Genomic DNA, 60,948 nt, shown 5'->3' with positions numbered 1-60,948 from the left:
CGCGCGTCTCTGAGCTTCATGGTTTTGTTCACTTGTTTCACGGTCTGACACCTGACTCTGTGGAAAGCTACACTGCTAAAGACGAGCTTTAGCTGGTATATATGTTAGAACTGAGCGACTTTATCAGCAGAATTAAGAACAAGGAAGTGAAGACTTTAACCACTTCTGATTGGTCTGACTGATGACGTGATTAAGCCTTCAAGAATGATTGGCGGAGACAGTTAAAGGGGCGGGACTTTTCCGCAAACTGCTATAGCTGCAGGTAAATCGCGGTACCGTCATAATTATCAAAATTTCTTTAATCGAATCAAATAAACAGAAAGAAAAAGTAATTTTAAGATCTTTCATATTCCTAACTACTCAGTGTTTTATCAGGGCCTGTTTGGATGAACAAAGAGCTGATCTCCTGGAGATGGAAAATGTTTTTAGATCAGTTAATGAGGGCAATTTCCCACGGCACACTTGACCATCTCCCACGGCACACTAGTGTGCCGCGGCACACTGGTTGAAAAACACTGCTCTAGAGTGTCTTCAGTCTCAGCAACACCTTTCTTTTTTACAGACATATTTTCATTGACATGTATTGTTAAGTGATATATATATGAAAAAAAAACATTTCACTGTTTTTTTTTACAAATATTTTACATATGGACATACATTTATGACCAGAAATGTAAATATATTGCGTATAGATTAGGGTTGGAACGATTAATTCATGAAGCGATTTATATTCCTGTGATCAATCCATATCGTTTCTTAATACTTTTGTTATCAGAAATTTGAATAGTACACAGAATATTTGAAAAACGTACCTGACATATTCCGACGTAGACGCTTCTGAGTCGTTACCAGGTGGTCAGGTAGCTATTTAATACTATTGACACCATGAAAATTATCACATTGATCAAACCAGGTCCATCTGTCTAAGGCGGAATCAAATCAAATTGACCTATACCATTATAAAATCATTTCATAATAAGATAAATTCATAATTGATTTGGAAATTACCATTTGAATTGAGGCACAGTAGGTTTATTTTGCTGTCATGTAAAAATGACCAAAAACATCACAGCAACACACATGTGATGTCAGCAAACACGGATCAGTCAATCATTCCAGTCCAATGTGTGGAAAGACTTGAGTTAGCAAAGACATGTGACCATCCAGTGTCTAGAATGTTCTAAGAATGTTCCCTTTGGATTCTTTGGATGTGGAAAAACAACAGTGGTGAACTTTAGGAAACTAACATGTGAATGGATTTGACATTCATTCTAGTTTACCTGTTTGTTTGGACACATTCACACTTGATTATTAAAAAAAAAAAAAAAAAAAAAAAATCAAAGAATCTGGAAAACGTCTCCTGCACTGTTCAGTAGCAGGTATTTCTCTCTACAACACACTGGTTAAATATTTAGATAAAGATGTCCCGGATCCATCTTAGCTCAGTGGACTGAATCCGATTGGATCATTCAATATGAACCAATATTGAAAGTGGCAACAACCAATATTGAATCGATAAAACTAACTGTTACAGCCCTTTTTTATTATAAAATGAAGCGAGGTGCTGTAGCAGAGCAGTTTTAACAGACCTGAAATACTGCAAACTTGTTTATTTTTTTTAACAATGGCTGATGTTGGTTTAAAGTTTGTCCATAATGTTTTCAATGCCTTACTCTGACCTATTTTTACATTTCTTGGGATTTTTATTAAGTATTTAAAGGCTACCAAGCCTCAGCTTACCTAACAGCTCCTCAGACATGTCTGTATAACACGATACCTGCAGGACAAAATCATCAATCTATCTACTTATTTGCTGAGTTTGCAGCTCCTACGGGTTATCAAAGCAACAATACTGCAACTAATGAGCCACAAGGACGAAGCAAACATCCATTTACCAACACTAATCCTCGCTGCTCCTTTGTGTTCTAAGTCAAAAGATGAACACGTCAATAATTGAACAGAGCCATAGGAGGCGGCTTTCTGGCCTGGGCGGAAGAAAAAGAGCAGAGACACTCCTGAGATGAGTCATCCACATCAAAACTCTGTGAGGAGACATCATTACACCACCATACTCCCTGCCTCCACCTTGTTGCGTTCCGTCAATATCACGGTACACATCTACTCAGATAGCGTCACTGGCAGAAATGTCAGGGAGCTCGGTCGCATACATTCCACGTCTGATGGCTGTGAATTAATTTGGTATTGATGGAAAAAGCAGCCTTGACTGCAGACAGTTCTTGGCACAAAGGACAGGACGACTGGCTTATGGACAACACTGACATTGCTGCATTTTTAACAGATCAATTTTAAATTCTTGACTGTTCATGCATTGTAAAAATTGGAAGTTCCTGATTTGGTCTTGTTGTCCCATACATCATCATAAGACGTCTAGTCTTACCTGGCAAAGCATGACCCAGAGGATGATTGGGAGCAAACTCTTCTGAATTATACAGACTTGATTAATCAAAATCGTTTTAACAAGGGAACATGTTGTGACGTCATCTGTCTTCCTGCTGTGTGGTTGCAAAAGGTAGCTTTTAAGATGGCCAGGAGAAGCTGGTGTGCAGCCCTCCCCAGCATGGATCACAAATAAGGAACAGCAATCAATTCCTTTCCCAGTGTCAGAGAGTCAGACTGAGGTTCAAAGCTTTGGAACATCAGGGGTGGTGGAGGATCAGCTGTGACCTAGGCAACAGGATGGGCGTTAAGACATTTGCAGTGTCTGTCTGTTCCAGGAAGGCTGTTGATTGAGATGCAGGTTGCAGGTTAAACCAGTGTTTTTCAACCAGTGTGCCGTGGGAAATGACCCATTAGCTGATCTAACAACATTTACCATCTCCATGATATCAGCTCTGTGTTCATCCAAACAGGCCCTTGTTCTGATTCTGCTCATAAAGTCTCTCAGTTCTAACAAAAATACCAGCTAAAGCTCGTCTTTAGCGGTGTAGCTTTCCACAGAATCCGGTGTCAGACCGTGGAACAAGTGAACAAAACCATGAAGCTCAGAGACGCTAGTCTGTCTGACATCACTACATCTCCCATGATGTATTGGGTTAAAGTGGCAGCGTCTCGGCACACAATGACTCGTCCTTGTTAAACATCTTGAAACCACAACAAACACACAAACAGTTTTTAAATCTTCTAACTTAACTTTAGAAAAAGCAGCTGCAACTTCCAGCTTTTTCTGCCACAATTATCAGAGTGATGTGACCAGTCTTAATCCAACAGAGAATCTATAGAGAGTTGAAAGTCTGTGTTGGCCAGCACCAGACCCCAAAATATTACAGCTCTTGAGAAGATCTGTATGAAGGAATGGACCAAACTGGAGAAGAACCGGGGAAACCTTTGACCTTTGTTACTGACAACCAGGGTTACATTACAAAGTATTGCGTTGAACTTTAACTTTATCTATATAAAGACACCTGTCCACAACCTCAAACAGTCCCACTCCAAACTCCACTATGGTCAAGACCAAAGATCTGTCTAAGGACACCAGAAACCAAATTATTGACCTGCAGCAGGATGGAAGACTGAATCTGCAACAGGAAAGCAGGCAATCAACTGTGGGAGCAATTATTAGGAAATGGAAGACGTTCAAGACCACTGAGAATCTCCCTCCATCTGAGGCTCCCCCCAAGATCTCACCCTGTGGGGTCAAAATGATCACAAGAACAAACATCCCAGAACCCCACGGGGGTCCTAGTGAATGACCTGCAGAGAGCTGGGACCAAAGTGACAAAAGTACCATCAGTAACACACGACCTCCTTCCATTAGTTAAGGGCATTAGAGATGAAACATGGCTGGGTCTTTCAGCAGGACAACGATCCCAAACACACTGCCTGGGTACTGAAGGAGTGGCTTCGTAAGAAGAGAACTTGCACAGATGGTGGCTGACTAAATACTTTTTTTCCCCAACTATAAATTCTTAAAAAAAAAAAAAAAAAAAAAAATCAGACAACAGGATTTCCTGGAGTTTTTTTACATTTCGTTTCTCACAGTGTTTCTATGTTGGACATTACAGACCAAAGTCAGCGTTTTAAGTGGGACGACCTGCAGAATCAGTGGCTACTACATACTTATTTGTCCCATATATATAAATAGGCGCTGAATTAACAAAAGTTCAGACGGTTTTCACTTTTATTTTTTTCTCAACATGTGGACTGGCTTTTTCAAACTAAAAGCTGCTCCCTGTAGATTTACTGGAAAATATAAGATTTATAAGATACAATTTAATATACATATTTCACTGGAAAATATGAGCCTTATGAGGCTTTTAAGATGAATAAATGCTGAAGTGACGCACAGAAGCATTTTTCAAAGAAGAAATTAAAAAATAAGAAGCTGCATTAAAACTCAAATGAGGCCCCAGTTTTTCCCCAAGGATTAAGATCTTAAAAAGCTGATAATCAATTGAACATCAGTAATTCATGAGAATGATCACATACTTGTTTAGAGTAAATAAAACCATACAAGTTTCCTCAAAAGAGCATTTTATTAACAAAGAGTGCATAAAAATGTTTACAATGCAAGACTGGACTTTTTCCGATTACATCAAATGCTCAGGCACAAAATTACATACAAAAAACTGGGATTCAACTTTTAAAGTTGACAGAAACCTGAGATGTTGTAATGTGATGGTGTGCAGAATGTTTCACAACCACAGTATGTATGTAAATACACAGTATGAACATTTAACACAAAGGTTGACTCTTTTGCATGTTTGAGAGTTGGGAAAATGTTTATGTTCTGATCAAGTGTCCATGCATCAGCAATGACATGAAACATGAGTGTATTCTAAAGCCCCTGAGGACCTTACTGCAAAACAGCTTTTAATGTCAGTGGAATGTCCTGGTCAAGAAAAGATGAAGGAATTTAGAGCAGAGATGTGTCTCCTTCCTATCCCCATTAAACTGGATTCTCTAGACGTCTGTTTTCAGGCTGTGTGTAAACCCAAACAGGCTTTCATTTCACATGCTGAGAGTGGGGGGGGATCACAGCCATTTCTATGGGGGAGCATCTTCTCCATGTATGGCTTTATACTTGGCCATCTCCTCTGGAAACACTTTACTGAGCTCAGAGATTAAAAGGCTCTTGAATTTCTATAGTTGGAGAAAAACAGAATTTGCAGTCAGCCGTAGTGAATGAAATTAGAAATCTGGTTGTGTGTGTGTGTGTCTGTCTCACCATCATGGTGTCTATCTTCCCTTTGACCTGCTCGTTCCTGGCCAGCGCTCTCTCCAGACACTCTTTGGTGTACAGCTGAGGGTTCCTGCCTTGATCAATGTAACTGGAAAAACAAAGTGGGCACCGCAAAGGGTGTGACTGCGCATGCCGTTTGTGGACGTTCACCTCGCCGTTGAAGAACTTGGAAAATGTACAATGTTAATATATGCAGTGCTTTCTGGGATAGCTTATGCTTTGATTTCAAATCGGAACAAGGTACAGTGGACTTGACCAACATTTGAGAGCCAATGGCAGCTTTCTCATGACTTTGGATCAAATTCCCAGCTTTGTGAAAGGTACAAGATCAATAAGGTCCCCAAAACCAGCCCTAAACATTGAGGAAACTTGATGTAAAGCACTGCATGTGTCAAAGCAGACCCGAATCCCACACGTCTCATTGTGACGAACAATACTAATGAGCGTGGTAAGAGCGGTCACAGGTTCAAGTCCTCATCCAGTCATAAACTCCACTCGGCAGACGTAAAGCAGGTAATAACATTAAATGACGAAAATAATAATAATTGCTAAATCGCTTGTTCTGTGACAAATTGATGGTGTTTAGAGGACAGATATGGAAGATGTGGTATCAAAAAAGACAAAAAATCCTTCATATTTTACCTGCCATTACAAAGTTTTCCCTTTGTTTTCTATCTACACAACTAAGGCGATCAGCAAAATAGTAAAAACTTGCTTAATTTGAGCTATTTTATTTACTTTTGTGTTCAGAATTAGAAGCTCTATTTTTGTGGTCACCAACTTTTGTCTTTGGACCTTAAAAAATTGTGACTTGTGGTTTCTACGCAAAGATGGTCTGTCAGCTCATCATCTTCATCTTCATTCCAGAGTTCTGTCATCATTTTCATCCTCTGGAACGAAGATGATGAGTCATCCTGCAGCAAAAGCTTCCATTTCTTTATTCTATTTTTAAAGTGTGTTCAAAGACGGAGAAACGTCTCCAACAATAACACTCACTCAAAGACCTCCAGAGGAACGTTGATTTCATGGAGCTGCTGGCGGCACTTCTCGATGTCCTGGAGGCCAGAAATCATGAAGTTTCTGCGGGTTTGGGGTGGGGTGACATTCGTTTAGTGGAGCATTCAGCAGGAAGCGCAGGTCTCAATAAACAAACTCACAGTTTTTGGTTGAGAACAGCCTGACTGCTCGGCTGAAAGTCACTGACGATGATTCCCAGCTGTCGAATATTCTCAACAAATTTTTCTAGATGTTCCTCCAGGTTATCGAACTTCTCCGCCATTTTGACCAAAGCAGCATGAAAAATAAAAACAACAACACAAAGAACCAGATTTAGACGGACTTTCAGATAGAATTGACCACCGGAACAGCTGGCGGCTAACACTGCGACAGTTGGAGCACCGCGTCACTTTACGGCTACACGGTTGCTGGGCAACGTTGTGATACCGAGACAAGTGTCGTACTGCGACAGGAAGTGTCGTGCTCAGATGCTGAGTTTCTCTAAAGAGATTAGGGGAGGAGACATAACCCAAATAATCTCTGAAACGCAGTCCGGTTTTATTAAAGGTCGCTCAATTCATAATAACTTACGCCTTGTTCTGGATATCATTGACTATGACCATCTCATAGATACAGACGGTTTTATTCTATTTTTAGATTTTTACAAGGCCTTTGATGTGATTGAGCATAATTTCATGTTTCAAACTCTGCAATTATTTGGTTTTGGTAACAAATTTATTAATACAGTTAAAACTTTTTATTATGAAACCAGTAGTTCTGTTTGTTTACCTCAGGGGACGTCTCACAGATTTAACATTAGCAAAGGTATAAAACAAGGTTGTCCCATTTCACCCCTTCTTTTTATTGCAGCAGCAGAAATGCTGTCTTTGCTCATTAAACACACTGACTTTGGTAAACTGTCAGTTGCAAATGCTGAATTTTCAATAAGCCAACCAGCCGACGACACAAAAATTTTCCTGAATAATCTTCATGACATCCCAAGATTCCTAAAACTATTGACATCTTTTCAAAAGCTTCAGGCCTCAAATTGAACCTAAACAAATGTGAGATCTTACCCATTAAACCATGTACATTATTGAATGCTTATAATATTCCCATTAAATCCACAGTTAAATACCTCGGAATGCATATAACTAAAAACAAAACAGACTTGGAAAAACTGAATGTTTGGGACAAACTAGAGAAATGTTCGACTCTGCTAAATAACTGGGCACAGAGAGATCTTTCTATTTTTGGTAGAATTCTCCTCACCAAAATTGAAAGCATATCAAGTTTCATATATCCCACCTATTCTATAGGTGTCCCTAAACAAGCCATCAAATCTATTAATCAAGTCAATTTTAACTTCATATGGAAAAGGAAAACACACTATGTTAAACAAGGTCTTCTTTCTCTTTCGGCTTTTCCCATCAGGGGTCGCCACAGCGAATCATCCTTTTCCACCTCACTCTATCATGAACATCTTCTACCCTAACGTTAGCCAACTTCATGTCCTCTGTTAAGACATCCATATATCTCCTCTTTGGCCGTCCTCTTGCCCTCCGGCCAGGCAGCTCCATCTCCAACATCCTTCTACCAATATATCCACTATCCCTCCTCTGAACATGTCCAAACCATCTCAGTCTGGCTTCTCTGACTTTGTCGCTAACACAGGCAACATGAGCCGTCCCTCTGATGTACTCGTTCCTTATCCTGTCTAACCTGGTCACTCCTAAGGAGAACCTCAACATCTTCATCTCCGCTACCTCCATCTCAGCCTCTTGTCTCTGTCTCACTGCTACCGTCTCTAACCCATAGAGCAGAGCTGGTCTCACCACTGTCTTGTACACCTTTCCTTTGAGTCTTGCTGGCACTCTTCTGTCACACAACACTCCTGACACTTTCCTCCAACCGCTCCAACCTGCCTGCACTCGCCTCTTCACCTCTTTTCCACAATCCCCATCACACTGAACTGTTGACCCCAAGTACTTAAACTCCTGCACCTTCTTCACCTCAGTCCCCTGTAACCTAACGCTTCTACCTTGATCCCTGTCGTTCAGACACATGTATTCTGTCTTACTACGACTGACCTTCATACCTCTTCTTTCCAGAGCAAACCTCCACCTCTCTAGCTGTTCCTCCACCTGCTCTCTACTCTCACTGCAAATTACAATGTCATCCGCAAACATCATTGTCCAGGGAGATTCCTGTCTTACCTCGTCTGTCAGCCTGTCCATCAGCATAGCAAACAAAAAAGGACTCAAAGCTGATCCTTGGTGTAGTCCCACCTCCACCTTGAACTCCTCTGTCTGACCTACAGCACATCTCACCACCGTCATACTTCTCTCATACATGTCCTGAACTACTCTGACATACTTCTCTGCCACTCCAGACGACCTCATACAGTACCACAGCTCCTCCCTCGGCACCCTGTCATACGCCTTCTCTAAATCTACGAACACACAATGCAGCTCCTTCTGACCATCTCTGTACTTTTCCATCAACATTCTCAAAGCAAAAATGGCATCAGTGGTGCTCTTACGGGGCATGAAACCATACTGCTGCTCACAAATCTCCACCTTCTTCCTAAGCCTGGCTTCCACTACTCTTTCCCACAGCTTCATTGTGTGGCTCATCAACTTTATTCCTCTATAGTTGCTGCAGTTCTGCATGTCACCCTTGTTCTTAAAGATCGGGACCAGAACGCTTCTCCTCCATTCCTCAGGCATCTTCTCACTCTCTAAAATCCTATTGAACAACCTTGTTAGAAATTCCACTGCTGTCTCTCCTAAGCACTTCCATACCTCCACAGGTACGTCATCAGGACCAACGGCCTTTCCGCTCTTCATCCTTTTCAGAGCCTTCCTAACCTCATCCTTTCCAATCTCTGCTACTTCCTGCTCCACAACAACCACATCTTCCTCCCTTCTTTCCCTGTCATTTTCCTCGTTCATCAGCTCCTCAAAATACTCCTTCCATCTTTTCTGTACACTCTCTTGGGTTGTTAGCACCTTTCCATCTCTGTCCTTAATCGCCCTTATCTGTTGCACGTCCTTCCCATCTCTGTCTCTCTGTCTGGCTAGCCTGTACAAGTCCTTCTCTCCTTCCTTTGTGTCTAACCTGTCATAAAGCTCATCGTAAGCTTTCTGTTTGGCCTTTGCCACCTCTCTCTTCACTCTACGCTGCGCTTCCTTGTACTCCTGTCTACCTTCCTCAGTCCTTTCTACATCCCACTTCCTTTTAGCCAACCTCTTCCTCTGGACGCATTCCTGTACTTCCTCATTCCACCACCAAGTCTCTTTACCGTCTTTCCTCTTTCCAGATGACACACCTAGCACCTTCCTACCTGTTTCCCTGATAATCTCTGCTGTAGTTTCCCAGTCATCTGGAAGTTCATCCTGACCACCCAGGACCTGCCTCAACTTCTGCCTAAATTCCTCACAAGTTTCTTCATTCTGTAGCTTCCACCACTTGGTCTTCTTTTCTGTTTTCCCTATCTTCTTCTTCCTGACCTCCAGAGTCATCTTACACACCACCATGCGGTGCTGTCTGGCAACACTCTCTCTTACCACCACTTTGCAGTCATTAACCTCTCTCAAATGACCTCGTCTACATAGGATGTAGTCCACCTGAGTACTCCTACCTCCACTTCTGTATGTCACTCTATGTTCCTCTCTCTTCTGGAAGTAAGTGTTGACTACAGCCATTTCCATCCTCTTCGCAAAGTCCACCACCATCTGTCCCTCCAGATTCCTTTCCTTCACACCAAACCTGCCCATCACCTCCTCATCACCTCTGTTGCCCTCACCAACATGCCCATTAAAGTCTGCTCCAATAACAACTCTCTCTCCTCTGGGAAAACTCTCTATGATCTCATCCAACTCACTCCAGAATCTCTCCTTCACTTCTAACTCACAGCCAACCTGTGGCGCATACCCACTGACTACATTCACCATCACCCCTTCAATTTCTAACTTTAGGCTCATCATCCTGTCTGAGACTCTTTTCACCTCTAGAACACTGTTTACAAACTCCCCCTTCAGAATCACTCCTACCCCGTTTCTCTTCCTATCAACACCATGATAGAACAGTTTGTATCCTCCTCCAATACTACGTGCCTTGCTGCCCTTCCACCTTGTCTCCTGCACACACAGTACATCTACCTTCCTTCTCTCCATCATGTCTGCCAGCTCTCTGCCTTTCCCTGTCATTGTGCCAACGTTAAGAGTCCCTATTCTCAAACCTATGTTCCTGCCTTTTCCCTTCTCTCTCTGGCAACGGACCCTTCTGCCTCCCCTCTTTCTTCGACCAACAGTAGTCAAATTTCCACCGACACCCTGTAGGTTAACAGCATCGGTGGCGGTCGTTGTTAACCCGGGCCTCGACCGATCCGGTATGTCTAAACTATTGTGGATGATTCCCATGGTTATTTGGCAATTTTTACGCCGGATGCCCTTCCTGACGCAACCCTCTCTATTTATCCGGGCTTGGGACCGGCACAGAAGTTACTGGCTTGCAACCCCTGTGGCTAGATTATGTTAAACAAGGTACGCTGACTAAAAAAAATACGAAGATGGAGGCCTACAAGCCATAGACTTTAACAGCCTTAATGGCACCTTAAAAATAAACTGGTTAAACTAATTTATTAAAAATCAAAATAGTATTTGGTTCATTGTTCCTAATAAAATATTTTCCAGCCTAGGAGGGATCCAATTTTTACTCAGTTGTGATTTTGACATTAAGAAACTCTCATCTTTTCATCAGCAAGTTCTCATGTATTGGAAACTATTTTCTAAACACAATTACAGTCTACACAACACTCCTCTGTGGAACTGCAGATACATCACTATCAGAAACAAATCCATCTTTGTTCCAACATGGTTTGAAAATGGAATTTGGTCATTAATGCATCTTCTTAATGACGATGCCACTCTCATGTCTTTTGACGATTTCACAGCTAAATATGGTTCACTAACGAATAGAAAAGAATTTGAAAAAATTATTGAGGCCATTAATCAAAATGTTGTGAGCTCAGTTTCTGATCTCTTTCATAATGACATTTACAGACATCCTACTATCCCCAAGCTTCTGATTAATGGACTCAATATAGCAACTGCCAAACTCCCAAACCATGAAATCAGAGAATATTTGAATGAAACGTCCTTTCCCTACATCTCAAATCCAAATTATATAACCCAATATTTTAATATTTCAGAAAAGAAACAAATACGAACTAAATATTTTAAACTCCCCATTCCTCCTAAAGCCAAGGAAGTCCACTTTAAAACCTTTTCAGGTATTTACCCTTCCAAGGAATTATTAAGAAAACGGTTTGGAATTCCTGAAAATTGTTGTTCTTTTTGTCATGTGGAGATTGAAACAACTGTGCATCTTTTCTTTGAATGTTTTTATTCTGATTTCTTTTGGAATAGTTTACATTATTGGCTTTTCCCCAAGATTCCACTTTTAGCAGAATTTTCTATTAAGGACATCATTTTTGGGTTTATTTTAGAAAACAGAAACACAGAACTTATTCTGAATGTTGTAATTATTTTGGGTAAATTCTATATACATAAATGTCGTTTCCTTAAAATCAAACCATATTTTTCTACGTTTCACAGAGAACTCTGCTCTTTTTTTTCCATCTGTAAACTTCATGGAAAACAAACTTGCTATGGAACTTCAAAGTATCATATGTAAATTGCAGCTTTTTGATAGCCCCCTAAGCTAAGAATCATTGAAATGTCTATGTAAACCCCCTTTTTTATTTTTTTTTTATTTTTATTTTTTTTTATTTTTTTATTTTTATTTTAATGTCTTGTATTTAATTTTCTTTCTGTATTATTGATTAAAATTGTACTTTATTTTATCTTGCATTTGTTGTTTGTACATGTCCAGTACTTTTTTTTTTTCCATGTTTCAATACTTTGCATAATTGTATACAATTGTCTCAAACTGTTCACCTCAATTGTCTTTTTCAATAATAATAAAAAAAAAAAAAAAAAATAAAAAAATAAATATAAAAGATTAGGGGAGGAAATTGAGCGACAAGATGATTAAATTACAAATTTAACAAATTTAATTTTAATTTTTTTATTTTTATTTTAATGTCTTGTATTTAATTTTCTTTCTGTATTATTGATTAAAATTGTACTTTATTTTATCTTGCATTTGTTGTTTGTACATGTCCAGTACTTTTTTCCATGTTTCAATACTTTGCATAATTGTATACAATTGTCTCAAACTGTTCACCTCAATTGTCTTTTTCAATAATAATAAAAAATAAATAAAAATAAATATAAAAGATTAGGGGAGGAAATTGAGCGACAAGATGATTAAATTACAAATTTAACAAGACAGACAGACAAAACGTTTTTGGAAGAAAAAAAAAAACTTTAAAAAATCAGGTTGACTGTCCTTTTTTGGTTACTCGGATCTCTCATTGACACATCTGATTTCTGTGATTCAAACACTTTATGTGTTTCATTACTTTGTTTTGGTGTTTGTTTTTCGGTATTTGGGAAAATTCTACTGAAAATCTGCTCAGACGTGAAAGCAGGTGACCATGTGATCCCTTGAACTGGATCCTTCTAGCACCGTTTGAAAGGTGAGCCACCCGGGAGTGGTTCCTAAATCAAGCGGACTTCTGCTTCCAGCATTCCGCCTCTTTGCTTTGCGTTAACGGGTCCTGTGTGGGTACCACAGGTCTTTTTTTTTTTAAACTTTATTGAAGATGTACATGATACAAAATCAAGTCAGTTTTTAAGTACACAGATAAAAAAAAGAGTGGCAAAATGTGCCAGGGGAACATAAAGAATAAAGGAGAAAAAAAGATTATAACAAGAGCAGTCAAAGCAGTAAGTTGCTATTCTGTACATTTAAAAAATTCCAGGGTGTTAAAGGTTCTTATAGCTTTGGGGTTGGAAGAATATTTTATTGTTCTGATATATTGGCTTAACTCAATCATAAAAAGTTTGAATAAGGCTTTTTTTTCTTCAGAAAATTTGCATTTATGAATAAGGAATTTGGCTAGTATTAATAAAAGGTTAATTAAATAGTATTCCCTTATTAGTGAATTATTAACTTTATAAAAACCAAATAATATATCATTGTATACCAAATCAATTTTTTAAAAATTTTATAAATTTTACATCAAACAAAAGAGGTAAAGTCTTTCCAAAAAGTTGCTGTTTGGGGGCATTTCCAGAATAGATGTATAATTGTTTCAGTGTCTAATTTACAGAAGGAGCAGTTTTTATCAATGACTATGTGGAGTGAGGATTTGGCTGCAGCATCTGTGAAGAAGTTTAAAGCAAACATCCCAGGGTTTATTTGAAATAAAATATTTGGAGGATAAAGTCCAAACTTTCTTCCATTTAATATCTGGGACAAATTTTCTCCAATAGTGGGTCACGTAGGGAACAACTGCAATATCTTTCTGAAACAGTGATCTTATTTTTTTATTTCTTGTAGACGTTCTCGTAGTAAAGCAGGTCTCGCCAATATCGGTTTCAAATAAAGAGACTGAACGTGAGGGTAAAGTACGGTGGCCCAGAAGGGTCACAACACAACACATTAACTTAACACACAACACATTAACTTTACACACAACACATTAACTTTACACACAACACATTAACTTAACACACAACACATTAACTCACAACACATTAACTCACAACACATTAACTCACAACACAACACATTAACTCACAACACAACACAATAACTCACAACACAACACAATAACTCACAACACAATAACTCACAACACAACACATTAACTCATGGCCCAGAAGGGTCACAACACAACACATTAACTTATCTCACAACACTTTAACTCACAACGGAAGTAAATCAGCAATGGAAGTGCTTTTATTCTGAAATTTCCACTAACAGAAAGTAACGTTACAGTGAGCTGTGGAAGGAGCATGTTTTTTCTACAAGAGAAGCTAGCAGCAGTGTTGCCAGATTCGGCGGTTTTGGTTCTAAATTTGCGGGTAAAAATGGCTTTGGCCGGTTTTGCATAATTTGGGCGATTTTAGGGTCAGTTCGGCCGGTTCTTTCCCTCATGAATATATAATAGCGGACTTCGTTAGACCGTGTGGCTGTTGAACTTCTATGTACTGAAGCTCAGTGAACGCACCAGGCAGAGACGCTTAACGGGCTCTGTCATCTAACCTGTTGTTGGGGGGATGCAACGCCCCGCCTCTCAGAAATTGTGTTCTTTAAAGCCTGACACTGCGGCTGCGTGTAGGAGGAGATACCAGCTAAAGTTATGGTCTGATCGCTACATGGATCGGTGTCTGTGTTTATCAATCCTTTTATTATTAGGCTGAACTATCTTTTATTTTGAAAAATCATTGGATCGGGTGCTAAATCAGTCCAGTAGGGGGAAAACTCAATGAAAGCTGTGTATTCTTCTTTCTCCTGATTTAATAAAAGGAGGACAGTATTGAATATTTCTTCAGCGGACCGGCCTTCTTTCATTCATTTTCTTAACCCGCTCCATCCCCGCTATATGCGGCTCTTTCTTCCGTGTGCTAGGCCGGAGCGCGCCGACTATCGTGTTAACCTATGATGACCGTATTTTGCGCTCTCTGTGTAGGATACACTGGAGGAGCGGGGGGAAACAACTCTCAGCTGCAGAGGATGTGAACAGGTAGAGAGGAAAAGCAGGTAGAGAGGCGGGGGAGGGGCTTTGGCTTCAAACTGTCAGAGAGATGGAAACACGGGCGACAGATTGAAACGCAGCTTTCACTGCAGGAGTTGAAGCAGAGACTTTCTCTGGGATGATCTTATGATCTCAAACATGGAAACATAGACTGAAAAAAATATAACAGTGGTTTAAATTAAAAAAATTGAAGTAATCTGTCACACCTAATATATTTGCATTGTATCAATGTAAATGAATAATTTAGCCTAACCTATTTTTTTTTATTTCGGTTAAACTGATTCTGTGAGGTGAAGAAAAGCATTTATTTTTAATTTCTCTAAATCAAAATAAATAAGTTCTGTTTTTTACTCAATGGAAATGTTCTACTTTATCTAACCTGAAAAATACGACTTGATTTAATCCATTTTTAATCTTTGAGCAATTTACTTTTTAAAGTTGTCTCAGATAAAAATGTCAGGTTCACAATCTAATTAACTGAATTAAGCTTTAGAATTATATATTGATGTACACAGACTCAGAACACATTTCTTCATGTAAACAATATTTATTGTTCCATGAACATATCCACATCCAAATTTACAAACATGACATCTTTAAGATGTATAAACATCAAAACTGTTTCCCAATACCAATACACTTAAGTGAGGGAAAAAAACATTAATTGACACTAACTTAAAGCTGGCTGTTCAGTCTGAAAACTTTTGGCGACACTTTTTCCCACCAAGCTCAATGAGGACTTTTTGAATGACTTCAAGAGTGTACTGCAGATTTTTGGGAAATTTTAGGTTGAGTGAGTATGTCAGTTCCAAGAACATGAGAAAGGCGGTTGAAATATAGGGCACTTCATTCAGAACCTGTTTTCCATCCATCACTATCTTGATGTCTGTTGGTGGACAGAGAAGATCCTCTCTCACAGTGAAAAAGATCGCCATGGTTTCAATCTGCGGAGCATCACTGTCCAGACCGTTCTGCAGACATAAAAAAAATTAACATATGACAACTGGCGCGTTGCTCTAAAAGGTATAACTTTGTTTTAGTTAAATAAATAAGCCTCAATGTGTATGCTCACTTTGCTTTATCAATGTTTCGGGATTAGATACATATGCCTGTGACCCCATAACATATTTTTGACTGTTAACGTTAAGCAAAAGTTGTATTCAAAGCAAAGAAAATTTAAAACAGAAATGTCAAATGCAAACTAAATGTTGTATTCATTTTTTTTGGCAAAGTTGTGCACAAAGTCTTAGTATTTGTGCACAACTTTATCTTTATGAATATGTTTCTTGTTGGCAGTGATCTTAACCCATACAGTGCCATGTTCCATTTCCTACATCATAAAAGAGTGTCATAGTTGAGAGGTGGATAACCTTACCTGGTGTTCTTTAATGAGGTGCTCAAAAGATTCACCCTAGTAGATCAGAGATTTTAGGATGGCTTCTCCTCTGATGGTAATGTCAACAATCTGAAAAGAAAGCTTGTCATTAGTTAAAAGTTCACTTAACCACACAACTACCGTAAATTCCGGACTACAAAGCGCACCCGATTACAAGCCGCACCCACCCATTTTCACGTGTTTAATTAGTTTTATACATACACAAGCCGCGTCAGAGTACAAGCCGCGCATGTGTTAGGCGATATTGTCATCCTGACAGATCACGGCCAGCATCCCAGAGTGAGTGTAGTTCATTAGCACATTGTGGGTGGTGCCAGCTTTGCCTCTGGGTCACGTATTTGAGTGTATCGACATCTGTCAAACAGCATGCACCTCTATTCTGTTCACAAGTTCCTCAGTTATGGTGTTTTTATTTCATTTTTTTTAACTTATTGACAATCTAGGTATCATACATAAAATTACAAACAGTAACCATATAATCAACATTACATCCCTCAGTTATGATGAGAAAATTTACATCCGCGATTCTACATTTCCCATGAGTCTTAGGGGCTAAAGGCGGGGCCAATGCCCGGCTCGCCATTCTGTTGTACGTGTTTAAGAATGAGCAAGTATCAGCAGTGCATGGAGGGGTGAACGGGTACAGCTCTCCTTCCGCTTGTGTCGCGGCAGCGTTATGGGAGTAACAGGGCTGGTTAAAAAACACACCGGTAAAATACAGCAGCGGCGACTGAAAAGCGCGCGCCTCAGCGTGATACGCGCGCCTCAGTGCGGCGCGTGCGTTAGAATTCAGAAGCCTCTGCGCTCCGCTCCCGCCCCGCGCGCTCCTTGTCTCCCCTTCCTATCTACTCCGACACCTCTGGCCAGGGCAGCTTCAAGGAGGAGCACTTCGTCCCCGTTGCGCCGGTGGATGGAGCAAATCGTTTCTGTGCAAAGCAATCGGACTTAATACTGTACGTTTAGTGTATGAGGGGCGGATGCGTTGTTACGTGTGGGAGCCTTCAGACTGCCATCGGCCCCGCAGCTCAATCAGCAGGAGAAGCTGTCTCCAGCTCACACGGAGGCTGTGAGTTTTTCAAAGCAAAATTCCGCTTTTACGGTTTCCTTAGAAACCGTAAATGGAGTGTAAATTCACTCCATGCGCTGTTCTCTCCGTCACGCAGCAAACCGGCTTTTCCAAACCCGTTGGTGACGGTGGACTTTTTTACGCTGCTTTTAACGATTGCTTTTAACTTGAAAGCTTCATCATATTGTAGCGGCGATCTGGTGCACGTTGGGTCTAATGGCACCAAAGGATTCTGGGATGCGGCCGGGCATGCGTGTTTCATTTTGTTGAACCATGACTGAAGTGTCTAAGACCTGAAGTCAAGTCCATGCTGTTTGGCCGCTTAGAGGTGTGTTGAATATAAATGCCTTGTGCTTGGTGTTAGATAAAGAATTCAAACTATTCACTGAGTTCGAAAGTACGTACATGGCGGCCGCTAATTAAATCCATAAATTAGCCGCGTCACTGAATAAGCCGCAGGGCTGTAAGCGCAGGAAAAAAGTAGCGGCTTGTAGTCCGGAAATTACGGTACTCTATGGACCACTCATGTCATACAGACCCTTCATCCAGAACTTCTAAGATGTTGGTGGTCTGCTCTTTCACACGCCCTCCATTGCTCCTGATGACCTCTAGAAGTTTGGTGGAGTGTTTGTCCAACAGTGCAAAAAACTTTGCCTCCAAAGTAATTGTTGTAACTCTCAAGAAGTCTGCATTTATCTGAAAATGAAATCAGAGAACATGGATGATGATGGTCCAGTTTGTAATGTTTTAGGAGTTCAGATCGTCTTGAATAAGTATGGGAACAGTCTTTACATTTCCACGTCGATGAGTAACTGCGGAAAACAAACAGGTGTTTAGGGTGTAGGGAGAGCAATGTTATGATTGGGCCTTCATCACAATTGCATAGGTTGTACAAAAAAAAAAAAACTTACCAAAAGTTAGTCAAAGGCTTCCAGACAGGATGCAGAGCAGAAACCGAAGAGTGTCTTTATGAAAAAATAAATAAAAATAGTCATTACAGATGATTACAGACAGTGAAAATCTCAATGATCATACACGATAATGACAGCCACACAGCTTGGAGTCATTCTCTCTAATTATTTTTATTTTTTGAATGTTGACAACAGGGAAAAACTGGGAAGTGTCACAGGCTCCTGCAGCCGCTTTTGACATTAAAAATGTGTCTGTGTTGAGTGTTAAGGATCATGCTGCCGTATCCCATAAACTCTTTTTTTTGTTGAATCATTATAAAAAATTTAATAGGTTTATTATTATTAACCTCCGACGACATACTCTGTCAAGTGACGTAATATTCACGCATGCGTGAACGGTCGGTTCGGGGAGAGCAGTTGTCCCTGTTAAATTCAATAAAATATCCGGTGTAACATAACGTAACACGGCGCATAGGTGTTTTCCTGTAGTAAATAACATTCGACAGCAAATACACCACAAACAGCGTTTGATAGCAGTGTTGCATCGATTTGTACTCCCTATTAAAGTAAATTCACCAGTCGCAAAAAATATACGGCATGAGAGCCTCACTGTTAGTGCTAAATGTTAGCTTAACTGCACTAGCTTAACTGCACAGCAGCTAAAGTTGAATTTGCAGCAGAAAGTGTAAAAGCTTAAAATTCTTGGGGAAAACTCAAACCAATGCAAGCTTCGAAAACTGCCGACTGTATTTAAATTAGTGCTTTTGTCTTATTAGAGGTAAGAACTTACCTTTAAGCTGCTGCTGTCGGTCTCCGGGCGGCGGTTAGTTCCTCTTTTCCAAACAAACTTACTGCTGCTGGGGGTAGTGGACCGACTAACGTCGTCTGAAAATTGTGTCCAGGCAGTGAAGGAAATCCTCGTTTAAATGTACAAGGAGAAAACGACTGAACTAATTAATATACAATGATTTTTGTTGATGTTGTTTTTCCTTACTTGTCGAGTTGTCGCTCTGAGAAGCAGTTCAGATTATGGCAGAAATACGGCCCGCCAAATTTGCATTTCATTTAGTGCGCATGCGCACATCAAACTCAACCTAATAATTGTGCTTTCACAAAACGAATAAATTTTACTTTGGTACCCTGTTATCATTCATATTAAAGTAAAGTAAAAAAAAACAAAGACACATTGCATAACTTGTAAAAATTGAGTTCAAGAGAGTAAATTAAAATTTTTATATTAATGCAATGAGTAGAAACGCATCAAACTGATGACAGCAATGGTTTACTTTTTTCAGTATGATTACCAAGTAGAACTCTCCAAAATACTAAACCCCATCTCTCCACATTCTTGGTGTCTAGTGTTGCGGAGTGGGTGTGTGTGTGTGTGTGTGTGTGTGTTGGGGACCGCACGCGCCTGTGTGAGAGGAGGGAGCGGAAGAAAGGAGAGTAGAGGAGCGCGTGTGCAGGACAGAGAGGGGTGTGACAGCGGAGGGAGAAGTGTGCGTTCATATTGTGTGTGTTTAGAGGAAGGAGAAACTTAATAAAGAGAAAGTTTCTGGCAACACTGCTGCTAGCTTCTCCTTTAGAAAAATCATGCTCCCTCCACAGCTCACTGTGACGTTACTTTCTGTTAGGTAGTTAGCCGCTCAAATTTCAGAATAAAAGCACTTCCATTGCTGCTTTACTTCCGTTGTGAGTTAAAGTGTTGTGAGATAAGTTAATGTGTTGTGTTGTGACCCTTCTGGGCCATGAGTTAATGTGTTGTGTTGTGAGTTAATGTGTTGTGAGTTATTGTGTTATGTTGTGAGTTAATGTGTTCTGTTGTGAGTTAATGTGTTGTGCGTTAAGTTAATGTGTTGTGTGTTAAGTTAATGTGTTGTGTGTAAAGTTAATGTGTTGTGTGTAGAGTTAATGTGTTGTGTTGTGACCCTTTTGGGCCACTGTAGTAAAGGGTGTACAAGACCTTTAAATAACATTATAATACCTTCAGGAATATCATCCATGACTATTGCTAATTCTTTGGGGGTAACTGGAATATTATAAGTGGTTAAAAAATGATTGTATGACATTAAACACCCTCCTGAGTTAAATAGTTGATTTACATAGAGTATATGATTTTGAAACCAGTAGGGGAAGAATAAAGATTTATTTTTGTATACAATATAAGGGTTATTCCAGATATGAAATTTGTGAGGAGAAAATGAATGTTTATAGATTTGGGACCAGGACAAAAGCATTTGTTTGTGAAAATTTGCTAATTTAATGGGCAACTTTTATAATAATAATAATAATAATAATGGATTGGATTTATCTGCGCTTTTCAAGACACCCAAAGCGCTTACATTGTGTCCATTATTCATTCACTCCTCATTCATACTTGGTGATGGTAAGCTACGGTTGTAGCCACAGCTGCCCTGGGGCAGACTGAAAGAGGCGTGGCTGCCATTTCGCGCCTACGGCCCCTCTGACCATCACCGGGATCATTCATACACATTCACACACCAGTGGAGCCACACTGGAGGCAAGGAGGGTGAAGTGTCTTGCCCAAGGACACAACGACATTTTGGCTGGTGGGAGCGGGGATCGAACCGCCAACCCTTCGATCATTGGACGACCCGCTCAACCACCTGAGCCACTGTCGCCTTTTGAATGTTATAGTTAGATTGGAGAAGAAAAGGGAGTCTACCGAGTTTAAAAAATAAATAGTTTTGAATAAAATTCCATAAGGAATCTGGGTTGCTAAGAAATTTCTTTGTCCAATTGATCCTAAAGGTGTAATTTGAGGTGGTGAAATCTAAGACATTAAGACCTCCTGAGTCTATTGTGTTCAAAAGCACTTTATCTTTAATTTAGTGAGTTTTATTTTTCCAAATAAATTTGTAGAGCATTTTATCAACAATGTCAACACATGTGGATGTGTTGACATTGAGAGCAAGTGCTGGATATGTCAATCTGGAGATTCCTTCAGGTTTGGACAGTAAAGTTCTTCCTCTTAAAGTGATGTCCCTCTGAAGCCAGCGGTTAAATCTCTTTTTGGTCTTGATGATGGGATTAAATTTAAATTGCATCTATCCTCTGTGTTGTTAGAAATCCTAATTCCAAGATTTGTGATTTTACAGGTATACCATGTAAAACTGAGTGAGCGCATTCTGAAATAGGTAAAAGTTCACATTTATTTATATTAAGTCTAAGGCCAGAGGCTTCCAAAAATTTTTGAATAAGGTTGATTACAATGGGAATCTGATCTGAAATTTTTAGGAAAAGAGTGGTATCGTCAGCAACTTGACTTATAAGAATTTGTTTATCAGCGACTGATATGCCGTTTATGTTATTTTCCTGGATGAAAGCTGCAAGCAGTTCTGCTGCTAGCAGGAATAAATAAGGGCTCACTGGACAGCCTTGGCGTACCCCCCTACCCACCTGAAATCTTGGAGACGTACCATATTTAAGTTTTATTGTACTGTTAGAATTATTGTAGAGAGTTTTAATAGCTTTTATAAAAAATGGCCCAAACCCACATTTTTCCAAAGATCGATAAATGAATTCATATTCTAAGCAATAAAGGCTTTATAAAAGTCCAAAAAAAGAATAAAAGTATTCTCATTTATAATTTCGGAATAATCTAACAAATCCATAACTAATCTGATGTTATTAGTAATGTGCCTATTAGACATGAATCCTGATTGGGATTCCTCTATAATAGATGTAAAGGTTTGTTTAATTCGTTTGGCTAAAATCAAAGCTAATATTTCAAAGACTTTGTTAAGTAACAAGATAGGTCTCCAGTTATCAATTTGAAGTTTATTCTTTTTTTCCACAACTTTTTATTTAAAGAATTAGTCATGACAACACAGCAACTTCAATAATACCAGTTACATTTTCCTTATAAAAAGACAAAAAGCAAAAAGGAAATAAAATAATTAAAAACTAAACTGTATTGTTTGACATTTCACTTAAAACAAGTATCTGCACTCAAACAAATAATAATAATAATTACATAAAACAAAACTTAACAATGAACATTGCTTCTCTTACATGATACCATCACAGCTCTCCTTATCAAAAGTCTTTAAGCTGAGGTTGCAAAATTCCGTGCAGTTGAGAAAAAAAATCTGTTGAATCATCTGTTAGGTCTAATTTTTGAATATGATTAATAAAGGGTCCCCAAATTTCCTCAAATAGATGTTGTTTGCTTTTATGGATATACATTATTCTTTCCAAAGGAAGGCAATACAACATTTGTTTTAGCCACTGATTTATGCTAGGTCTGCTCATGTTTTTCCAAGCCTGTGCAATACACCTTTTAGCCGTTAAGAAACTGATATCAATAAATGTACTCTCTGTATTACTAAAATTATGTTTCACTGGATATAAAGTCAAAAGAAATAGGGTAGGGCTCAATGTAAGTTGTTTAGAGATTATTTTTTCTATTGCAGTTTTAACTTCTTCCAAAAAGATTTGTATTTGGTGACATTCCCACATGCAATGCTTCAATGTGCCTTTAAATCCACATTTTGCACAAACATCTGGTATGTTCTTATTATATTCATTTAGTTGCACTGGTGTCGTATATAAACGCATTAACCATTTAAATTGCAGTATTCTCAGTCGACTGTTAATAGACATAGGAGGAATCTTACAACATGCCCTTGTCCAATCATTTTCATTAATATTGAGTGATAAGTCATCGTTCCATGATTTTAATTTAGCATTTGAATTCTATGATGTATTAGATTTCAATAAGTTGTAGAGGTCCGAAATTATGCCTTTTCTTAATTTGTTTTTTATCATCTGGGTTTCCAGCTGTGAAAGAGGAATTTTGTTAAGACTCTTTTGGTTTGCATTCACAAAGCTTCTTAACTGAAGATATTTAAAGTAGTGTTTTTTATCCAGGTCGTACATAGATTTTAGCTCCTCAAAGGACATAAAGGTATCGGACTGTGAGGGGTACAAATCTCTAATTGTTCTAAGTCCTTTGGATGCCCACGTTTTAAACGTTGTGTCCATTCTTCCTGGTAAAAAAAACTGGTTACCCCAGATTGGGCTAAATTTTGATAAAGAATTTACTTCTTTTAAATAATTTTTGACCTCATACCAGACCTTTATCATGTTTCAAGAAAGGATTTTTGATTTGTCTGTGTAACTTTCTTATTTTATCAGAGTATAAGAATGACGGTAAAGGTATTTTTAAATTGTGGGATTCCATTTCTACCCAATGTGGATTATTCTCATTAGAGAAGTAAAACATAATGGAGCGCAGATGTGTAGCCCAGAAGTAATGCTTAAAATTAGGGCATTTTAGCCCCCCTCCATCAAATGGTAAGTATAGTAAAGTAAGTCGGAGTTTAGGTTTTCTGTTGTTCCATATAAAGGCTACTGTGATTTTCTTTAACCAAGCAAATAATTCTAGAGGGGGTGCCAGAGGGATATTTTGGAACAAGTATAGCAGTTTTGGCAATACGTTCATTTTTAGGATATTTATTCTTCCCATTATAGTTATGGGCAGCTTCATCCATCTGTCTATTGAATCTTTGATTTTTTCTTTTAAGTAATCATAGTTACGTTGGACAACTTGATCCAGCTTTGGTACAATTACCACTCCTAAGTATTCAAAATGTTCAACTACTTTAAAGTGAGATGTTTTGGAAGTGGGGTTTTGCCTTTCCATAGAATTTAACATTAAAATTGAGGATTTTGCATTATTCACTTTATATCCTGAAATACTTCCAAATATTTGAATCACTTCCAGCACTGCTGGGATTGATGTAGTAAGGTTACTTAAATATAAAATGACATCGTCTGCAAACAAAGACATTTTGTGTTCAGTGGGTCCTATTGTGATTCCAGTTATCTGTGTATGTGCACGAATCGCTGCTGCAAATGGTTCTATTGCTAAAGTAAAAAGCAAAGGAGAGAGAGGACATCCTTGACGACATCCTCTCTTAATTTTAATTGGCTTAGAGAAATTTCTATTTGTTAAAACTTCCGCTGTCGGGTCTTTATACAAAATCTTGATCCATTTTATAAAGTTGGATCTTCTTCCACTTTCGGCTTCTCCCATCAGGGGTCGCCACAGCGAACAAGTCACATGGTAAATTTGGCAATGTTTTACGCTGGATGCCCTTCCTGACGCAACCTTCTCTAACCGGGCTTGGAACCGGCGGAGGTGGAGAAGGGAACAGGGAGCAGCCTGGAGTCGAACCCGGGTTTCACGGACGGAAGGCGCCGCAAACCAGCACGAGCTAAACTGGCTCCACGAGCTAAACTGGCTCATTTTATAAAGTTGGATCCGCATCCAAATCTTTTCAAGTTACTGAAAAGATAGGGCCACTCAACCCTATCGAATGCTTTTTCTGCATTTATGACAGGAGAGCAGTGTCTCTGTTTTCTTTCTTATGATGAATGATATTTAAAACTCTTCTCACATTATGAGATCCTAGACTTCCAGCAACAAAGCCATTCTGATCTCTATTTATTATATGTGGCAGAACATTTTGAAGCCGCTTTGCTAACAATTTGCAAATAATTTTAAAATCAGAATTCAGTAAACTAATAGGCCTCATATTCTCGCATTTGTTATGTGGTTTACCTGGTTTTGGAAGTAATGTGATTAGGGCTTGATTCATGGAGAGTGGAAGACATTCTTTTTCAAATGCTTCAGTAAACATTTCCAGTAGGGGTGTTAGCAATTTATCCTTAAATGTTTTATATATTTCAATCAGAATACCATCTGGACCTGGACTTTTTCCTGATGTCATATTTTCAATAGTTTGTGCGACTTCTATTTTATTAAACTTTAACTTTAAATTGATCTTATTCTCATTTGAGATAACTGGAATATTCAGCCTATTTAGGAAACTATTAATGTCAGTAGGATTACAGTTCCCTTGAGCGTCATAAAGTTTCTGGTAATACTCTCTAAAGGCGTCGTTGATATCTTTTGGATTGACTAAGTTTTGTTCATTTTTTGTGATACATGTGATAGAGGTTTTAGTTTCCAGTTGTTTTATTTGCCATGCCAATAATTTTCCAGCCTTGTCACCTTGTTCATAAAATGTTTGTTTTAACCTTAAAAGGCTTGATGCAGCCCTGTTACTGGACTGTTTGTCATATTCTGCTCTTAGGAGTAATAACTCTTTTTATGCTTCCAGATCCCCATTTTCATAGATTTTTTGCTGTGTGTCTTTTATTTTGTTCTCTAGTTGTGCAAGATTTTGTTTGTCTTTCTTATTTTTATAGCTTGTGTAACTGATTATTTTTCCTCTAAGAAATGCCTTAAAGGCATCCAATCTAATGCAGGCTGAAGTTTGATCTGTGTTGAAGTAGAAAAAGTCATCTATTTGTTTTCCTATGTATTTAACAAACTCTCCGTCCTGCAGCCATTTGTGTTGGAATCGCCATCTAGGAGGGTCGCTGGATATTTTTTCATCCCTGTATACTAGGCAACATGGAGCATGGTCCGAAATTACAAAATATATATACAATGTTATATGTACAGTTTTGGATTTTGGACATCAATTCAGAAGAAATTAGGAAATAATCGAAACGTGAGTAGGTTTGAAATGTTGCAGAATAGCATGAATAGGCCTTGGTTTGCTGATTTAATTCCCTCCAAATATCTTGCAGTTTTAGTTCTTTCATTGATCTCAGAATACTCAGTCTACAGTTGTTATGAGTTTGGTCGGTTCCTGTGGATCTATCCTGGCTTGGATTTAAGGTACAGTTAAAGTCCCCAGCTATTATAAATTGCCCGGGCAGCACTGAAAGTGTAAGGAACAGGTCTTCGTAAAACTTAAAATCATCAGAATTAGGACCGTAAATATTAACCAAATTTAATTTTTCCAATAATGATCCTTGTATTATTAAATATCTACCCCTCTTGTCTTTAATAACATTACTAACATGGAATGGTACAGATTCATGAATAAGGGTCATCACTCCTCTTGCTCTGGAAGAAAATGCTGAAGCAAATACACTCCCTCGCCACCTTCTTCTAATTCTTTTTTCGTCTTCCTCTAGAAGATGGGTCTCCTGAAGAAAGACTATTTTGGAACCCATATCTTTTATCTTATTTATTACTTTTTTGACTTTTTTGAAACGTTGCAATCCCCTGCAATTCCATGCTACAAAGTTTAGATCTACTCCTTGTATTGATTTGGACAGATCAAAGTATTTATTTGTTTTTAGAGTGAATTATCTCTTGAAAAAACAAAAAGATCTGTATTTCTTTTCAGCTGCTGTGAAACTTTCACATAATACAATGAACATTTTTTAAAGAGAAGCCTAACTAACCTGGATATAAGAGAACATATCCAGCACACCAAACTTGAACACCCGTTACCCCGTTTACCCAACTGAATGGGTTTCCCTCCCCCCACATTGTGTCTCCCGCCATGGCACGTGCCTGATCCTCTCTCTGGGAGGAGCAGTCTGCCCATGTCACTCAAATTGAACATTAACGCCACTGCTGGTCGTGCCTTGACCAAAAATAATTTTACTACGCTGCTAATTTTCACATAATGTATACAGTTGTAGAAATTGTTTCAAAAAATATTATTAATTAAGAAAAAGAAAAATAAGGGAAGAAGAAAAAAAGTCACTCAGATGTTTCCATATTGGAATGCCCATTTTCCCGTCGTGTTTACCTGTTTGTCACAACTGTTGAGAGAATAGTGAGTCAGATCAGAATCTTTCAGAGTTCTTCTGGATCTTCTTTACAAACTCTCGAGCCTCTGTCTGTGTTTTAAAGGCGTGCGTCTTCCCCTCGTAGGTCACCAGTAACTTTGCTGGGTGAATCACTCCGTGCTTTATCCCCAATCTGCATAGATCCTCTCGAACCGAGTCGAACTGTTTCTGAAGCTGGTGCACTCCCGCCGCGAGGTCCGGGTAGAGTTGGATCCGCTGCTCCTTGTAGCGAAGATCCTTTTTGGCCCCAACCTCAGAGACAACAGCCATCTTATCCTGATAGTTAATGAAGCTCATGATGAAAATGCGAGGTGGAGCGTTGCCGTCTCTCCGCCGTCCGATTCGGTGCGCTCTTTCTATATTCAGTGGAGTCTGAAGCATTTCGGTGCCGAGCGCCTCTGGAAGCCACTTTTCCAAGAACAGGCACGGGTCCCGTCCTTCAGCTCCTTCTGGAAAGTTGACAAGTCTTAAATTGTTCCGCCTTGATCTTGATTCCAAATCTAAGACTTTGTCCTCCAGAACTTTTCCTTTTGCTTCCAGTGCGCTCACCTTGGCCTGCAAAACGCTGATGTCGTCCTCCGTGTTGGAAATGCGCACCTCCGTTTGTGTCACTCGTTCAGCGCAATCATTCAGTTCCCTTTTTATGTCTTCGACTGCCAATAAAAGTTTGTCAAACCTTGTAGAAAAGTCTGTCTTCATGGAGGTTACAACAGACAATATTTTATCCAACGTGCTGCTTTCCTCCTAGCGTGTCTCCGCCATTTGGGCAGTGGGAGCGTTAGCCTTCTGCGCTTCCCTCAAAGACGAAACTCCGTTAACTTGGGTTGTTTAGATTTTTCAGTTGTTTCTTTTCCAGTTTTAGCTTTTTTAGGCATTATTCATTCATTCCACTTGTAGTTAAGTTTTGGATAGCAGCAAATAAAGTTCTCCTTTCAAAAAAGTATAGCACGAGCTGCAGAGCGGCAGAAACCACGACTCTTCACATGGTCGCCATAACCGGAACTCTGAAGTTTATTCTCATTAGGTTTGGGTATTAGCGATACCTATATTACCTTGTGTCAGAGTAGGAGGTAGTTTTCCCAGATTAATACTTTCAGTGAGCATCCCAAGGATAAAAGGACTAAGTTCCGTTGAAAGGTTTTTGTAAAATTCACTTGAGGATCCATCGTTACCAGGAGATTTGTTCTTTTTTAGAATCAATATAGCATCTTGCACTTCCTCTAGGGTTATACTGTCATCACAGAGTTTTTTATGTCAGATATTCTTATCTTATACATATAGGACTGATTCTCCTGGCCGGGCACATACTGGCATGGGACTGCGTTTCAATATTCTGCAGCTAAAATCTGGAACAGCCTCCCTGAAGTCGTAAGACAGGCCTTTTCTGTGTTCATGTTCAAATCTAGACTTAAAACATTTCTGTTTAGCCGTGTATATGACTGAAAGGTCCTATCTGCACTTTTCTTTCCTTTCCTTCCTTTATTTTTAAATCAATTTTCAAATTTTTTCTTTTCTTTTAAAGTAAATTTTACGTTGATTATTTCTATGATGTATTGTGATTTTAATGCATTTTTTCTGTTTTGTGAAGCACCTTGAATTACTTTGTGTATGAATTGTGCTATACAAATAAACTTGCCCTGCCTTGCCTTGACTGTGTCAGTTGCAGATGTGCTAACCCGGCTAGTTGGGACGAAGACTGTTACACCGTGGTGGTTGGAACCCAGGATTGTGAGAATGAGTCTTCATCCAGTGTGTTCATGTGTTTTGCTGTTTGTGTTGTGGTGTTCTGCAGCTATGTGAGGGTAGTGGGGACACTTAACCCTCTTAAGTGGGGGCAGTGTAGAGACCTGGGGGTTAGCCCCGCCTTCAGCCCCTAAGGCTCATGGGTAGTGGGGAGTTTTGGGGTGAAAACCTTGAGTGAGAGGGCTGGAAGCATGACTGACGTCCATGTTGTTTCGGCTGTTTGTGTGTGCAAGAACAAACAGGCTTGATGCTGAAAAAGCAAGCTTTGGTTCTCCCCCGTTTATTTCTTCTTGAGACTGTCTGTGCTCGTGCTGTGTACGGGGCACGGACAGCTCTCCAATTAAGCTGATTTTTGAGCTTGGCTTGGCTCTTGCTTCCCCACAAAAGTTACGTCCCAGTTGGGTCATTACAATATCAATTTTATTAGCAAATAAATAAACAACCACCAAAAAGAACTAAAAGAGGGTGAAAAAGGCTTCAGGGTGAACCAAGGCCAAAATAACAAACAAAACTCCACCTAACTGAAAACCTTGTTTTCTTACCTGTACAAAGGAAATGGGAAAACAAAGACAAACACTAACCTCCCTGACCTAACCAAAACAGGAGTAAACAAGTACTAAGGAAAATGGCAGTTCACCCCTACAGCTTCACTTAACATAACTATAAACCAAAAGACTAAACAGAGTGGACACAAAACCACAAACTACAAAGAACTACAAAGTACAAAACAAAGTGCAACACAAACTAAGGCCGCATTTATACTGCATGGTTCAAGTGACCCAATTCTGATTTTTTCCTCTCATGTGGCACAGATCGGAAATGACCGGTGAACGTGTAAGCAGGACAAAAGCGCATGGATTCCGTTTTTCTCAGATCGGATTCAGGCCTCATTCATATGTGGAAATAAATCGGAAACAAATCGGATACGTGCATTTGCGTGTGCCATTTAAGCAGACAAATCGGATATTCCCCAGTAAATGCGAGTCGTACGTCAGTGACGTCAACTCAGGACACCACTGACTGAGATCACATGACTTATTAAGGTGCTTTTGTGCGCTGATTTTGCTGTCAGCTGTTACCTTTCATCCTCAGGCTTCAGACCGTAGTCGGAAACCGCTGTTATTTCCGGTCCGGTCCCGTTCTGGACGCAAACGGTAACTAATCAAGCGGGACACCATTGCTCTGGAACAGGCTAGAAGCCGTTTATTTCTTTGTGGAGTGTGGGCGTGTATGATGGCGACCGCGCGTGCTGTGTGTGTGTGAGTGTGTGTGTGTAAGGAGAGGAAAGAGGATGTGAGCGCGGAGCGGGAGAGTGTCGGACAACCGTAATAAAAAGAAGGTGTCTCCCCCAAAAGATTGTTTTGGAGTCTTTCTTAACCCACTCTGTGCAGAATGAGAATCCGCCTTCGGCCCTGGAGAAAATCTCCCGTGCGTTTCTGACCACGGTCGGAAAAAGAGAAGTCATCGCGCAGGAAAGGTTCAACAATTGGATCAAACTGTTAGTACAGCACGTCTGCAAACACTTTCTCATTCAAAACTCAGAGAGCTCATAAGACGACCGAGCAGCCCTCCTTTTTACTCCCCCTCAGAAGCGCCCAAGGCAACGCCTCCTTCCGTCACTGCATTGCCTCCATGACAACCGCAGTCACAAAAGTCCAAAGGAGGTCCGCGGAATGCAGAAATGCTGCTACGTAGTCCTCAGAACGTCTACGTTTGATAGTTTCAGCATTGTATAGTGTAAATGCAAAAATCGGTCACTTTTAAAAGATGATGTAAGCGGGTCGTCAAAACAATCGGATATAGTCAGAAAATCGGATATGAGCATCAAGACCTGCAGTGTAAATCCAGCCTTAATCAAATGGAGAAGAGCAAAACAAAATGGAGAAGAGGGCCAAGCTGCAATGGACACTGTTGCTGCAATGGAGACTTTTGCTGCAATAGAGACTGTTGCTGCAAGGCTCCCTTCTCATGGTCTGGAGGTCCATGTGGTGCTTTTAAAGGCTGCTTCCTTTAACCCTTGTGCTATCCTAGGCACTTTAACATTGGGAGTTGGGTCAACTAGACCCACTAGACAGTTCCCTGAACCTTATATATGGAATGCCTCCGAAATACACTTCATCTGATTAAACACTGATATATATTTGAATTCTATCCAACCTTGATGAATTTGGTGTTGGGGGTAGTTATTACCCAAAAGTTTATGGAAAATTGTCTCATGGAATTTCACGGAGTCTTATGCCAAACTAAAAGAATGTGAAATGCCAATTATAAAGGAATATATATATATATATATATATATATATATATGGCTCCAGACTAACTTTTTTCACTAGGAGCACTGTGGCCCCCAACTGAAAATTTTAGGGGCACAACCAGAAAATTTAGGGGCGCATACCGTAAATCAACATGCTAACCAAATCTATTAATTTCCACTGTATTACTAATAAATATTTTAATAATAGATGCAGAAATTACAATGTGCTGTTTCTAATTCAGTGTCACATTTTATTCTGCACTTTTGAAGATGCAACAACAAGGTAAACGGACAGCACCATCGCTGTCATGACAGTACAAATAAGTAAAGAAAACGGATGGAAATTCATGTTGGTGACACCAAAGAAGTGCAGCCAAGATGCACGATAAGTGTGTTTGAGATCACCCAGGTGGACGAAAAGCTGCGCACATCACCTGGTGTGAGACATTTATTTTTGTTTTTGCTCCAACATCACCTGTCAATCATCACAAAAATATCGCGAGAAAGGGGCGGAGCAAGGGGCAAACCTACCTGAACACAGCTGGAAATTTAGTACTGCACTGACTGAAAGCTGCCATACAGACTACAAAACAATGCATTATGGGACATGTGTCCTGATGGGTTTTTGTAGTTGAGTGATCAATTAAAATAATATAAAATACCAATTGGTTAAAAAAAGACTACATACATTACAAGACATTAAAATAATCATAAAATATATAATAACACAGATCACACTAAGGGGGAGAGGAATATTAAAATTAAATTGAATGTTAAGGACAACACCAATTTCCTGTTCTCCTTCGGTCTTGCTGTAGATTCATCTCACAGCCCCCCCCCCCTTCTGGTCTCCCCAACGATCCAGGCGAGCCGCCGGTTCATCTCAAACATGTCTATCGTTGCATTTTCCCCACGTATTTTCAGTGTGTCTAAAACTAATGTTGTTTTTGCTCGAGCGTGTTTAAAGTTCAAGCCCCGTTAGCTGTCACGCATGTAGGTATGGGACATTTATTCTCCTCCTCAGCTGACGCGGGAGCGGTGTGCTGCCGTAACACAGCAGTGCATGAGAACAGTTTGGTTGGGGGTGATGCGACGCCGTAACCGTAACCAAAACCTAAACCTTCCTCCAGGTCTGTGCGGCCCAGAGAAACGTTCAGCACGGACTGCATGTATTTAGAAAATTACGAGCGAATATATACGTTCTAAAAAGGAAAGTAAGGAACTCCTTAATGTGGGGGAGGGAGCTGTCAGGTTTCCTGCTTTCAAACCCTGTCATTGTCACGCCCCCCAAGAGTCATTTACCCCACTGTGATTGGTTGGTCAGCTCCGCGCACGACAATGTAAAATTGTCTTTCAGACAAACTGGCGGGCCGCATTAAAATTGAACTTTCATATTAAGGCGGGGGCCGCAAAATATCATCTTGGAGGCCACGAGTTTGAGACCCCTGCTGTAGACTCTGGCACTATTACACTCGCCGCAGGTCGGAAGAACGAATCAATAGTTCGCTTACGGCATAGCTCAGACGCACGTATCAGTTTGCGATGATATTTGTCTCCATTTCCTTCCCACAGATGTTTACGCGCGCTCGATTATCTCTAGGCCCCTCCCCCTCCACGCATTTTAGCCACTCACAGTGGCTTTCCCTATTCTCACCGCCGCCTCACAGACAGGTATCACGCGAGTGTGTGCTCGCGTTTCATGAATACGTGCACGAGTGTGTGTGTCTGCCTGCGTGCGTGTGCGCTCGCGTCTCATCGATTATTTCATTGTTCATTGACGTGCCCCTTCCACGTTTGATGTATAAAAAAATCCGTAGGGTGGGGGAGGCAAATTTACTGGTAGCACATGTGCGACTGGATGTAAAATTCAGTCGCACACTCTCAAATTTTGGTCGCAAAATGCGACCAATTGGCCGCCAATTGGAGCCCCCCTGATTATATATATATATATATATATATATATATATATATGGCTCCAGACTAACTTTTTTCACTAGGAGCACTGTGGCCCCCAACTGAAAATTTTAGGGGCACAACCAGAAAATTTAGGGGCGCATACCGTAAATCAACATGCTAACCAAATCTATTAATTTCCACTGTATTACTAATAAATATTTTAATAATAGATGCAGAAATTACAATGTGCTGTTTCTAATTCAGTGTCACATTTTATTCTGCACTTTTGAAGATGCAACAACAAGGTAAACGGACAGCACCATCGCTGTCATGACAGTACAAATAAGTAAAGAAAACGGATGGAAATTCATGTTGGTGACACCAAAGAAGTGCAGCCAAGATGCACGATAAGTGTGTTTGAGATCACCCAGGTGGACGAAAAGCTGCGCACATCACCTGGTGTGAGACATTTATTTTTGTTTTTGCTCCAACATCACCTGTCAATCATCACAAAAATATCGCGAGAAAGGGGCGGAGCAAGGGGCAAACCTACCTGAACACAGCTGGAAATTTAGTACTGCACTGACTGAAAGCTGCCATACAGACTACAAAACAATGCATTATGGGACATGTGTCCTGATGGGTTTTTGTAGTTGAGTGATCAATTAAAATAATATAAAATACCAATTGGTTAAAAAAAGACTACATACATTACAAGACATTAAAATAATCATAAAATATATAATAACACAGATCACACTAAGGGGGAGAGGAATATTAAAATTAAATTGAATGTTAAGGACAACACCAATTTCCTGTTCTCCTTCGGTCTTGCTGTAGATTCATCTCACAGCCCCCCCCCCCTTCTGGTCTCCCCAACGATCCAGGCGAGCCGCCGGTTCATCTCAAACATGTCTATCGTTGCATTTTCCCCACGTATTTTCAGTGTGTCTAAAACTAATGTTGTTTTTGCTCGAGCGTGTTTAAAGTTCAAGCCCCGTTAGCTGTCACGCATGTAGGTATGGGACATTTATTCTCCTCCTCAGCTGACGCGGGAGCGGTGTGCTGCCGTAACACAGCAGTGCATGAGAACAGTTTGGTTGGGGGTGATGCGACGCCGTAACCGTAACCAAAACCTAAACCTTCCTCCAGGTCTGTGCGGCCCAGAGAAACGTTCAGCACGGACTGCATGTATTTAGAAAATTACGAGCGAATATATACGTTCTAAAAAGGAAAGTAAGGAACTCCTTAATGTGGGGGAGGGAGCTGTCAGGTTTCCTGCTTTCAAACCCTGTCATTGTCACGCCCCCCAAGAGTCATTTACCCCACTGTGATTGGTTGGTCAGCTCCGCGCACGACAATGTAAAATTGTCTTTCAGACAAACTGGCGGGCCGCATTAAAATTGAACTTTCATATTAAGGCGGGGGCCGCAAAATATCATCTTGGAGGCCACGAGTTTGAGACCCCTGCTGTAGACTCTGGCACTATTACACTCGCCGCAGGTCGGAAGAACGAATCAATAGTTCGCTTACGGCATAGCTCAGACGCACGTATCAGTTTGCGATGATATTTGTCTCCATTTCCTTCCCACAGATGTTTACGCGCGCTCGATTATCTCTAGGCCCCTCCCCCTCCACGCATTTTAGCCACTCACAGTGGCTTTCCCTATTCTCACCGCCGCCTCACAGACAGGTATCACGCGAGTGTGTGCTCGCGTTTCATGAATACGTGCGCGAGTGTGTGTGTCTGCCTGCGTGCGTGTGCGCTCGCGTCTCATCGATTATTTCATTGTTCATTGACGTGCCCCTTCCACGTTTGATGTATAAAAAAATCCGTAGGGTGGGGGAGGCAAATTTACTGGTAGCACATGTGCGACTGGATGTAAAATTCAGTCGCACACTCTCAAATTTTGGTCGCAAAATGCGACCAATTGGCCGCCAATTGGAGCCCCCCTGATTATATATATATATATATATATATATATATATATATATATATATATATATATATATATATATATATATATATATATATATATATATATATATATATATATATATATATATTCAAAATAACAGACATAGCATCATCTCGATGCAGCAAATGTAATTGTAGGTAATCTGATGGCAGCATTAAAGAAAAAAAATTAAAGTTTGTGTTGCATCTTACACAAAACTTAACAAACATAACTAAAATAACCAGGGCTAATTAACTGACCATTAACATATCTTTTGGACAGTAACTTTTATTTATTCATTATAAAAATAAATAAAATGTTTGCTTTATGATCTGCCACTCCTTAATAAATTGAGTTCTGGCAGAGCTTACTGACATACAAATTATTGTTCTGTGATACACAGCACTCACAATTATGCTTTGTTTTTGTTTTATTTTCTCCGAAAGAATGCTAAACTTCAAAGGTTGGGTCATTGTTAGTGCATTATGAGTAACATGGAGCCCGACAGATAGTGTACTTAAACTTTTTGTTTATTAGTTATTTATGTTTCACTTTTTTAGTCAATTCTGGTAAAAAAAAAATATTTGTGATAATTCAAAACATTTTTTAAGGCTACAGATCATTGATGGCGTCAACGATCGCTAAAGTAGCTTAGCTTCCACAGACGTTAGCTTACTGCTAACAGGGAAATGTGAGAAGAACGTCGTGGCCTATAAAAACAACTGAGCGCATAAAACATTAAACAATCCAGACAATGACTCAATCAATACATGAAGACAGTAGATGTTAGTGTTGAACATAGAGGCTACTTACTTCGGGGCGCTGCGGAGGAGCTAAGATGGCGGTCCGTGCAGTCAACTTTTTGTGAGCTGCGACGGTCCGGTCCCAAAATATCCCTTTTGACCTCATTTTCAAACTGCTGAACTAATTTTGCTTTTTTTTTTTGTATCACTCTCAAGTCTTACCACTGTAAAGGGACAAGAACGAAGTGGGAAAAACAACAACAGCAATATTAAGAGCTCCTAGAATGCCACGGGAAAAGCCTGTATCGGAGAAGCCGACTCCCTTATCCAAAAACCCAGAGATGACAACACATGACCACGAATACGCCATGGAAGTATCCTCGCTGTCTACTAAAAGGAAAACCCCGGTTACACCCACTAAACCCTCCATTCCACCTAACAAGGTAGTCGTTTCTAACAAAAGTGATGCCGAGTTGTCAGCATTAACTGCCGCCATCGAAAAACTGACGGCGAGATTTGACGATTTTGACGGAAAACTTCGGGAAAACTCTGTGATTCTGGCTAATCTGACGAAGATCACTGAGGTAAACGCTGCTGATATAAAGGACTGTAAATCCAAAGTGCACAATTTGGGAAAAGAAGTTTCTGTGCTGAGGAAAGAAAATGATGACTTAAAAGAGAGGGTATTGGAGATGGAGCGATATAAACGGCGCTGGAACCTGAAGTTACAAGGTTTGAAAGAAAAAAGCGAGGAAAACATCCGCAAAGAAGTCCTGGAGATCTTGGCAAAGATTGCGCCACAGCACACATCGGTGCTGGAAATGGTTGTGGATACAGTACATCGGCTTGGGAGGAAAGAAACCAAGAGGCACCGCCAAATCATCATCCAGTTCCCCATGAGGCACTACCGCGACATCTTCTGGAAGGTTTCTAAGGATGCAAAGGTTTGTCAAGAGATGGGAATCTTCTTCAAGCAGGATTTCTGCAAATCTGACCGAGAAGCAAGAGCTGCTGTCTGGCCCAAAATGGAGAAAGGAGAGCTGCGGGACAGAACGTATACTATCGGGGCCACATCGGGTACGCTAATGGAGTCCGTCTGTTTACAGACTAGCTGTGTATTTTTTTTATTCTTCTTTATACGTTTGGAGTTAATTATTTAAAGCATAAACTTCATTTGCTCCGTTTTTTCCACACCTTAAGTTCACAGAGGAAAGTGAAACTCTGTTGTTGTTAACTTGAAAGTTATAAGTTTTAAAGTATTTTTTTTCTAAAAGTTTGAGGTCTAGTTTTGCATTACAATGTTGTTTGGGATCTGAATTCCAACCGCTCACTTTCACCTTCAGTAACTAGCTAAGTAAGTAACTTTTTGTTCATTTTTGTGTTATTGTTTTTTTGTGTTTCATGTCTAATTTTAACTTTGTTTCTTTAAATGTTAGGGGTTTACGAGACAATGTAAAAAGAAAATCTATTTTCCTATTCTGTAAAAATGTGAAAGCCAGTTGCATTCTACTGCAGGAAACTCATTCTGTTAAAGCAGACGAACAGTTTTGGTCTAATCAATGGGGAGACAAAATCCTATTCTGTCACGGTACAAACAAATCTTCTGGAGTTGCTTTGCTCTTTAAAAACTGTCCGTTCAAAGTGATTACCCGTATCTCTGATGATGACGGCCACTGGCTCATCTGTGTTCTTAAAACTGATGATGGTTTTCTGATCCTTTGCAATGTCTATGGCTATAATATTCCTAGTCAAAACAAGTCATTATTAACAGAAATTGCAAAACATATCAAACTTCTCAATCATAAGTACTGTACAAATACTGTAGTAATTGGTGGTGATTATAACATGGTTCTAAATGAATGGCTGGATAGATAGATAGATAGATAGATAGATAGATAGATAGATAGATAGATAGATAGATAGATAGATAGATAGATAGATAGATAGATAGATAGATAGATAGATAGATAGATAGATAGATAGATAGATAGATAGATAGATAGATAGATAGATAGATAGATAGATAGATAGATAGATAGATAGATAGATAGATAGATAGACAACTTTATTTATCCATTTGGGAGGTTATAGAGTACCCTCAAAGTTCAATAGCCATCATATTAATCCAACTTTACGGGACTTTTGTCTTGATCTTAATGTTTCTGACCCCTGGAGGATCAAAAATCCTCTCAGACAAACATTCTCTTGGTTCAAGCCTAATGGATCTTCAAAATCTCGGATTGACTTCTGGCTAGTCTCAAATAACCTTCTACAAAACAAAATAGATGTTAACATCTCAGCAGCTCCCCTGACTGATCACTGTTTGATTGAACTTAATGTCAGCTCTCAAATCCAAAAATCCTTTGGAAGAGACTACTGGAAATTTAATTCTTCACTTCTCACTAATGAAACTTTCTGTAATGCTGTTATTGAATTATTAGAAACAATAAATAATGATTCAATTCTAAAATCTTACACTGATAAGTGGGAATTCTTTAAATTCAAAGTACGTCAAACTGCCATTAAACATAGCAAATTAATTGCAAAACATTATAAGCAAAAAGAAACTGAAATTTTGACTGAGTTAAACCAGATTTGTTCCAAGCCTGTTTTCAATGAGGATGATAAACAACGCAGAAGCATTTTACAGTGTTCTCTTGACGATATTTATATTAAAAAAGCGAAAGGAGCCTTCATCAGATCCTGAGCAAAATGGGTGGAGCTTGGTGAAAAGAGTACTTCTTATTTCTGTAATCTAGAAAAGAAGAGGCAAGAGAAGAATGCTATAAAGAAACTTCATATTAATAATCAATTATGCTCTGATCCTCAAAAGATCTCTAAAGAAATAAGCTCATTTTATAGTAATTTGTACTCGTCGTCTGATTCCGAATCCCACAATAATACTTTTTTCTAGACAATTAAAGATTTCATTCCCAAGATTGATGACAATTTTAGAAATTCTTGTGATTCAGAAATAACTTTGCAGGAATTAGAGAAGGCTTTAAGCTGTCTGTCCAAGGATAAAGCTCCAGGATGTGATGGACTGACCAGTAACTTTTATAAATTCTTTTGGGAGCATATCAAAGATTTAATTTTTTAAATGTTTAACGAAATTATTCAAAATGGGTCTCTAACACATACAATGAAACAGGGTGTAATCACCCTTATTCCCAAGCCGGGTAAAGACCCAACATTTCTAGATAATTTAAGGCCTAGAACTCTTTTAAATCTTGACTATAAACCTCTAACGCATATATTTGCAAACAGACTCAAGTCAGACATAACCCAAATAATCTCTGAAACGCAATCCGGTTTTATTAAAGGTCGCTCAATTCATAATAACTTACGCCTTGTTCTGGATATGATTGACTATGACCATCTCATAGATACAGACGGTTTTATTCTATTCTTAGATTTTTACAAGTCCTTTGATATGATTGAGCATAATTTCATGTTTCAAACTCTGCAATTCTTTGGTTTTGGTAACAAATTTATTAATACAGTTAAAACTTTTTATTATGAAACCAGTAGTTCTGTTTGTTTACCTCAGGGGACGTCTCACAGATTTAACATTAGCAAAGGTATAAAACAAGGTTGTCCCATTTCACCCCTTCTTTTTATTGCAGCAGCAGAAATGCTGTCTTTGCTCATTAAACACACTGACTTTGGTAAGCTGTCAGTTGCAAATGCTGAATTTTCAATAAGCCAACCAGCCGACGACACAAAGATTTTCCTGAATAATCTTCATGACATCCCAAGATTCCTAAAACTATTGACATCTTTTCAAAAGCTTCAGGCCTCAAATTGAACCTAAACAAATGTGAGATCTTACCCATTAAACCATGTACATTATTGAATGCTTATAATATTCCCATTAAATCCACAGTTAAATACCTCGGAATGCATATAACTAAAAACAAAACAGACTTGGAAAAACTGAATGTTTGGGACAAACTAGAGAAATGTTCGACTCTGCTAAATAACTGGGCACAGAGAGATCTTTCTATTTTTGGTAGAATTCTCCTCACCAAAATTGAAAGCATATCAAGTTACGACATACGAAGATGGAGGCCTACAAGCCATAGACTTTAACAGCCTTAATGGCACCTTAAAAATAAACTGGTTAAACTAATTTATTAAAAATCAAAATAGTATTTGGTTCATTGTTCCTAATAAAATATTTTCCAGCCTAGGAGGGATCCAATTTTTACTCAGTTGTGATTTTGACATTAAGAAACTCTCATCTTTTCATCAGCAAGTTCTCATGTATTGGAAACTATTTTCTAAACACAATTACAGTCTACACAACACTCCTCTGTGGAACTGCAGATACATCACTATCAGAAACAAATCCATCTTTGTTCCAACATGGTTTGAAAATGGAATTTGGTCATTAATGCATCTTCTTAATGACGATGCCACTCTCATGTCTTTTGACGATTTCACAGCTAAATATGGTTCACTAACGAATAGAAAAGAATTTGAAAAAATTATTGAGGCCATTAATCAAAATGTTGTGAGCTCAGTTTCTGATCTCTTTCATAATGACATTTACAGACATCCTACTATCCCCAAGCTTCTGATTAATGGACTCAATATAGCAACTGCCAAACTCCCAAACCATGAAATCAGAGAATATTTGAATGAAACGTCCTTTCCCTACATCTCAAATCCAAATTATATAACCCAATATTTTAATATTTCAGAAAAGAAACAAATACGAACTAAATATTTTAAACTCCCCATTCCTCCTAAAGCCAAGGAAGTCCACTTTAAAACCTTTTCAGGTATTTACCCTTCCAAGGAATTATTAAGAAAACGGTTTGGAATTCCTGAAAATTGTTGTTCTTTTTGTCATGTGGAGATTGAAACAACTGTGCATCTTTTCTTTGAATGTTTTTATTCTGATTTCTTTTGGAATAGTTTACATTATTGGCTTTTCCCCAAGATTCCACTTTTAGCAGAATTTTCTATTAAGGACATCATTTTTGGGTTTATTTTAGAAAACAAAAGCACAGAACTTATTCTGAATGTTGTAATTATTTTGGGTAAATTCTATATACATAAATGTCGTTTCCTTAAAATCAAACCATATTTTTCTACGTTTCACAGAGAACTCTGCTCTTTTTTTTCCATCTGTAAATTTCATGGAAAACAAACTTGCTATGGAACTTCAAAGTATTGTATGTAAATTGCAGCTTTTTGATAGCCCCCTAAGCTAAGAATCATTGAAATGTCTATGTAAACCCCCTTTTTTTTTTTTTTTATTTACTTTCAATTTATTTTTTATTTTTATTTTATTTTAATGTCTTGTATTTATTTTATTTTATTTTTCTGTATCATTGGAAAAATCATCATGGGGGGGGCAAAAAATAAGATCAAGTAAAATTAATTACACATTCACAAATCACAGGTGTAGTAAGGGGATATTACTCGATTGGCTTTTTCACAGCTACCTGTCCAGTCTAAAAGCACAATCATATTTATCTATGATTGGGAGAAACAACAATATACAGCTTTTGAAGATTTTTTCCCGTACTGGACTGATTGTCATGTGCGGGGGGTGGCTCGAGAGCCGGTTGGACCCAGAAGCAGAGGCGGAGGCACGAGGATCAGGGACTAGTGGGTTTAATACAAGAAAACAAACAAAAAGCGCTGCAGAGCAGGTTCACAGAACAAAAACAAAAACTTACTTGGCGAGGCATGAAACGTGGACGAGGCAAGAGACAGGACCATGGACTAGTTAGGACCTGAACACCATAACAGAGGTAATGAACCAGCACAGGAGGAAGGCAAAGACAAGACTTAAATACAGACAGGGCAGACAAGACACAGGTGGACACGATCAGGGCTGATGGGGACCAAAGGAAGTAAAACTCAAGAAACAAGACAAGACAGGGCCTTTCAAAATAAAACAGGAAACAGAAAACAAGACAGAACAAGAACAAAGACGAAAAACAAGACAACAAACTCAAAACCATGACAGTACCCCCCCCTCAAGGAACCGCTCCGAGGTTCCAAAAAGACACTTGAGGGGGGGATGCCCGGAGGACAAACTTCGACGGGCAACATAGTTCAGGGAGGCCAGGCTTGGCACATCCGTGAGGCAGAGAAAAGTCCGGAAGACGGCCGGGGGGCCGAGCGGTCCGGCGAGGCAGGTCCGGAGGACGGCCGGGGGGCCGAGCGGTCCGGCGAGGCAGGTCAGGCGTGGATGCGTCGTCAGGCGTGGAGGCGTCGTCAGGCGTGGAGGCGTCGTCAGGCTTGGAGGAGTCAGGCTTGGAGGAGTCAGGCTTGGAGGAGTCAGGCTTGGAGGAGTCAGGCATGGAGGAGTCAGGCATGGAGGAGTCAGGCATGGAGGAGTCAGGCATGGAGGAGTCAGGCTTGGAGGAGTCAGGCTTGGAGGAGTCGGGCATGGAGTCAGGCTTGGAGGAGTCAGGCTTGGAGGAGTCAGGCATGGAGTCAGGCTTGGAGGAGTCGGGCATGGAGTCAGGCTTGGCTTGGCCAGGCCAGGCTTGGCTTCAGAAAGATAGTTCAGACTATTAATAAAAGGAGTACAGTATTGAATACTTCTTCAGCGGACCGGCCTTCTTCCAATCATTTTCTTAACCCGCTATAACCTATGTATAACCTATTCCATCTTTGTGCTGCGCTTGCGCCAAAGCGCCCCGACTACTACCGTGTCAACCTGCTGCTATGATGACCGTATTTTGCGCTCTCTGTGTTGGACACACTGGAGGAGCGCGGGGGAAACAGCTGCAGAGGATATGAACAGGTGGAGCGGAAAAGCAGGTAGAGGGGCGGGGGAGGGGCTTTGGCTTCAAACTGTCAGAGATGGAAACACGGGTATCAGATTCAGACGCAGCTTTCCCTGCGGGAGTTGAAGCAGAGACTTTCTGGGACGATCTCATGAACTCAAACATGGAAACATGATTACCAAGTAGAACTCTCCAAAATATTGTAACGACCCGACTGGTACGTCACTGTAGTGGGGAAGCAAGAGCTAAACGCTGCTAATTAACTGGCTAAATTGGAGAGCTGTCGGTGCCCCATACACTGCACGACTCCGAACAGTCTCAGAAAGAGAAGCAAAGAGAGAGAGGCAGATTGCGTAATCTCCTTTCCAGCATCAAAGCCCATTTATTTCCACACCCACAAACAGCCAAACAGCATGGAGGGTCACTTAAGTTCACAACCCTCTGACTCAAGGTTTCACCCAAAAGCTCTCCACTTCCTATGAGCCTTTGGGGCTGAAGGCAGGGCAAACCCCCAGATCGTCACACTGCCCCCACCTAAGAGGGTTAAGTGTCCCCACAACCCTCACATAGCTGTGCACCAAAAACACATGAACACATGAGTCATTGAACATGGTCCCTGAGCCAAACTGGCTGCCTCCGTGTCCGTGTCGGCCTTGCTGTTGAGGCAGCATCACCTTGTCCACCATTGTCCTGCTCAACATCCACAGCGGTTACAGAACTGTCCTCGTCTGCCTGTGCAGTAGGAGCTAAAGGGTGGTAAGGGGCCAGCCTATCCCTATGGAGCACCACCCTTCGACCCCAACCTGGCAGCCGCACCCGATACACCACTTCTGAGATCTGTTCCAAGATCTCTCCAGGTCCTTGCCAGTGGCTCATGAGCTTGGGTGAGAGTCCCCGTTTCCTCACTGGGCAGTACACCCATACTCTGTCCCCCTGCCCAAAAACCGGTCCGTGGGCACGGATATCATACACCCTCTTCTGCTTGACCCCAGCTTCTCGCTGGGCTTCTACTGCCAGACGATGTACCTCCCCCAACCTGTCCTTCAGCTGTCGCACATAGTCCAGTTCGAGACCTCCTGTGATCTCCGGCTCAGGTGCAGCACCAAACACCTGGTCCACAGGTGTACGGAGCTCCCGGCCGAACATCAGCAGCGCGGGCGTGCACTGGCTGGATTCCTTGACTGCTGTACGATATGCCCACAGGACCAGGGGTAGATGTTGGTCCCAGTCTCTCTGATACGCATCAGAGAGACTGGGACCAACATCTACCCCTGGTCCTGACCAGTACGCACTGGTCAGTGTTGCAAGCTGGGTGGCCAATGTCCGGTTGAAGCGCTCCACCAAACCATCGCTCTGTGGATGAAGTGGTGTAGTACGGGTCTTCCTCACCCCCAGGCGCTTGCACACCTCTGCGAAGAGTCTGCTCTCAAAGTTCCTGCCCTGGTCACTGTGGAGCTCATTGGGGACTCCGAACCGCGTGAACATCCCCTCCACCAGATATTTTGCCGTTGTTGTGGCACTCTGGTCCGGCACCGCATATGCCTCTGGCCACTTGGTGAAGTAATCCATGGCCACCAGGACATACCGGTTACCCGACTCAGTGAGAGGAAAAGGGCCCAGTACATCCACACCAACCCTCTCCATTGGAGCCCCCACCAGGTACTGCTGCAGAGGGGCACGTGACTGCTGTGTGGGTCCCTTGTGTGCTGTGCAAAGATCACAGCAGTGAACATGCAATTCGGCAGCCTGCCGACAGCCCGGCCAGTAAAATCGTGCCCTCAGCCGCTTCACAGTCTTTGAATACCCAAAGTGGCCAGCACCTGCTGCCCCATGGACCCAGTGGAGCACCTCATCCCGAAGAGAGGTGGGCACAAGGAGCTGCAGCCGGTCTCGACCTGCCCCAGGGGCCCGCCAGTGTCGATACAGAACACCGTTGTGGAGCTCCAGGTTACCCCACTGGGAGTGCAGCGTCTTCAGCTCTGGGTCACCAGCTGACACAGCTGACCAATCAGGAAGTTGTCCTGCCTTAACCCACTTCCTTGTTTCGGCCAATCTGCCAGTCTGCTTCTTGTGCCTCTTGTAGATGCTCCTGTGAGAACAACTCCGCCCCATCACCGTGCACCTGTGGCAATGTCACTGCTGCAGCTACTGTTACTGCTGTCCCCTGGTTCCGCTCCTCCTGACGTCTGCAGTATCTGCACTCCTCAAGGAGACAAGGGCGCCGGGAGAGTGCATCAGCATTGGCGTGCCGCTGTCCTGGCCGATGATGAATGGAGAAGTCATACTCCTGAAGCACCTCAATCCATCTGGCCACCTGACCCTCTGGCTGACGGAAGTTCAGCAGCCAGGTGAGAGAGGCATGGTCAGTCCTCAGCGTGAACCGGGTGCCAAGCAGGTACGTCCGAAAGTGCTTTACAGCCAAAACCACCGCTAGCAGCTCTCGTCTGGTGACGCAGTAGTTCTGCTCTGGTTTCTTGAGGCTGCAGCTGTAAAAAGCCACCACCCTCTCCCCACCTTCTCCAGGCTGTGCCAGCACAGCACCAACACCAACGCCACTAGCATCAGTGTCCAGGATAAAAGGCTGTCCCGGGTCAGGATAAGCCAAAACAGGGGTCTGTGTCAGTGCAGCTTTGAGGTGTTGGAACGCCTCGGTGCAGTCTCCAGTCCAGTTAAACCGACGACCTTTGCGGGTGAGTTGGTGAAGGGGTGCAGCCACTGTAGCAAAGTTTCTAATGAACTTCCGGTAATAAGAGGCCAGGCCCAGGAAACTTTGCAACTCGTTGAGATTGGCTGGCTGCGGCCATTCTTTCACTGCTGTCACCAATATTCCTTAATACCCGCTCCATAAGCCGCTCGAATGTGGCAGGTGCATTGCACAGTCCAAATGGCATCACAGTGAACTGCCACAGTCCCTGTCCAATGCTAAAAGCAGTCTTAGCTCTGTCTTCTCTGGCCAGTTCAACTTGCCAGTAGCCGCTCCTTAAGTCCAAGGAGCTAAACCACTGGGACCCAGCAACATAGTCCAGAGCATCGTCAATCCGTGGCAGAGGGTAGGAATCTTTCCTCGTTACAGCAATGAGTCGTCTGTAGTCTACACAGGGGCGCCACCCTCCATCCTTCTTTCGGACCATGACTACAGGTGCAGTCCATGGGCTGTCCGATGGCTCAATAATCCCGTTAGCTGCCATGGTGCGAATGCAATCCTCTGCAGCCTGCCGTTTGGCCAAGGGCAGCCTATGTGGCCGCAAGCGAATGGGATCTGCATCCCCAGTGTTGATGTGGTGCTGTACCAGACTAGTCCTGGTGCAGTCTTCGTCTCGAGCAGCAAAAATGTCCACATACTCCAGCAAGAGGTGATTCAGTTGCTCTTTCTGTTCTGCACCCAGTGATTGGCCACACCGGGCCGCCAACTCCTTGATAGCGGCTGCAGCTGCTGTGGCAGAGGGCAGGCAGTCTGGTGCGTGTGGGTCACAGGCTGTGACTTGATTATGGCGGTTCCTCTGATTTGATTTGTGAGTCTTTTTATTGGGGTCTTGGGTGAACCAGAGTGGCACACTCTCTGCACCGAGGTGGGGGCGAGCCCTTGACACGTCAACTTGTGCTCCCCATTGGCTTAATAAATCCAGCCCCAGGATGCAGTCTTCGTGAATATCAGCCAGCCAAAACTCATGCTCGCATTTCTGGGTTCCGACCACCACCTCAACAGTCTTTCTCCCAGCTAGCTGGGTTCGCTCACCCGTTACTGTCAACAGTTCCGTGTTTGTAGGTGCCCAGCCAGCAGAGTGAGGCACTGTACCCCTGCGTAGCAGGCTAATGGTTGCTCCAGTGTCAACCAATGCCCTGCAGTGGTAATCTCCAACACTGCACTCCACAAACAGTCCCTGTGATGTCCCACAGCGTCCCACCACTGGACAGAGGGGTGTCTGCTGACAGGGCGAGGGTTCCCTCACAACCTCGCCCCACCTTCGTTTCCCGCCCCGCTACTCATGTTTCTGGGCGCTGGAGCCAAACAGTCTCTGGCAAAGTGCCCTTGGTCCCCGCAACGGTGGCAGCGCAACCCTCGGGGTGTACGTCGCCTTGGGGGAGCAGACTCTGTCCGATTAACTGCTATTTCCAATACTGGTTCCTCTCCATCCTCCACACCAGCTGCTCGGACCAGAGCATGAGGTGGCGTGGGTCTGTTAGCAATGCCCGCTAACTGAAGTAATTCCTCTGCAGTCTCAGCTTCCTGCAGCGCTGCCCCCAGGGTAGATGGCCTCGCCAGCCGTACATGCTGGCGCAGACGTTCTGGAGCAAGTCCTCTGAGGAAGGCTCCAATGCTGCTGTCAACGCCGACAGTTCTCGCTGCTCCGTAGCAGAGAGGTCCAGCAGTACCTGGAGTGCAACGCCCTCCAAAGCCAGGGCTAGGTGTGTAACAGTCTCTTCAGGACTCCAGCCCCCATAGCCAGCCGCCAAGTTTACCTGGGCCAGGTATGGTTCCAATGGTGTTGAGCCATTGTACCGCGGAAGTTTGACAGGGTTGCGTGCCGTCATTACAGACTGCTCTGGATGATTCATCGCCGGCGTGGAAACCCGACTCACAGGGACAGGCTGTAGATGACGGCGGGCGCTTGTGCCATCAGGGAGATGATTCGCCCTTGGTCCTCGCTTGTAACGAGCTGCCTCCAGAATGCGGATTTGTCGCTCAATCTCTGCCATCTCCCGCTCCATGTTGTAGCTCTCCATAGCGTAGCAGCAGCATTTAAGAATCCCACTTCTGACACCAATGTAACGACCCGACTGGTACGTCACTGTTGTGGGGAAGCAAGAGCTAAACGCTGCTAATTAACTGGCTAAATTGGAGAGCTGTCCGTGCCCCATACACCGCACGACTCCGAACAGTCTCAGAAAGAGAAGCAAAGAGAGAGAGGCAGCCTAACGTAGTCCGCTATCATATATTCATGAGAGGAAAAAACCCGCCGAACAGACCCTAAAACCGCCCAAATTATGCGTACCCGCCCAAAGCCATTTTTACCCGCAAATTTAGAACCAAAACCGCCCAATTGGGCGGAAAACCGCCCAATCTGGCAACACTGATGACAGGTTCATGACGTAAGGTGACAGATGAACTTCAGGTTATGTGAATGAAAAGGAGAATAAAAGCTGCAGCGGTCCTCTGCACCCAAACGTGTCTCTGAGCTCCTTATTTTACATATGAAACTCCGCTTTACTGACACTGAACTCCGGAAAGACGGCTCCACTGACAATAATCTGACTTTGAGTCGCCAAAGGTTCAGAATCTCTTTGTTTTAAACCTATAATAAACCTGGAAATAAAGCTTCACAAAAGGCTCCACATCTTTCATCTTCAAGCGATGCTCCGATAAACGGACAACTTCGGTGTTTTCTCCTTGTTAATCTATGACTTTTTTCTCGTAAATTTACGATTTTTTTTTTGGGGGCCTTAAAACTCCATCGTAGTTTAGAAGGGAAGGCTGATAGGAAAATTTTAATGACCGAGCATTCCACTGGTATTTAAACACAGCATTTACGGACGAATTTGTGAGACATGAAAACAGTCTCACGGTAAATCCGTGCGTAACTTTGGCTTCGTGTGCGCGTAACAAGGGATTCGTGCGTGTTTTTTAAAGATGTGTGTGCGTAAGTAGTTTCAATTTGTAATCTTAATTTGTGCATACGTAAATTTCATTTTGTATTTTTTTCATTTTACATTTTTTTAACTCATACACAAAACGTATTATGTGAGTAACAAATCACGCACAAATCCAAATTTATACACAAATCCTAATTTACGCACGCACAAAGCAAAAATATGCAAACACAAATCCTAATTTACGCACAAATCAAGAATTACGCACGCACTATATACGTACAATATATACATTCCAACATAAACACACACACATGCACACACACACCCTCTCAAACACACATACACGCACACACATTTTGCAAGGAAGGTGGGACCTGGGTCCATCTGTCCCCTACCCCTTCCCTGGTGGGGGGTGCGGACCCCTTGGCGATGGCGGCCGTGTCCCTTGGGTGCCGGCTCCCTGGGCCCGGCGGTGCTCTCTCCGCATGGTGGGGGGGTTCATATTACACCTGAGCCGGGGGTGTTCGTGTCCCTGGGGGGTGGGTCCTGGTCCTTGCCCCTGAGCGCTGGGCCCCGCCAAACTTCCAACATGGCCGAGCCTGGTCGGGCCATATTTATAACACCCCCTTGTGGGCCACCCTTTTTTCCCCGGGGTTCCCCCCTCCTGGGCGGGGGCGGCGGGCCCCTGCCTTGCTTCTCCCTGGACCAACCGTGGGCCAGGTGGGTGGCTGCCTGGAGTGCGGAGCGGGTCTCCCTTGGGGGGTCCTGGCTCGTACCTGGGGTTGGGGCGGGGGGATGCCCGGAACTCCTGGGTGGTGGTGGGGTGCTCGTCTGGGGCTGTGGGCGTCCTTCTCCGGTGGGGCCCTGCGTTGGGCACTTCCGGCGCGGCGGGGGGGCTGCTCTCCTGGCTGGGCTAGAGCGGCGCTCTCTTTCCCTCCGCGCCTCCCTGCTCTCTGGGGGCCTCGCGGCGGTCCTGCTGGCCCTGGCCTGGGTGGCGGTCTTGGTCGCCCGGGGGGCGGTTGTTCCCTGCCTGTTCCCGTGTGGCGTTGGGAGAATTCCGGCTGCCGCTGCTGCTGCGGCGGGGGTCTGGGTGTGGGGGTGGCTGGGCGCTCCTCCTCCTTCTTTTCACATTCCACCATCCATTTTAGAAGAACATAAACACTCACCTGAGCACAGGTGTTAGCTCACCTTTGCACTTATAGTTTGCATGATTGAATGAATGAAAGATTTCACACTAGTTGGTTTAAAGGCATAGGTATGCGTTCGTGAACACTATCTGTTTTGTGTACATGTTGACATGTGAACATTTTTTGCAGCTAACAGGTGTGTTGATAATATTTGAGTGTGTGTGAACAGGCCCCCCCTTTTTGTACTACATTTGAACTGTACCATAACGATAAACAACCAGTAAACCTGTCTGCTCTATGCTGCTTCATGGTCCCCCCCCCCCCCCCCCTCACTATCACCCCCCCCCCCCCCCACATCCCTCCCTCTTCTTCCCTTCTTTCCTTTTCCGTCCGGTCCAACACCAAAGATTTTCAATCATGGTTGAAATGAATAAAGTTTGGCCTCAATTACAAAAGGGGTTTATTCAGTCATACCTTTGGTTTGTCTGAAGATTAATAACCCCTCTTGTTAAAGTAAAATATGTCCAACACAAGAGGCCCTCAGCTCTCATCTGTCTGCCCAGCTGTTGGACAGGACAAGTAAAAAAAAAAAAAAAATTACGCACGCACAAATCCGACTGAGTCTAATTTCTCTCCATACTGGAGCCACTGGTTCAGCTTTGTGTGTGTTTTATTTATAATTGGGTCAAAATTACACTGCTTTGACATCGCCTTTGGTCGCACCAAACTGCATGAAGGTACCTTGGTGCAAACCGGAAAAGGTATTTTATATTTCAAAGTGGAAGCAGTGCCGCGGTTTCCACACGACTGAGCCTTGGGACTGACGTGACCACTGTGCTTTTATTTTGAAATGCAGGCTCAGCTGGTGAGATGATGCCGGTTGAGGAGAGAGGGGATTACTGGGGGCTGGTTTGGCCTCAGCAACATTAAAGCCGGAGCTGCTGCAGCTGCACGTAGTACAGACATCAAAGCTTCTTCTTCTCCTCCTCCTCCTCTTCATCCTCACTGCAGCTCTCATCCGCAGCAGCTCCATCACAATATACTGGAGCATTTTCCTCGTTTTTTACGCAGAACAGAATCGATCTCTGGACTGCGTGACGGGACATAAAGGCGGTTACGGATTTCAGCAAACCACGGTAAGACCACAAACATGAGCAGGAGAAGGTCTACAATGATGGATGGCAACAGCAGCCTAAAAGACGGTGTTTAATTTAAATGCAGCAGAGTATATGACAGACAGGAGGAGTGATAGAAATGCGAGCTGTCTGTGAATTTGATCCCGTCGCTTGTAGCAGATCCAGTTCTCAGACGGAGCCACTGGGGAGGAAGATCTCTTTCATGGGCTGACATGAAGGCGTTTTCTCCTGATTTCCTTTGTTTTTGTGCGCAAATACTTACCCGATCCAAACACAGATTCATTGTGTTTTTTGTTTTATTATTATTTATCAGTTATTGTTGTTATTATATCGAATTTGCTTCTACGGTTTTTTCATCACAAATATTCCACATCCCTCTCAATAGGACTGTGCGTCTAACGCAGAGTCTAAGATGGAGCAGCTGCAGTCTATCATAACGTCCGTCCGCTTTCCGGCAGGAGACAGACAGACAGACAGACAGAGGGGTTGATGGATCGATCAGTCCGACGAAACGCTTCTATTTGCTGCGACTGCATCTCATTTGTCGCGTAACTGTGTTTGCTTCCAGCCGAAGCGCGTCGACATGATGCTGTGAGGAGAGGCGCGCGGCTCCAGCGGTTGTCTTCCTCCCGAGGCTGCAGCGAACGGAGGGAGGGGGGGGGGGGGGGGGGGGTTGCAGTATAACAAGGTTAATAATCAGCATCAGTAAAGGTCGTCTCTGAGAGCGGGAACATCGCCCCTGCGCGGGGGGGACCGGCGGTGAATCCTCTCTAGTCCAGAAACAGAACATTATGGCCACTCTGCTGCGGAAGATCGGCCTGATCCGCCTGCACGACCGAGACACGGAGGACCCGAAGCACCACCAGGGCTCGTTAAAGGGGAGCAAAGGGAACCAGAAAAACAACAAACACTGTCAGACCAACGACGCCAACATCCTGAGCACCCCCGAAATTAAAGCCAGGAAGCTGGACCAGCAGGCCAAGGAGAAGCCTTCTGGCAAAGACAAGCAGGGCAAGGATGCTAAGGAGAAGCAGCAGACTGGGGGGGGTGGGAGCAAAGCCACCAGTGCCTCCTCCATCCCACCGCCGGCACCTCATCGGCAACACTGCACCCAGGTCCGGACACGCAGGCTGATGAAGGAGCTTCAGGAGATCAGGAGGTTAGGGGACAACTTCATTACCGTGGAGCTGGTGGAGGACAACCTGTTCGACTGGAATGTCAAACTGCACCAGGTGGACAAGGACTCGGCGCTATGGCAGGACATGAAGGAGACCGGCACAGAGTTCATTCTGCTTAACGTCACCTTTCCAGATAACTTTCCCTTCTCGCCACCTTTCATGCGTGTGCTGACGCCTCGACTGGAGAACGGCTATGTGCTGGATGGTGGGGCCATATGCATGGAGCTGTTGACCCCCCGCGGATGGTCCAGCGCCTACACGGTGGAGGCAGTCATGAGGCAGTTTGCTGCCAGCCTCGTAAAAGGACAGGTGAGAGGAGGAAGGCTCAAAGCGTCATCAACCATCTGACACATGAGTCATCTCTGATGCATGTTCGTCATTCAGGAAGGTCTTCTCATCCACTATCTCAGGCTGAAATTATCAATGAAATGAAATGTTCAGCCTGTTCTAATCAACACAATATCAGGAAAATTTCATTTTTAGAAACTCATGATCATCTTTTTGATCCATGATCTCTTTTCTGGCCAGATACCTAACTGAATTTTATACCAATAATTTTAATCCTGGAGTCAATTTGGTCAAACTAGATTTCTTAATCTTCTTTCCCCTATCAAGTCTTCTTTTTTCCTAAATATTCATAACCATTGTGTGACTTCATACCAGCCAAATCTCCAGTGTCTTCTTCACTGTCACATTGGGTTCTCCTTTGATCACTTCCATAAATCAGCTTGTCTGATAACAGAGCTGCTGCTATGCATTAGAAAACTGATGCTCTGGTGCGGCCTAACAATATCTGTAGTCCCATTGGATTGTTCCAAAGACAGGAGAAAACAATTATTCCACACCTAATGATGAGGCCAGAGGCAGATGGAGTGATAGCAGTTAGCCCAGGGATTCATATATCTGGGATTATGTAATGATGCCAAACGTTGTTTTTTGACTTTCTTAATGCACTGCAGCAGCTCCACAACTGCTGCGTCAAGGACTGCACTGCTCCATGCCCTTCAGGTTATGGTGGTACACCGGACTCCTGTCATTTTCTCCATGTCTCCTCGCTTGCTCTGAGTCTTTAGGGATGAGCAGCGTGACACTGCTGTGGTGTCAGACCTTATGTAACCCTCGCTGGACCATGCTGTCCTATCCCCAACCTTCAGAGCTGTGATGACATAACTGAGCGTCATTCCTGAATTATCTGTGGTCATTAAACAGCTGTCAAAAATAGAGGTCATGCAAAGAAACTGTGCCCAGTTTAAATTCAAGAAAATATTGTGTGTGTGAGTTTTTCATCGTTCATCATGAGGAAATGAGCGAGCAGCTCTGCAGTGGTTCCTCATGATAGTGCAGTGTCTTCTTCCTCTGATGGGCCGATGGAAACTGTATTGATTCGGTCTTCCTCTGTGTCTATGCAGCCTTTATCTCTTTGTTTGCCTATTTTTGAGCTTTGTGCTTGCATCTTAATTTAGTTAGAATATATTTGTCTCTTGTATGTCATGATGGGCAGAGCAAACACACAGTATACATATATAGCCACAGACTCTAAATATATTTATCCACTCTGACAATAGTGCTGGAGCCGCTTTAGAAGCTTCCTGCCTATTTTTAGTGGGTGAGGATGAATGTGGCATCACAGTGTTGAGCTTTAGTCAACAGACCATCTTCACCTGCGGATGTTAGGAAAAGCAGACACAAACAATCCCTGATTAGATATTAAGGGATCTGGTTGAGCTAAAGTGAGCCTTCAGCATCAGACACTTGACTTCCTGTGATGAGCCAGTCTTTGTGTGTATATTTCTATCTATCTATCTATCTATCTATCTATCTATCTATCTATCTATCTATCTATCTATCTATCTATCTATCTATCTATCTATCTATCTATCTATCTATCTATCTATCTATCTATCTATCTATCTATCTATCTATCTATCTATCTATCTATCTATCTATCTATCTATCTATCTATCTATCTATCTATCTATCTATATGTATACTGTATAAATGTATGTATGTATGTGTATATATATATATATATATATTCATAAGCTAACAACATCCCTGTTAGATCACAACATGGTCAATAATTTTCTGTTTAGCCAAACAGTTTATCAGTTACTTGGCAATGGAAACAAATGTAAAGGCAACATGATAACAAGTGCAAAGGAGTAATTGGATTTGGATCTAAATAGGTTTTTGTTGTTTTTACCTATTGCTATTGATTTCGATATTTTTGGCCTTTATATTACCAATATATTATATATTTATATATACAGTTAAAGATGCAAACGTATATGTTTGCATCATGACATCACGTGTTCTAAAAAGTGGGAGGAGTTCTTTGTGTGTCAGACACAAGAAAAACATTAGAACTGCAAAACCGAAGTGTTAAAACAAGCAGAGGCTTTGCATTTGTTGACGTCAACATTAATCCCACTTTCCAGGTTAGAAAATTTGCTTTGAAACTGTTTTTGCACACATTTCTAACCTTGAACTTGGAAAGTATGAATTTCAGGTATGATGTCAATTTTGTCTAAAAACTGGATGTAAATATTTGTTAGCTCGATGGTGAACAGTCCATCAAATGTGCCTGTTAGAGCTCTTTTCATATTTCAGGTCAGTTCTGTATGGAAGTCTAGCTATTTCATGCAGTTTGCATGTTTTCCAATCAACTTCACATCTAGTCATTACGTTTTTATAAGCAGGAAATATACTTGATTATTTTCTGCTTTCTATGTAAGCTCCACAGTTCACATCAGTTGGTGCTTTTTTATGACCATTCCATATGTCCTGCTTTTTGTAGGAGCCAAAATCACGTCAGGCAGCTTCAAAGGGGTTGCTGTTTAAAACGTTGTCTGTACCCAAATGTACATTTGACAATGACCAAAACTATAATGAAAATAGAAATTTTGTCTATTTGAATTCACTTTTAATTTCCCAAAAGCTAAATCATTGTTGGGTTAGAAAAATCTCAGCTCACGTTTTTAGAGATAGCATTTATTTGGAGTCTTAGTCCCAAAAATGACACATTTTTGTTAAATCCACCTTTTCCTGGCTTTATACATTACTCAGATAAATAAAACAGGGATTAAAATCAACCACAGACACATTCATTCATTCATTTTCTATTCCGTTTTGTCCCTTTTGGGGTCACGGGGCTGCTGGAGCCTATCCCAACCCCTAGTGGACGAAGGCAGGGGACATCCTGGACAGGACCCCAGTCTGCTACAGGGCGACATGATTAGTATTTACAATTATTTCTAATGTCATTAACACTATCAGGTTACTGAGAGATGACAGAGATTGGTTTAAATCAGATTTTAAATGCAAAATATCTCATTTTTAATCATTGGCGGTTTAAGCTTTCAAGATAACATGGGATGTCTTTATTTCTGAATGCTTGTATTTAAATTCAGATATTTTATTAGATCCTTGATTATGTCTAACTGTCAAAGCTTAAAACTTCAGTCAAAGATAAAATAACAGAAACTGCCTCATCCATGGTTATTTTTAGGCTTTGGAAAACGTCCAACTGAGTCATTAAATATGCATAAGACCAGTGATTTGGACAAATATTTGGAACTTCAGTAAATCTGGCTTTCAAACATCCTGTTAAATGCTTTGGGTTTGCCTTTTTAATTTCAGAAAGTGAAGTCACCCTCCTTTCAAAAGAGGGTGCCTTTAAAGACCAAACCATTGGACCCCTGGGAATCTCTGTACTGATCCTATGTTGACGTTGATTCCTGACCTGACTTAGAGCACATGGCAGTGTTATGTAATCTGCCTCAACCCTCAGAGCTGTTCCCAACGTGGACTTGAGTCTTCCCTGCTTTGCTGTGTCTGATCCTTGTTTACACCATAACTCCACAGCCGCTCTATTCCAGGAAGTTCTTTAGACAAACACTGGCATAGGGTTGGGTGATAGGTTTATCACCCATCCATTAATTCAAATGAGCTTATTTAGACAATTTCTTTTGTGGAAAGTTGACATTTTATTTTCCCAGCGCTCTTCTTTCTTGGGCTTCCGCTGTTCGCAGTGAGGTCGGCCCATCTGTCTCTCGCAACGAGCAGACATGAAAACAGCAGCAGGCAAAGAGGAGCTTCTTCTACAAGGTCGAGAAAAAAAAGCTCGTAACTTCTGTAAACTTTTCAGAGTAGCGTTTAGTTTAGGCTGATTCAGCAGAGGGACATGTTATGGTTTTAATATCATTTATTAAAATTGCACCTACAGTCCTTTTGTAAAATAATGTCATATTTTATCCGGCAAATGCGTTTGGGCAGTAGAATTTTTTTTAAACTTGTCTGGTGAGTAAAAAATGAAATGTTGACCACTGGGGTTATGACTTCAAACTTGGAGCATCAAACCACACGCAGCAGAACAGTTTGAAGGTTGTAGCTGCACGACGAGCGCCACAGATTTGTTGAGTGTGAGAAGCGTTTCTCTGTGTGAGATGCTCAAACATCTGCTGCATTGATCCAAAAACATTTCTACAGTTGAACTTTGGGTTTGAGCATATTTCCAAAGGAGAAGTTAAAATGAAATAGGTTTTGTTAAACATATTCTGTCATTTGTATAAATGGATTAAAATCGAAAATTCAAATTTGCTGTGAAAAAATGGAAGATTGGCCACATCACTCAGCTCTACGCTGGCGCTTCTTTTTGCTTTGAGACACAAGTATGTGTCCTCTTAAGATTTAAGCAATGTAAAAAATGACACTCACTGTGATTGGCTTATGGTTACAGTGTAACAGTGTATGGTTGTTTACTGGGATTACCTTTAATCCAAGTTAAACTGGTGCAAACTAACGAGGTAAGGCTTGAAAACAAGGCCGGTCACAGAAACAGACGAGCCGAGACTGTTTGTAAGCTCCACGCAGAAATCAGGCCACAGTCGTAACGGGAATAGAAACTGACCTTAATCTCCAGATCATTCATGGTGATCACCTTTGTCCCATATGTCTTCTGCTAACCTGAAACAACCAAGGGGGAGTTGGTCAACCAGCAGCAGCAACAGAGATAAGATGTCCATTATGTTTCTCATAACAGACGAGCCAGCAGGGATTTGAGCAGGGCCCTCTTGCATGCCCCCCCCCCATGCACGCATGAGCACTCCTCAGGCACTCCAACAGTCCAAAAATATATCTCATTGTTTGATTGGTGACTCTAAATAGTTCAATTGTCCCAGAAGCTTATTGGTAGAAAGACACCTACAGAGGATATACAAGTTTCTTTATAGTCAATTTAAAATAGTAATTTAAAAAGAACAAAGGTGGAGTTTCATTAATAGAAAACTAAAAAAAAGTAAAATTATTTATTGATTCAATTTCATATAGCCAATATTTTAAACACCAGCAGGAGTGTAAATATCGTAATCAATAGCTTAAGGTTTAGATTTACCTGTACCAGGCTCCTATTGTTTTGTCATTAATTATTCCTCAGTCTTTTTTACCCATATTTATCATGTAAGCATTAGTTTTAACTTCCATTTTAATAGCAGAATTCTGCACTAGCAGAGCCGTTGACTGTTGGCTCCATTTGGAACATTCAAATCTACCTGGATTGACGTTTACGGGCTGACTGTACGTTTTTTTTTGGGTTGTCCAGCCCATGGAGGGTTATACAGCAGAGTGTTCAGATCAAAGCATATCTTAAAGTCCCTCTACAATTGTCTTTTGATTTATTTAAAATGCGTTCCCAATGCTCTCTTAAGGATGATGATGCTGCTTTTAGTCACAATAAAAAACCTGTGTTGTTTTCTAGGAGAAACACAAAGACGTACATAAATCTATTTGTCTGTAAGTGTAAGTCCATCAGAATGGAACAAAGCATTTGACCCGCTGACTGTAACACTTAAATCAGTTAAAGGCTTTGAAAAACAGCCTTTTTTCATCTGTTCCTGATTCACATCCGCTGACTGTAACACTTAAATCAGTTAAAGGCTTTGAAAAACAGCCTTTTTTCATCTGTTCCTGATTCACATCGATTTAAAAAAAAGAAATACTAACAAATGTAATTTTGAGCTCAATTTTCTTTACATATGTAAAGAAAATCCATCATAAGAAAAATACTACAGAAAATGTTAAAATAGGGGTTAGGGTTAATAAAAATAAAAAGACAATTCTCATTGAAGGGGCCTTTTAAAGTCTGTGTCTTTTAGTTCTTTTGAGTCTCATTAAAAATGGAATGTGCTTTTATCGTGTAAATGGTGGATGTTGTGTACCGGGTCACTATCTAGGGTGCGGCGGTCCGGATCCAGACCCAGACATTGGGTCATGCAGACTTGGACTCAAACTTGACCCAAGACTAATATGATGGGTGCCTCTATTTTAAATTTTGCAGCTCTTGTTTGTCGTTGCAAACAACACATTCTCACTCCCAACTTGTCATATATGGACATATTTTCGGGGTCCCCTCCACGTCACTTTTGGACGTTTTGGGTATCTCCAACTCATCAATTTTCAACGTGCTGCGTGTTCCCATTAAATCAGGGGCCCCGGAGCGCGAACCAGTACAGGTCCAAGGCCAGTGGGGACCGGGCCGTAGACAGGATAAAAATGCATACACCAACTTTGATTCTTTCTTCTTTTTTAATTTCTGATTCAGAAGGGAGTTTTATTACCAGGTTCTGTTCACCACATCCGCCTGACATAAAGAGAGGCGGATGTGGAGCGCTAGCTAAGTTAAGCCCAAAGCTAAAAGTTAACAAAAGTCAAACAAAAAGACATGTTTGGAAAGTTTCTTTGGGGAAAAAAGAGCCAGTGAGGAAACTGAAGAAGATCTCCAACTTCAAAGAAACATAAAGCTTCTGTTTATAGACAAAACCAGGAGTCTTCCTCAACGTATGGGTTTATGGAGACAGTCATTTCCAAGGACCATGTCGCTCTGCACAATATGCAGCAACTGACTCTACAATACCCTTATTATTATTATTATTATTATTATTATCTAACCCTTATTTCCACATATTTATGTGTAACAAGCACAAAAAGTGATGAAAATTCATGTTGGCCTCACATAATACGTCCAGCCAAGATGCACCTTGCTGCATTTCCCGCAGGTATTTTGAGTTCGTCCAAAGCTCAATTTTGAAGTTGGCTGCATGTATTTGAAGTTAAACCTATAGTCTCCTTATGACAATTAACGTTCCCTGTGGTGTTTTAATTATGATTATGTTTTATTGTATGGAGTTCTTTACCAAAAATTTGCAACATAAATCCCTGAAAAAGCAATATTTCTTGTTTATCTGAAGCCTCAGTTTCCAAAACCTTCTCTACATGGGTGTAAGCTTGTGCTAAGCTGAGTAGCTCCGCCCTCGATCCCCCCTTTCTGCCAGCTGCAATTTGCATAAGTGAAGAGCTTTTAACCCTTGTGCTATCCTAGGCACTTTAACGTTGGATGTTGGGTCATCTAGACCAGTGCTTTTCAACCAGTGTGCCGTGGGAAATTGCCCTCATTAACTGATCTAACAACATTTCCCATCTCCAGGATATCAGCTCTGTGTTCATCCAAACAGGCCCTGATAAAACACTGAGAAATTAGGAATATGAAAGATCATAAAATACTTTTTTTCTGTGTTTTTATTTGATTCTATTAATTGTGCTATCTTAGATGACCCCACCCTTCCATTGACATGTTCTCCCTACCATGACAAATGTAATCCATGGACACCAGTAAAGATCACAAATCATTGAAGAAAAAAGGTTCAGAGCACTATCTAGTGGGTCTAGATGACCCAACTCCCAATGCTAAAATGCCTAGGATAGCACAAGGGTTACAGACACTTTGATAAGACTGATGCTACCGCTATTTAGCACCAACTAAAGCCATTTCCTGAAAAGTCCCGCCCCTTTAACCGTCTCCACCAATCATTCTTGTAGGCTTAATCAGATGTCATCAGTCTGACCAATCAGAAGTAAAGTCTACACTTCCTTGTTCAGATTCTGTTGATAAAGTCACTCAGTTCTAACAAAAATACCAGCTAAAGCTCGTCTTTAGCGGTGTAGCTTTCCACAGAATCCGGTGTCAGACCGTGGAACAAGTGAACAAAACAATGAAGCTTAGAGACGAGAGTCTGTCTGACAGTCTGTGGCATCTCCTGGGTTAAAGTGACAGATATGAGGGGCCGTATAAGACATTATTTATTCTGAACCATTCACATTCATACATTCTTGCTCTCACAGTCATATATACTCACTTTCGCATACATATATTCTCTTACGCATACATATATTCTCTTACGCATCCATATATTCTCTCTCTCACATTCATACATTCTTGCTCTCACAGTCATATATACTCTCTTTCGCATACATATATTCTCACTTGCACATCCATATTCTCTCTCTCTCGCATGCATATATATTACTTTACACATACATACATTCTCACTCTCATTGTCACTCTTAAAAAAGAATGTATGTATGTGAAAGACAAGTATATATGTACGTGTGAGGAAGAGTTTATATGTGTGTGTGAGAGAGGAGTATGCATGAAACGGAAGTGACTTTGCATGAAAAGGAAGGCACTTTGAATGAAACGGAAGGCAGATGATTTCTCGTGCTCTGATTGGACGAGAGGCCGCCACCTCCCATTTTGAACACACTCTAAACCCTATCACTTGTACTGACTCATAACTATTAAGGTTACACAACTTAAATGTCATTTTGTAGTTGATTCAACTATAAAGTATTAAGCTCTATCAAGATTTTTTCAAATTTAACTTAACAGTGCTAAATATTTTAAAGCTTATTTGTATCTAGCACTCAAAATTTTTAAGATCCCTGAAGTAGCGTCATAACGTCATCACGTACTGGTGGGAGGGTCTTTCGTTTTCTCTACGTTAGCTCAGGTGGCCATGTTGGATTTGCCGAATGCGAGTATGCGACGTTTGAAATTGAAAGTCGAGCATTTTATTTTTCTGCAAAGCGTTGCGATTTCGTCCCGCTTCAAGACGCCCCAACCTTGGGTTTTTTTTTTCATCCGCCTCATCGCTGATGGTGCCGTCTTGTCTTCAGCCCTGATTTAATTTGGTAAGTATCGTTCATGGTTTATTTTGAATGAATGCTTTAAAAATGCTCTTATACTACCGTAAATGTGGTTTACTGTTGTTTAAACATATGTGTGTTATGATTGTTTTAGAGATTAATGTGGAAATGTATACATGATTAGTTTGTCATAGCAGACGTATGGCGAGCCAAACCCAAAATGCATTTCTGCCCGTAAGTTACGACAGTGATGAGTTTTTTGTTTTTTTTCAGAGGTAGAAATGATCTGTTATGCTGCAATCACACTAAACGTGATCCGCGTGTGAAATTCGCGTTGGAGGCCTCTGTCTGTGGCTAAAGTTTGCTGCTGGACATTTGTCCAAAAATGTCACTCAAAGCCTCTGACGGTTGTGTGGGAGGAGCTACCGCCAACAGTTTTAAGCCTGGTTGCTACATGGAAGCATTGGGTTTTGAATGCAGCTTTAAGCTTTTATAAATCACTGATCTCCGTTATAAAAAAGGTTTTTGTAAAAATAAATTAATCAACGTGCTCGTGTTGTGTTCAGGTACCGAACTACAGAGTGTTTCACCTCCAGGTAGACGCCAAGGCCAGCCAGGTAACTTGTCTCAGTTATTTGTCTAGAGCTATTTTAAAAAAA

The 60,948-nt window shown here is 41.6% G+C and overlaps 2 protein-coding genes and 2 long non-coding RNA genes across 4 annotated transcripts in view; 2 read left to right on the top strand and 2 right to left on the bottom strand.

Annotated features, from left to right (window-relative positions):
• Positions 1-4,474: 4,474 nt before the first annotated feature.
• Positions 4,475-6,658, bottom strand: med10 (mediator complex subunit 10). The gene is made up of 4 exons (XM_004074430.5): positions 6,358-6,658; positions 6,197-6,280; positions 5,186-5,288; positions 4,475-5,100 (listed from the first exon to the last, which is right to left on the bottom strand). Exons 1-4 carry the CDS (start codon positions 6,477-6,479, stop codon positions 5,005-5,007), a joined length of 405 nt encoding a protein of 134 aa, XP_004074478.1. The 5' UTR covers positions 6,480-6,658; the 3' UTR covers positions 4,475-5,004.
• Positions 6,659-17,907: 11,249 nt separating this feature from the next.
• LOC111948250 (uncharacterized) lies at positions 17,908-19,091 on the bottom strand. Its single transcript, XR_002874205.2, has 3 exons — positions 19,034-19,091; positions 18,244-18,297; positions 17,908-18,028 (listed from the first exon to the last, which is right to left on the bottom strand). It is a non-coding gene; the product is annotated as an uncharacterized LOC111948250 (long non-coding RNA).
• Positions 19,092-49,894: 30,803 nt separating this feature from the next.
• The window catches only part of ube2ql1 (ubiquitin conjugating enzyme E2 QL1), a 22,279-nt gene continuing 11,225 nt past the window's right edge, over positions 49,895-60,948 (top strand). The window contains exons 1-2 of the mRNA XM_004074437.4: positions 49,895-50,132; positions 50,701-51,619. Of these exons, the coding sequence (XP_004074485.1) occupies positions 50,924-51,619 (696 nt within the window). The 5' untranslated portion in view covers positions 49,895-50,132; positions 50,701-50,923. The remainder of the gene's footprint in view (positions 50,133-50,700; positions 51,620-60,948) is intronic.
• LOC144995090 (uncharacterized) overlaps positions 60,766-60,948 on the top strand; it is a 1,888-nt gene continuing 1,705 nt past the window's right edge. Inside the window, exon 1 of the long non-coding RNA XR_013658725.1 lies at positions 60,766-60,906. This is a non-coding gene — a long non-coding RNA (uncharacterized LOC144995090). The remainder of the gene's footprint in view (positions 60,907-60,948) is intronic.

This window comes from Oryzias latipes, chromosome 11, assembly GCF_053564925.1.
Source record: "Oryzias latipes strain Hd-rR chromosome 11, Olatipes_Hd-rR_3.1".
NCBI classification, from domain to species: Eukaryota; Metazoa; Chordata; class Actinopteri; order Beloniformes; family Adrianichthyidae; genus Oryzias; species Oryzias latipes.
The sequence above is the reverse complement of the archived record's forward strand: the minus strand, read 5'-3'. Positions and strand labels throughout refer to the sequence as shown.

Coding starts and splice junctions, on each gene's coding strand:
- med10 (XM_004074430.5), bottom strand. CDS start 6,479: ATGGCGGAGAAGTTCGATAACCTGGAGGAACATCTAGAAAAATTTGTT. Junction 6,281..6,357: donor GCTGTTCTCAACCAAAAACT/GTGAGTTTGTTT, acceptor CCAAACCCGCAG/AAACTTCATGATTTCTGGCC. Junction 5,101..5,185: donor GGAAGATAGACACCATGATG/GTGAGACAGACA, acceptor CTCCAACTATAG/AAATTCAAGAGCCTTTTAAT.